Genomic DNA, 67,803 nt, shown 5'->3' with positions numbered 1-67,803 from the left:
GAGCAGGCAGGAGCTGTGCATGGGGACCCCGGGCACAGTGATGCGCGGGAGCTGAGCACGGCTGGATCTCCCCTTGTTGGCTTTGGCCTGGAGCGTGGCTGGGCCCAAGTGTTGGAGAATACATCCTCTTGTTCTCTTCCCCCAGCTTTTCCAGCTGGATGCTGCGGGCTCTGCTTCCCGGCTGTGCTCTTTGTGCTGCAGGGGCCGTGTGGAGCTCAGTGCTCTGGGTTTCCTTCCATTCCCTTTCCTCTCCAGGTGGGAAACTGCACTGTTAACACACAGATCTGGTGCAAAAGAAGCCTCTGCACGGGGGTTTGTCACCAGCCTGGGTCAGGAGGAGCCCTGTGTGAGACCAAGTGTGGGTTGCTTTAAAAAGTAGTTTGAAAACATGTTCAAATGTGGCTTAAACCAGGATAAATGTATCCAAAGAAATGGCCTGGCTGCTGTCCCACGGTGCCAGCGGCTGGATGTGCACAGTGTGTGCAGATGGTGTCCAATACAGTGCCCAGTTTGGTGTGCCCATGGTGGGGGGTCACCTCTATCCTACTCCAGCCATCCCTGGAGTGGGTGAAACTGAGCAGAGCAGCACCAAAATTGCCTCCTTTAGACCCACATTTAGCACTGTCTCCAGGACACCCTCAACTTCCATCTCCCTGTGCTCCAGGGACCACGTTCCACGCTTGAGGGAATATCCCTGTTGTGTCTCGGAGAGCACTTTCCAGTTGCACATCCTGAGCTTTGAATCCCTGCTCCTGTTGCTTTCCCTCTTCCTTTCTTTTCTGTTTCTGGTGAGCAATGAATGCACCGGTCCAAGCAGTCCTTTGTGCTTCTTTGGCTTCATGACGTCTCAGTGCAGCCACTGCCTTGGGCAGTGTCCAGGGGCTCTGTCACGCACACGGAGCCTGGGAATTTTAGCTCTGCTCCCTGCCTGATGCTTTGCAAATGGGACCAGGGAGTTCTGCAGCCCCTATAGGAACATGGGAATGGAGGTGTGTGTGGCTTGGCTCCGGCTGGCGCGTCGTGGGCAGGTCAGGTTGGCATTCCTGGGCTTGCTCCCATTTCCCAGCCTGAGATGAATCCCGTTTCTTGGAGTTTATTCCTTGGCATCTCTGGAGATGGGCCTGGTGCCATCACAGCTCCTCCCACCCCAGCGGGACGGGCGCATCAGGCTTGGAATAGCCACAGGTAGTTTGCAGAGCAGCGTGGGGAGAAGAGGCCAATGGCCCCATGGAGAATGTGGGCTCTAATTATTGCCCTTTTTGAGGGATTAACAGGAGGAAAACAGCCCCTTGGTTGATGGGATTATTTTTGTCCTTCCCTTCTTGGGGAGGAAGAGGAGGAGGAACAGGGACAGCAGGAGAGCAGCTTTCCATAGGGGAAGCAAACCCATGGAGAGATGCTTGAGGCAAATCCCATCTTCAGAAGAGAAACCTTTTCCCTGGTGTTTGGCTCTGCTTATTCCCACCTCCTGATTCCCCATCCCAGCAGGACACTGGAGCTGGGCAGGAACGGGATGCTCACACACACTTCTCCTTTAACAGGGGCCTGACTGCCTGCCTGAGGGTGCTGAGCACCCATGGGTGCCCTGGGCACTGCAGGACTGCAGGCAGGCTGGCCAGAAGGCAGCACCACATCACTTGGGTACCCATTAGCAGCCTCTGGGAGGGAGGTGGAAGCAACCAGAACCCTCTTTAGGGTCAGCATAAAAGGGTCTTTGCTTGTCTGTGCACTGATTTAAATGCAGACATCCATAAAGTGCAGAGGAGCCAAACTAAAAAATCCCTGAAAGAACCAGAATGCATTCATTATTTTTAACCCCAATTCATTATTTTTAACCCCAATTCATTATTTTAACCCCTTTTTTGCACAAAAAAAGATGAATTTCTCTTTGTCTTTCCCAGTTTCTTGCTCAGGAAAATGCTTTGGGGTTTTGGTCTTTCCTTTGAACAACTCGAGGTAAACACAACACAGCAGCTCACTGGTGCTTCAGCTGTTTCTGGTTTCCAGCAAGCAGCCCGGCTCCCACTCCAGCTCCTGATTGAATTTCCTTGGAAAGCGCCCGTTCCAGTCTGTTCCTTGCAGAAACTCGAGCTCTGCTCTGGGCGTTTGCTGGAGTTCCTCGGGTTTATGTTTCCCAGAGTTCCGCCTTGCTCAGCTGAGCTTCCCATGGGATGGGCACTGGGTTTGGTGCTGGATGGACCCATGTCAGTCCCTCCCGGTGCTGGCAGCTCCTTCCCATTTCCTCCCTTCCCCAGGTGCTGTGCTTGGGTTGGACCAGTGGGAATGAGCTATGACATGGCAGGAGGGATTTGGTCATTGGGATTGTTTTGCCCCAAATTCCAACCTTCAGGCTTTGTCCACTGTGACCGTGAGCCTTTATCCATCCTTTCTCCATCCCTGATCCTCAGCCACGCTTTGGCAGCCTCCTTGCACTCGGTGTTTGGCTTGCAGGGAAGGTTTCCCTTCAGGTGCCATTCTGCTGTCTGCATCAGTGCATCCCTGCATCAGGGAGAAGGTAATAGCTTCAGGAAGTGCTTACACCCCAGTCCATCCTCTTCTGGGGGCTCCCATGGGTGCACAGGAGCCTCCCAATGTCTCCTTCCCTCAGTGCAGGCAGCCATGCCCAGAGCAGGATGATGCTCACCTGGTTTGGCCACTTTCAGTGCCAGTTCTGCAGCATATTCCCCACAGTAGCTTTGCCTTCACATAGTGAGGAAGAGGAAGCTGGACAACCAGCTGCCTCCATTCATTCCACCTTCAATGCAATGGCTTCATTGTTGGCTGCTTTCCTTCAGCGAGCAGGCATGCTGCTGCTTTCTCACCATCCAGGCCATGCTCAGCTCCTCCAAAGCTGCTCTGGGCTCCCTCAACCCCCAGGTAGGAAGTTAAGCACCAGAACTGCAAAGTTTTGGGCTCCATCCCCATAGGACATTGCTTTGGGCAAATTCCTTTTGTGTGCTTCCTCAATGGGATGAGCGGTTCCATGTCACAGCAGTGCTGATGTACCATACATGGGGATGGGGCTGTGTGTGATGGGCACTGGCTTAAAGCTGTGCACTGGGCAGCTCTCAGATGCTGTATGAGTGCAAGTGATTGTTCCTGTTAATCACAATTAACTCACTTTTATCTGCTCTTCCATTAACTTTTCCTAAGGACTCCATAAGCAGGTTGGAAAGACGCATTCTCCCTGGCAGAACCGGCACTGGTTTAACCCCTAAGGTTACACAATCACTGCAATGCCATGGTCCTTAATTAGGCTCTCCATAATTTTCTCCTTGCTCTGTAATTCCCAGAATCTCCTTAGATCTGATAGGGATCACGTTAACCACTTTCTAGGCTTCAAGGATAATTGCTTGTTCTTAAGGACACTTGGGATGTTGTAGCATCTCCGGTGGCATCCTTCATCCATGCCAGCATCCCATGGCACTGGAGAGCACCGAGCTAGCACAGTGCTCCTCAAAATAGCCCATGGAAGTTGGTTTAATCCCAGTCTGGCTCCTTGATCCTTTGTTTTTCCCCATCACTTTCCTCCATTCCTTCACTGTGCGATGCATTTGGGATGTTCGATGTTGCTGCTTGGGTTAGGCAGAACCCAGGTCTGATGCTGGGAGATGGGCTGGCCTGGCAGCTGGAGGTACAACCCCAGTCCCTGAACCCCCTTCTCAAGGGTTATCCCACCATCCTGCTGTCCTTGCTCTTCCATAAAGGTTGGTTTGTGCCTCCTAGGCAGGAGCCAATGGGTCAATGAGGACCTTTGGGTGATGGGGTCTGCCGGGACACCATGGGTTGGGGTTTGTTGCTTTCAGCTGAGGTCAGATGTGGATGGTCAGGAGAGATGCTGATCCTGTCCTGTCTGCCTGGCCCAAAATTCCTCTCTTCCTACCCACCCAAGGGCTATAAATAACAAATAACAACAAGTCCCAGGCTGGCAGCTATTTGGGGTTTTGTGGGTTTTGGGGCTTTGTTTTGCTTTGTTGCATTTAGGAAGTGACTTTTCATAGAAACCATTACTTTTTGGAGCGGATTCCTCATTGTCCCAGGGCTGAGCTGTTTATCCAGAACTTTGCCCAGGTGAGCAGAGGGACACAGGGTGGGATCCATCCCAGGATGCTTCTCCTTCTCCTCCCACCCTCCTTTTCCTTTCCCTGCGTATCCTAGGATCTGAAAAGGCTTCAGTGCATTAATTTCAGACTGAATGTAAATAAGCCGTTTGGATCATTCCCAGTTGAGCAAACCTCCAGACCAGAACTTTGCTTTCCTCTGGCCTGGCTCATGGGATTGGAAGGATTTGCCTCAGTTCTGTCTCTTCTGCACTTGAAACCACTTCATCAAGCTCTAAAATATCCCTGGAATAGAGCAGGCAGGCACCTGGCTGGGCCAGGCAGCGTGTACAGGAAAGGCAGGGGAGATTACACACTTGTTTTATCTGCATAAAGCAGATTAGGAAGCTCCCAAACTAAATATTGCTCTAAGGTAGCGTGTTGTTAATGGCAAGCGCCTCTCTAGACGGTCTCTGTTGCTGTCTCCATCCGACATCATCTCCTCCCTGACCAGCCATTCCTGAGGGATTAACAGGAGAGGGAAAGGGGGACAGGAGAGTGTTGTGAGCTTCTCCGAGGCAGCAGGAATTGTGATCCATGGTGTTAGGTTTGGATGTCTTGGGGCTTTCATGACGGTTGGATTTGGACTTTGTAAATGGGGAGAAGTCAGAAAACCTGACCCGTGTGCATCTCCTGGGCTTGGCAAGCAGAGGGCAAAGGAAGGAGCTCCACATCTATCCCATTTCCTAACCTTTGTACCTCACAGCAGCCCTGTCATTTACTGAAGCCTGGCTTGTGTTAAATACCTTATTATTACCTCTGTTCTCATGAGCTCAAGTCCTCTCCCTGTGTTGCACAAGAGGTGGTGCAGAATGGGGGAGAGGAGACCTGGACCCTCATCCCAGGCTGTTTCTCCATCACAGGATGAGCTTCTGCCTGGCTGGGAAGGGGCTGGGGGTGCAGGTGGGAAAGGGGATGCATGTCCCATCCCAGGGGCAGCTCTCCTTAGGGATTTGTCTGTGTTTTGCCTGGGCTTGTGGTTGGTTTTAAACCTGTCAGATTTAGGTCAAGCCTGGTCTTGTTCTGGCAGGGGAGAAGCCATTCCCTGCCCTGGAAACAGAAGGAAAAGTGAATACCCCCCTCCCCCCCCCACCAGATCCCAGCGATGAGGGGACAGAGCTCACCCTCTCTGCTCAGCTCAGTGTGGTTTGGGGAGCAGAAAACCCTCACGGGGGGGCTTTGTGCCCCAAAACAAGTGTTCAGAGGGGTGGGGAGGGGATGGAGGTATCTGCACAGGACCCTTGTGGAGCTGCACATCATGTGTCCGTCCTGGTCTGCGTGAGGTGTCCGTCTGTCTGTCTCTGCTGGTGCCATCGGGATTGATGCCTCTTCCTTGGGTGCGCTTTGCCAGGCTTGGAGAGCTGCTCTGCTTGTGCATGCCCAGCCCATGAGTGTTCCCTTGTGCTTGTCCCGGTGGAGCTGGAAAGTGCCTGAGTAGTTCCTGGTCTCTGAACACTGCAGGGTTGGTGCTGAGCCCATGTGTGTCCTGCTGCCCCCAGCCCTGCCCTGGGTCTGACCATGAGGGCAGACACAGCCTTATCCAGCTCATTCCCAAGGGGTGTCGTGCACTTGGGGGTCAGAGCCATGGTCTGCTCCCCACGGCCAGGCTGCAGCAGGGAAGTGAGGCTGTGGAAGGCAGGGAAGGACCAACCTCCCCCCATTTCTTTCTTGTCTATTTTTGCCTCTCTTCTGGCCAGCTTGTTCCAGTGGGAGTTAATTTAATTGCCATCATCCTCTGTGCATCGCTGTGGTTGTGTGTGAGACCTCTCGGGCAGGGTAATTATATGTGTGAAGTGGACATGGCAAAACCGGAGCCTTGTCTTAGCAGTCAGCTCGACATCCATACATCTGTGCTTCCGCACAGAGCTCAGGCTCCGAACAGACCCTCCTTGTCCTCTGCCCTCGGGAATGGGGATGGAGTGGGCAAGGGATGTGGTCTTGGCTGTTGATGTGCAAGCCCTGAGCATGCTCTGAGCATCTCACAGCTTAAACTGGAGCAGCTCCCAGCAGCACCAGTGCCCATCGGCTCCAATCCCTGCCCTGTACTGGGTACCCCTGACTCAAGGTTTCATCCAGCGCTCCTCAGGTTTGCATTCGACTCCAACAGGCACCAAATGCCTCAGGTCTGACTCAGGTCAGTCCAGGTTGGGACATGACCGAGGACGTGGATGCAAAGCGTGTGGTTATTATTCACCTGTACACCACACCTGTGTGCAAACACCTAGAGGTGGAGGACAGCCTCCTTTCCTCTCCTCCCTGCTTTGCCCTGGGCTTTCCAGGGGCATGGGAATGAGTTTTCACCTTTCTGGGGCTGTGTACCCCCCTTCTGCTTGGGGTTTGGAGTGGCTGTGCAGCATCCAGCTGGAGCTGCTGCCTTTCCTTTGATTGAGCCCCAAAATCACCTCCCCTGAGAGGGCTGTGAGCAGGGCTCTGTGTCAGGATGAGCTTCCAAGCCCAGCGGACCCCAGCTCTGACCTGGAGCTGGATCAGCACCACAGGGTGCACAGAAGGGATGGTCCTATGGGGAAACTGAGGCAGCTGGATGAGCGTATGGGGTGTAGCAGAGCAAGCATCATTCCAGGCTGGTTACAGCCCTTCTGCAGCATGTCCAGGTTCCTGCTGACCCCGGGGTGGGGATGGAGCCCTCCACCTCCCTTGTAGGGCCTCTTGTTATAGCCCCTATAATTATAGGCGTGAGGTCTGCCTGCCTTCCCCCCCGGCTCCTGCTTGTAGGAGCTCTTGTTATATTGAGTATAATGAAGTGTCCGAGGTCTCTCTTCCCCCCACCCTCCCTTGCCTGCCTGTGTGTAGAACCTCTTGTTATAGACAGGGAAATTATGGGTCTTTGGTCTCCCTCCCTTTGCCCAAGCTATAATTTAGCTTTATATAAAGTGTGGTCCAGCCCCTGTTGTGCAAGCGGTTGCTATTCCGGGTGCTGGGGAGAGGGATGGGGCAGCGAGGAGGGGGATTGTGGTGGGGAGGGGAGCTTAGCATCGCACTGAGCACCCCACAGACCCTCTGCCATGGGGGGCAGCCAGCCCCAGCCTGCAGTGCTGGCTCTGGGAGAGGTGGTTGTGCCTTCTCCTGGCTGGGTTTCTGTGTGGGGCTGTGTAGCATTGGGGTTTATCCCTGCGGGGAATAACACATCTCTTGTTTGGGGATTCGCTTGCACAGGGGCAAGCAGCAACCAGGAACATGAGAGGAGCTGACTCCTGCAAGGGAGACTCCTTTATGGGAAGGGGGGAATGAAAAACTCCAGCCTGAACCACTGAGTGTAACCAGATCCCTGGCTTTTGAGAGAAGGAATGTGGGACCTCGGCAGGGATTTTGGGAGGGTGCTGCCAAACTGTTGGCTTTGGGTGAAAGGCTGCGGGATGATGCAGCCCCAAACCTCCAGCTCTTGCCTCCAGTGTGCATTCTGGGCTTGAAAAGTCACAGGGGCACAGGGTATGCTCTGCGGGTTAAGGATGCTCTGCGGGTTGGGGATGCTCTGCAGGTTGGGGATGCTCTGCAGGTTAGGGATGCTCTGCAGGTTAGGGATGCTCTGCAGGTTAAGGATGCTCTGCAGGTTAAGGATGCTCTGCGGGTTAGGGATGCTCTGCGGGTTAGGGATGCTCTGCAGGTTAGGGCTGCTCTGCAGGTTGGGGATGCTCTGCAGGTTAGGGATGCTCTGCGGGTTAGGGATGCTCTGCGGGTTAGGGATGCTCTGCGGGTTAGGGATGCTCTGCGGGTTGGGGATGCTCTACGGGTTGAGGTGACCAGGGTCTTTGCTTGTTTCTCTTGCAGAGGTGGGTGAGACCTCGCACCCATCACCAAGGCAGACACCAGCGCCACCATCGGCAGAGCCCCGGCCGCCTGCCCGGCCTGTGGCATCCAAGAAGGAGAAGCCCCTGGAAGATGGTGAATCCGGAAAAGTCCTAACAAAGGGTCCCCGGCCCGAGCTCCAAGGCGCTCCCGAAGCTGTGACATGTGAGTGGTTCCCTTGTGAGGCTCCAGACACCGCTGGGTGCCTGTGCTTTGAGGTGCTGCTCTCTGTTTAGTAATAGGGCTCATGAACAATGTGGGAGCTGTGGTGGGAGCCATCTCCTCCTCACTGTGCTCTTCCCCACATCAAAGCAATGGGCTTTAAGTGAGCCTGAGTCTCCTGGAGCTGGGGAAAGTGAAGGGCACATCCTGCAGCACCGATGCCTCTCCTGCTCTTGCTCCTGGATGGATGGCGGATGAGGGTGAGCGGCTGGAGGAGCTCAGGGTTGTGTTAGGGTCCTGCTGGGATACTGAGGTGGGAAGAGGGACCAATCCCTGGGGGAAAGAGCTGGCAGCTCTATGGAGCATCCCACAACCCACAGCGGGATTGAGGTGAGCACCCAGCAGATCAGGCTCTGTGCTCACAGGAGCTGTTTGCTGGAGCAAAGGGAGATGCCTCCCATTGGGAAAGCTCTTGGCTTCGGCATTCCCAGGGCAAGGGTGAGGTGGTGCAAAGCCTGAAGGAGCAGGGGCAGGACTGTCTGCACTGAGGATTGAGGTTTGCTCCAGACTTGCTGTGTCCTGATGTGAGAAATAGCAGGGTGGGAACCAGGGTGCCCTTGCTGTGTTTCCCATTGCAGGGAAGGGAAGCAGAGCTGGCAGATGTGGGAGGCTGGAGCCAGGCTCTCCTGGATCCGTCCATCCTTTCCCTGGCCCCCTGCCTGGATCTGAGGGTTTCGCTCCCAGGCTGCCCCTTACACACACAGCCATTCCCCTTCTGTTGGATGCAAGCGTGCAGCTTTCCCTTCCAAAGGGCGTAAAACGAATGGATGCTTCCCAAAGGAGAGAAGGAGGGTGGGAATGAGGTTGCAGACTTCGAGGAGCAGGGTGGGAAGGGGAAGGGACAGTGAAATCCGGGCGCTCCTGGTGCATGTGGAGCGAGGAACGTGCACGTTCCCTTCACCAGAGCTCGAGCCCTTGCAGAGCATCTGGGAGCTGGGCCTGCTGCCCACAGACATTCTGCACCTCTGAGTCACACTGCAGCCTGCTGCACCCTGCACAGCCCCCCCCAGCCCACCCCATGGCAGGAGCGTGGCTGACCTTGGGCTTGCACTGGGTGCTGGGTGCAGGAGAAGTCCCCTCTTCCTGGGAAAGGAGGTTCAGATCCCCATGGAGCATCACCTCCGGCATCCCTGCTCCTCACAGGGCATCCTGCTGCTGCTATTGGGGGGGTCACAATCACTTGTGGGGGGCAAATCCCCTGCAGTACCTGGGGAGCACAGCCAGGCTCCCCATGGGAAGGTGAAGGGGGTAATGGGGGTATTGTCATGCAGGGAGCTGGCAGCAAGGGGCTGTCGGGTGCAGGGTCACATCCATCACCAGTGGTGCCAGGACCAGCTCCCCTGGCTCAGTGCTCCCAGCAGGGTCTGAGTGTCTGTCCACTGAGCCCTGGTGATGCTGCCATAGGGGCCTGAGCTGCCCCAGCACCGGGACTGTGCTGGGAGCATCACTTTGGATGTGAAATACAAAGTGATGGTGCAGGAGGTGTTTGGTTGTTGAAGAGCCACAGGCATGGGCATTCCCCTTGGTTACCCACCCTGCTGCTGGTGGGTGGATGTGATGGGAGCCATCGGGTGGGTTAGGGCCCCACTCCTGTCCTGACACCCGTGTTACACTGCACCTAAGGCTGGGGTTGAAGATGTCTCCTTTAGAGCTTTGGGCTCCTGTAAGCTGGAGGTGGTCCTAAAGAATGGAAGCTAATTTTCCTTAGGGGGGGATTATCGGCTGCCTTCCATTGCCACTCACTGGAGCCAGAGCATGACTGTGATCCACAAACAATTTAGTATGGGGAATGCCAAAGCAAGCGAGCTGCGTGCTGCTGCACACCCCAGAGAGAGCAGCACTGGGAGCCACAGAGGGTTTGGTGCCATCAGATGCTAAATGGGTGTCCTATGGGGCTCACATCCCATGCGGCTCAGGAAGGACACCCATCCAACCTGAGTCGATGCACACACTTGATTGAGGGCACCGGAGAAGGACACACACTCCATGAGGTCCTTTTAAGGGGGAACCCATCCCATTTTACCCTGTTTTCCATTTCTCTTCCCTGCCCTCCTGCTCTTCCCACTCAGCTCCGGTTATTTTAAGCCCCTTTCCCAGCGCACGTTTCCCTCGGGCACCCGGTTAAACCTGGCTCTGTGGTCAGAGCCCTGCTGGCTCTGGCACAGCCGGCGCTGGGTGCAGGCACTTGTGTTTTCTTAACCTCCATCTCTTCTATTTTCACCACTGTTTTCCCTCCCCCCCCCCCATGCCCCATAGCCACCCTTGCCCAGAAATCAGCTCCTGTTCCCGGTGGCCAGAGGTGCCTTTGCCCTCGAGCTTCCAGCCTGAATCATCCCTTGTTTACTGCTGCGGGACAGGAAAGGCAAAGTTTGGCCAAAGCACCATCAAGAGAGGTTTTATCTGTGGCTTCCATGGGTGTTGCTGCACAGGGGTTGGATGCTGAAGCCCTCTCCTAGTGCTGGGCTCCCGGTGCTCTCCATCACTCGGATGCAGGGAGAAGGCCCTGCAGTGACTGGGGCTGGAGGGAGGTGCAGACACTGCAGATGGTTGTTCTCCTCCTCCTGCAGAGAAGTTCAGCCAGAGGCTGGGGAGACCTTTAGTGAAGTGGCCAATTCATGCAGTGCTGGAGAAGGGAGCAGCCGGGTTCTCTGGGGCTGCTTCATCTTCCCTGGCTGCATGAGGGTGATGGGGATGGCCAGGAGCTGCATCCAGCAGCTTGTGGGATGGTGGCTTGGCCATGGGGGTGGCTCTCAGCTGGAAGCAGCCACAGGCTCTTCCCTTACCCACTTGGCACAAGGTGAGCATGCCTTGATGTGTCTGTGCCCACTCTGGTTGGCCTCAGTGGCTTCATCTCTCCTGCTTCATCCCTCCCAGGGCCCAGCAGCACTTGGAGCCCAGGAGACCTCCTCCTTCAGTCCTTTTGGCAGTTGCAGCATGTCCTTCACAACAAGTCTTTATCTCCTGCTCTTTCTTCATCCCTTCCTCTCTCTGGAGCCTCTGTCTCCTACCCTGCAGCCATGTCTTCTGCAGCTCTATTCCATCTCCTTGGACCACACATCTGTCAGCATCACTTCTTCCCAGCCATGGCAGGGGACCAGGCACATGAATCACTGCAGGGGTCTGGGGGTAACATCCTGTTCTCCCCCCAGGCCAGCCCCAGGTACGAGCAGCCCCACAGCTGCCCAGCACCCGCCTGCTGCAGAACGGTGCTGGGCTGGGGCCGGATCCAGGCAGTGCCAACAGGGAGACGGGGAATGGGATCTTCCGTCCCCTGCCCAGCACCCAGAAGCCTCACCGAAAGCTGCAGTCACACCACTCCATCAACAGCCAGAGCAGCAAGAAGAGCAAGGGCAGCTCCAAGTCTGCCTCTTCTCACATCCCTATTGAGGCACAAGAAGGTACCAGATCTCCCCAGTGTGGGGTTGGGGCTTTACATATGTCCTTTCTCTTCTGGCCCTGCATCTCTTTTGGGATGTCTCAGGAAGCCTCCTTCCATCCCACTGCCCTCCTGGCAGCCTCCTGCAGAGCAGGGTTATCTCCTGTCCTCCAGAGCTGGTCTCCCTTAGGGTCTGGGCATGTCCATGGATGTTGAAGGAAGGCCCTGGAGCACTGCCCGTTTCCCAGCCCCTCTTCCCCATCCCTTCCATTAATTCCTGAGGGAGGATTTCCACCCTTCCAGGGCTGAGCATCCCCTGTGCTGGACACTGTATCCCTTCCTGTCCCCCCTGCTCCTCTCCATCCCTTCCTTTGCAGACTGCTGTGTCCACTGCATCCTCTCCTGCCTCTTCTGCGAGTTCCTGACCCTCTGCAACATCGTTCTGGACTGCGCCACATGCGGCTCCTGCACCTCCGAGGACTCCTGCATCTGCTGCTGCTGCTGCAACTCAGGCGAGTGTGCAGACTGTGACCTGCCCTGCGACATGGACTGCGGCATCATCGACGCCTGCTGCGAGTCTGCCGACTGCCTGGAGATCTGCATGGAGTGCTGTGGGCTCTGCTTCTCCTCCTGAGGAGCTGCACTCACCTTGGGGGGGGAACGGGACAGGACCAGGTGTTGGTCCATCCCCAGGCTCTCCTTTGGCAGTCAAGGAGGGTCCCATCCTCTCCCTGTGCTGGTGTGAACTGGTGAGTGATGGAGAGCGGCACCCCCATTGCAAGCCTCATCCTTGGAGCTGGTGAGCCAGGCTTGGGTCCTGCCTAGGGAAGGGTGAATCCCTAGGGCCACGGGGGCTCTGGGGATGGGCTGGTGTCCCATCACGCTCTACCTCTTCCCTGCGCTGGGCTGGTTCATGAGGATCAATGGAGCCTCCTGCCACCTGAGCCAAGACAGGAGCATACACCCCGCAGAGCCCCCGGCACTGGAGACAGTGTGTCCTGCTGCCACCACCCCAGGACAGTGCTCTAGGTGTGTTATATGGGGTGGTACTGAGCATCCTCCCCACAGGGACACCTCCAGGACAGAGCCTTGCTCCCCACCAGCACCAGGAGATGCTGAATGCCTGTGGCCAGGCAGTGGACCTGGTGCCATTGGACGCATCCTGCCAGCCCCTGCCCCTCCTTGGTGCCGAGATTGCAGCCAAATGCAATACACTCCATCTGCTCCCCATCAACAGCAGCTTCCCCTTTGCTGGTCCCTGCAGCTGGGGGCTTGGGGGGATCCTGGAGCCAGGCTGAGATGCTGCTGTGTTTGGGGGCGGTGGGACAAGGGGGTTTGGTTGGTGCCAAGTGACCCCCAGCACTTGTTGGTTGCATCTGGACAGCCAGGGGCGAGGGCTGGAGGCTGGAAGGGAGTGGGAAAGGCCCCATTGAAGGGCTGGGGAGAAGGGGAGGGAAGTGTCACAGTGTTTTAGTTCATCCCTTTTGTCTGTTACTGTAAATAAAGGTCTTTCTTCATTTCTGCCTAACGGCTGCCCCATCACATGCTCTGCAACTGCACCATGTGTCCTCCATCCCTGTGCTTGCACCCTATCCTGGTCCCAGCTTCAGGCAGGGGGAGGCTGCAGGGCTCCTTTGGCTTTGGGAACATGCATGGGACAGCTCAGGGACAGCCCCAGGGTGTTCCTGCTTTGAGAAATGTAGAGGACCCCTGTCCTTCAATGGGGAGCAGGTCCAGGTCCTTGCTCTGCTCCTGTAGCCATAGGACAAACTGGTGCACCACATCCCCTGCAGCCAGAGGAGCTGCTTCATCCCCAGGGCCAGGACATCCCTATAGCAGAAATAAACGATGCAAATTCCCAACTGCAGGATCCTATGGAATTTGGGTGGCTTCAGTGCGGCTGCTGCCTCCCAGCCCTGCGTGTGGGACCAACTGCACCATGCAGGTAAGGGATCGTGTCCCTCCCACCCCAGCCTTGGATCCCAGCAAGGCTTCTGCCTGGGCTGAAGCTGAACATGGAGGGAAAAACACTTCAAAACTGAGGCCAAATGGGTCAGTTGGTCACGGTGACAGGGGCCGGTTGGGCTCTGGGCTGCATGCACAGCCCTGGATCCTATTTTTAGTGGTGAGCTAATGGCACTTGGAGCAGTGCATGGAGAGGAAGAGGCTGTGCAGGCAGCCTTCCTCTGCCCTGTGCCTGCTGGGTGGTGGATCAGGATGTTCAGCCTCAGAGGTGGGATGCCCATCGCTGCCCATCCTGGGATGGACGGGACCAGGGCCCCATCAGGCACTCACGGGGTCGATGGGAGCTTTTCCACAGGCTCTGCTCCAAAGTGTTTGCATCCTTGGCAAGGAGGGATGGAGGCTCTGGCCTTCCCCAGCCTGGCCTCACTTGTGCTGCTAATGAGGGAGGTTGGAGCTGGCAGGGCTGCTCTCCCCACCAGCCGCAATGAGGAGCGATGCTGGAGCTGCTTAATGGGGAACAGATTCCCAGCTTCCCTGTGCAGGAGGGCCCTGTGAGCTGGCTGTGCTGTGCTGTGTGTGCTTATGTCCCAGTGTGCATGGGAAGGGGGTCACCCACCCCCCAAGCACCCATCAGCTTTAAACTCATGGGTAAGGGGGAGGCAGGGACCAGAGCTGGGCTCCTCACACGATGCTGCTGGATGAATGTGATACTCACGCCTACCAATGTACTTTGGGCTGCTTCTAACAAATGCAACTCAACCAGCAGCTGCCTGTGCAGAGCTACCCAAGAGCTCAGCCCTGCAGAGTGGTGGTTCTGGGAGGTGGGAATGACAGACCAGAGCAGGGAATGACAGAGCAGTGTAGGGAATGATGGACCAGAGCAGCTCCCGTCCCTGGAAAGAGCCTGAAAATCAAAGTTCAAGCCTTCCTCTGGAAGCTGAGCCCTTGCAACCCACTGGGGAAGGCAAGAGTTAAACCCTCCTGCCTGGCAATTAATTAACAACACATGTGCTGGGTTTTAACTAATTACTCTCCTGCCAGCCCTTGGTTTTTATGGTCCTCTCAGAGCTGGGGCTTTAGCACCATGCCCATGTGGATGCTGGCCCCACAGCCTGGGCTTTACTGGGCACCCTGGGCCCTTATTTCCCTTATTTGCTGCCTTAAGTGAAACAATGCCATAAAACAGGCTAAAATTCATTAAAAGGACCAGTCCCCTAAACTGGTGGTGGGGTCCCCCAGCAGTGACACACGTCTACCTGCCCCAGTAGGCAATGCATGAGCCCAGTTGTCCAATGCAATTAATTATGGATGGGGCATTGGGTGTACTAATGACTTATTGTCTCATTGCCAATGGGCTGCGGGGCTGCACATTCCCGGGGCTGTGCTGCCAGGCTCCCATGCTGAGCATGTCTAGGGATGTAGCCAGCCTGATGTACACCAGAGGGCTAGGAAACTATGTGGGATCCATAGTGGGCAGGTGAGGAGCCCTCCAGCTCCAGGGCTGGCTCAGCCCCATAGCCAGGAGGTGTCTGGGCACCTCTCGCTGCTGGAGGATGCTGTATGGGATGAGCCCCACGTTGGAGCAGCCTCTGTTCCTGCAGCAGGGAATGCTTTCAGCAGCCTGAGCTATTTCTGTCCACAATCACGATCAATAAAGCGAGAGAGAGGGGGTTTATTTTCCACTCCAAATACTTTCTTCATCCTGTTTCCTCCCAGTTCACACGGCAGACTGGGGTGCGCTCCAGCAAGGAGGCCCATGGAGCCGGCTCCTTCTCCTCACTGCCAATGCAGTCCCCTGCCCCAGCCCCATACACCCCGATGGTCCCCCCCTAATTCACTGCAATCCAAGGGGCAGGGTTTGCTGGAGATGGGGGGTGTGGGGAAGAGAAAGCCATTGCACACGTGCATGTGTGCACACACACACACAAGAAAACACAGCCAGAGCCAAAGGGAAAGCAAGCCTTGGAAGAGGCAGCAGCTCGTGTAATCCCAGGGTCTGCTGGGCTGCGATGGGGGATGGCCGAGGGGAGACAACTGCAGTCTATTAACTGCCTTTGAGAACCTGCCAGCCTGACAGCAGCTGGAAGGAATTAAGGTTTCAGGTCCACCAGCTCCTCGCCTCCCTTTCACCCTTCCCCAAAACCCAGCCTGAGGCCACAGGCATCATTTTTTCCCACTCCTCCACGTCTGACATTACCTGGTCCAGGCTGATCTTGTCTTTGACCCCGACTGTGAACAGCACAAGCACCCGAGTGTGGGTCCCTTGTGTCTGCAAGGAGGCTTCAAGCCCATCTGCGCAAGAGACAGGGAGGGAAAACCTTAAAGAGAGTCAAGGAAGGAAAAATCCCCCCTGGCTTCTGCCCCAGGCAGAAGGGCCTTGGTTTGGGGCACCCGCACCCCAGCCATGGGGATGCTGCCAGCCCATACATGAGCCCTCCATACAGAAGGGGCTTTAGCAGGAGGGGATGGGGAACGGGATGGGGAGCAGCTCCGAGCTGCTGCTGCCAGCAGGGATTACCCAGAGGGTTCTGGTGTCCCACGGGGAGGGGGTGCAGGAGCTGCATGAGTGAGGCCATAGCTGAAGCCATGCACAGTTGGCAAATGCAGGGGGGGGTTTGCTGCCAAACGGCACCGTGCCTGAAAGCACCGGCTCCTCCAGCCAGCCCAAGCGGAGAGCAGAGATCCCTGCTCTGCCTTGCTACCAAGTTGGAGGAGGAAAAAGCAGGAATGCTCTGATTAACCCTCTCCTGGGGAGGAGCAGAGAGATCTGAGCAGAGAGGGCTTTGCCCCCAGACACCAAGATCCCATGGATACAAGGGGTAAAGCCAGGATGCACAGGACAAACTGTATATACTCATAGGCACATACATCCAGGGACCACCACCCAATGCGACCCTTCAGCCTCCTGCCCAAAGGCAGAGGAACAAGGTGGAAGCCCAGCTGTAGGTGAGCATGGACCTCATCTTGCCTCAGTGGGTATTTTCCCTTGCCTAAGGGCATCCTAGAGCTCAGCATCACCCTGGGCTCCAGGCAAAGGGGATTCTGCATCCCAAGTGATGCCAGGGCTCCAGGCTGGAAGGAGCAGGTCAATTGGGTTGTGTGGGGAGCAGATGACTTTCCCAGCATCAGAGAGGTTAGGAAAACAAGAGGGAGAACCAAGCACTTCAGAAGGGTTGTTGGTGGGCTCAGTGTGTGGTCCAGCTGCCTGGGGAAGGCACAGCTTGGGTGAGGCTGGGCTGGGGCATGGGAACACCAGATCCTGGCCCAGCAGCACTGTGCTTCCGTACATCACCATGACCAGGGTTAATGACACCAACACTGGGTTCTGGGCCCTCTGTGTGTGCTGAGCAGGGCCCTGAACCAGGGAACATCACTAAGAAGAATGAGTGACTTCATTTTGGGTTTAGTAATATTTCCTATGCCTTCAGCACCTTTATGCATTTCATTCATGAGGCTGATACAGAATCATGGAATCATGTAATGGTTAGGGTTGGAAAGCACCTTAAGATCATCTAATTCCAACCCCCAAACCCATCTTGAACCCCATCAGCTCAAGAATCTCCTTTTTTCCTGCTAACAAAAGCTATTGTATGAGTGTCTTTCAAGTGTCACCTCGTCCCTCTTGGGCGCATGATGAGGCTGGTGCCTGACGCCCAAAGCTGGTGTGCAATGCCAAGGGCTGGTGTGCAACGCCGAGGGCTGAGCTACCCCATCAGCACAGGGATACCTGCCTTGCAGAGCAGGCAGTGCCTTTTCCATGCGGCTCCTCAGGAAGAGGTGCCTCATAAACCCAAATAGTGATTTCCTGCTGCAGTCGGTGGGAGTTGTTTGCTTTAAAAACGCAGCTGAAACTGGAGAGGAGATGGAGTGAGCTGAAATATCTGGGAGCTGGGGAGTTTGCTGTGTGTGAGACAGCACCGGCAGCCAACACACACACACACGCTCATGCACCCGCCAGGGATGCCAGCATTTGAAAGCCATTAACAGGAATATTTTGGGAGAGAACTCCAGCCCTACCTTTAACCCCCCCAGAAAAGCAGTGAGCAGCCCCCGTGAGTTATAGAGTGAAAGAAGCGGCACCGTTTTCCTTTCATTCCACAGCGCTCGTCCCTGCTCCATAGGGAAAGTTGGCCCAGGTTGTGCACACGTGCAGGACGGGGCAAACAGACACTCACCTCCCAGGCATTAATTCACTTCTCTTTACAGTCTGGGCCTCATATGGGCTCCTGCTCACACCCAGCCTGCTCCCCTCTGCGCACAGATACAGCGTGACCTAAGCACTCCTATTTCCTGTGTGTGTGTGTGAGACAGGCTCCTCTGTGTGCTGTAGAGTCTGACTGTATAAATACATATATGCACACTGTGTGTACATATACACTCTATGTATACACACATATATGACTGTAAATGGACATACACATATGTATGCATATATAGATAGTGGCACACATATCTACATAGATAGATAGAGATACATACTTTTGACCCTTCATTTGTTTCTCTGTATTTCCATACTGGCCCCAGTGGTACTCACTGCATTGCGCTGCCACAGGCTCTGGGGTTCACTTCCCTGTGGGTGGGTTTCCCCATGGAAAACTGAACCTCCTGCCCATTGCCAGAGCTCAGCACCCCCTCAGCAATCCAGGAGCCACCCCCTGTGCTGCCATTTGATGTTCATTATTTGCTGGCATTGCTGATGCTGAAGGGATGCTGGTGGCTGCCAGCAGTGTCCAAGCTCCATTTCCACCCCAGCCCCATTGATTTCCAAGCTCGTTAGTGCTTGAGCCTGCTCCTGGCCGTGGGCAATGAAGGGTTTCCTTTATTTAAGGCTCTTTAAAGTGTGCTGAATCATCACCGTTGCTGGGTGCCTGCCCTGCAGTGTCTCTGCCTGCTTGGGTGCCCCTGCTGCAAAGGGATGATGTGTATCTGATGTGTCTGGCTGGGTTGTGTCACTCAGGGTTTTGGCAGCCGGGAGAGAGCTCTTGGAACACAAACCCTGCTCAGAGCTGGGGACTCAGCTGCCTCCCAGCCACCTTTTATCTCCCTGCAATAAAGTGAATGCCGGCGGTAGCCCAATGCTGCTGCCTTCCCAGCTGTGCTCCCAGGGACCTGCTCTCCCTTTGCCACACATCTGCCTGGCAGCGAAGCCACTCAGAGATGGATTCCAGATGTTGGAAGCCACCAGCTCCCTCCTGCATCCCAGAGGAGCCGGGACACAGGAGTCCGGAGCCCTTCGCACCCAGCCTGGCCGCTCTCCCACGAGCACTTCAGCTCCCCGAGCCCTGTCCTGCACACACGAGCATCGCCCGACGCCACATTGCCCAAGGTTCGAAGTCCTTTGGATGCTCCCACCGGGCTCATCCAAAACTGCAGTGGTTGAAGGCAATGTTATTGGCCTGCTGCTGCCCTCTAGTGAAGGGAGGAGCGAGCATCTCAGCCTCCCCAGCGCACTGCTGGGCTCGGGTGCCTCATGGGCAATAATCACTCCTCGAGCCTCTGTTTTGTGCCTTGAGTGGGAAATCACGAGGCAAGGATCTCATTCTTATCGCAGAAGCGCTTCAGCATCCGCACCTCTGAGCAGCAGCCACAGACACCCATTGCAGCAGCAAAGCTCTTGCACAGCTCCAGCAGAGCAGTTTGTAGTCTAAAAGCACCAAGCCAAACCAGAAATCATTGTAAAGAAGATTAAAAGATCTGTCAGAGGGTACATTGGCAGTAAAAGGGATGCTCAGGTCTGACTGATTTCCTCCCTTCGTGTGGGCTGTGCTGAAAACACAGTGGGCTTCTGTGATTTTGGGGCTGAATCTTCCTGTTTGTGCCTATAGTTCTGCCCTGAAGTCCTGTTGCTTTTATTCTATACTGAGCAGCTTTTCCTTCCCTGCAGGTTTTGCTCTTCTCCAAGCCCCAGGGCTCCCTGGAGCATTTAAGATAAACCAAACTGGAGGTTATGCTGGGGCTTGGTGAAGGTGAGGTTCCTATGGTGGCTGTGGCCTCTGCTCTTCCCTATAAACCCTTTGGAAAAGCCAGAGAGTCCCCTATGGCCTCTCACACCAATGCTGATGGGACATTAACCTGTGTGCGCTTAGGGTTAAAGAGGGGCTTCTGCAATGCAGCTGCTCTGTAGCTGTCCCACCTTGGGAAGGCCCTTTAAGTGACCTGGACATCCAGTGCCAGGCTGGAGGACATGGGTGCCATGTAGGTGAGTGTCCCAGCATGCCCAGGTGGGCAGAGAACAGACAAACTCCTCAGCAACCCCAGAAACCATCCAAGTGTGAAGCAATGAATAAAAAGAGTGAGAAAGATGAAAAACTAATGAAAGAAAACTCAATCAGGTTGTTCTTTTGCCAGTATCCCCAGGTATAAAAGATAAAACCCTGTCCCTTTGTCCCCTCACTTGCCCTCTACAGATGCATGTGCAAAATCTAATTAAAATTTAGCAGAAAAGAAGGGGGGAAAGAAATGACACAGGGTTTTTAGCTTTAAAAAAGGAGAAAGAAAGCTCTTTAACAAAGGCCATAATATTACCAGGGCTGATTCGTCAGCCGCTACCTGATAATATAGAGTTGAGCGAGCTTTATTAACGTTGGAAGCCTTGGCTCTTTGTTAATTACGGGCTTTGCTAATGATTTGGAATATTGGCCAGTTCTGGGGGATGTTGATGAATAGAGACCTCGCCAAGATTTATTCCTAATTATCTCATTTGTCTCCCTCCATTACTTTTTATGGCTGAAATTTATGGAGCTATTACCAGGGACCTCTCCACGGCTCCGAGATGATTTGGGAGAAGAGAGATGTTTAATAATAATAACAATAATAATAATAATAAAAAGCCAGATTAATAGGAAACCAATTACGCAGCAGCAGGCGGCAGGGGCTGCTCCTGGGTGACCCCTGGCCCTGCTGCTCCCCTCCAGCCTCTGTGTCCCCAGTGGGAGCAATGTCCTTGCCCAGCAGGCAAGGGATACCTGGAGATGCTGAAAGAGCCGCTGGGAAGTTCCTGTTGGTACCTGTAAGACTTGGGGAGCTGCTTTTGGGGGACAGGGTGGAAATCCAACATGGTTTTCCTGTGTGGCTTCTCCCTCAGGTCTCCTCCCTCCCATCGGATGATGCTCCAGCTCCTGCTGCAAGCCAAGACCTGGAGTTAGTGACAGCACCAAGCACCCCAAAGCACCCGGGGATGTTTCTTTAACCTCCCATGCTTCCATTTCCCCACTCATCCCACCAACATAAAGCAATGCCTCCAGATGATCCCTCGGGCCATTCCTAGGACATTTTGCTGCATCCGCATGATAAGGCACAAAATATCTTGGCTGAGGTTAACCAGAGCATTCTGGTGGACTCAGGCTTTGGGTTTTCCACACCATCCTCATTTTGGCTGCCAAACCAAAAAGGGACTTGTCAGCACATGGTCACCTCTGCCCCATGGCACATCCCTACCAACTCCAGTATGCCCCACAGATGCTCTGAGCTTCTTTACACTGCCTGGGTGCTGCAAAAGGGACTTCAGACCCATTATTTGCCCCCTTTTTTTGCACCCAAGTGAATCTGGTGCACGTGAAAACAGAGCTGCATGGAATCTAAGGGAGCTCCAGGATGGGAAGAAGATGGAAAGTGGTTACTGTGGCATCAGTGGTGATGGATGGGACACTGATGGAGCTCAGCTCAGCCATCCTGCCTGCCCAGCACAACCCCAGCGATCTTCATGTATACACCCCAGGACCCTCAACAAGGCCCCAGGGACCACAATGATGCTCAGATCTCCCCATTCCCATTGCTCTATCCGCAGTGGTGCCCTGGTGAGGATCAGGCTCCAAGCAGGGAGGTGACACCCCCTTCCCCCCGAGCTGCAGCCCATCAACACAGATGGCAAAATCTAAATGTTATGATAAGGTATTTCTCCCAAATTTCCATCTTAATAGAATTAGGAGCCTGTAATTACCCTCCAAGCCTGAAAACCTGCCGGAATCCCAATGAGGAATCTGAGGACATAATTGGCCCCTAATTAGAAAGATTTGTCAAATGTGAACAATTTTCTCACCTCTTCTTTCTTGTCTTTTTTTCCCCTTTCCCATTCTTGTCTTTTCCCCCTGCTGCAAACAGGGATATTTTCTTTTCCCCTCCATCTTTTTCCCCATGAACAGTGGCTGCAAGCTTCCAGCTCTGCATCCTGCTCCATCAGGTTCTTGGGACAGATGAGCTCCAGGACAGCTGTTAGTGGAAAACTGCACTATTAAAAACATCATAATTATTAATTTAAAATAAAAAGAGAGGAGAAGAGACCTGAAAAAACACAACTTTGGGTTTGATTTTGTTCCACTGCAAGGATGGGCAACAAAGCGGCTGCTGGAGCAGCTTTTGGGGCTGGGAGATGGAGGGAAGGTGGCAGATGATGGTCCATGCTATGGAGCATCACCCTGTGGCTGTGATCCTACTGGATCAGAAGGTTTTAGGGCACCAGTGCTGGTGCAGAGGTTGGAATGTAGCAGCCCTATTCCCACATGGCCAAACCCAAAGCAACTCCTCTACCAAAACCAGGCTTAAACCAGGCTAGCACTGGCACAGACCCTGCAGCCCCAAGCTCTGCAATGCCCATTGAACACACAGAGGGATGAGGTATGAAAATCCATCCTGGACCAAAGATCCATTTAAGGGAGAACTTTGCTGCCCAGCAATGAGAGGCTCCCACTTCCTGCCAGGAGAGATAGAGCAAGGCAGGAAAGCCATTAGGAAACCAAGGGAATAAAGGGAGCAAGTGGGCAGACTTATCACAAGCCAGCCCAGAACATTAGCTGCATCACCAACATGCTGCCATCAACAACACCCATTGAGGTACCCACTCACCCCTATATCCCTGTCCCTCTGCCCAAACCCTGTCTGGAGCCAAACACCATCCCAGTGCCATGGGAGCCCAACCACCCCTCTGTACCAGGCTTCACAGCTTCCCTCTTTCCTCCTTCTTCTCCTCCCATCAGAGGCTCTTCAGTTAAAAGCTACCACGGGATGGGAGGGATGAGGAGGGGGATAAGGGGAAGCCTGGTTTTCCTAATTAACAATTAGCACAGAGTGTGCTGCTAATGATGTGGTTCCATATAATTAAGAAGCTAATTAGTGCAGTGTCAATTAAGATTTAATTAGTCCCCTTGTCAAGAATACTTGAAAGCACAGTTTATATGCGAGTACTTCAATATTGCTGTGCACTGTGCTGGTGCAGGGAGCACCGGCTCTCCCCACTTCATTGATGCTGTCCTTTCGAGCACTGCAGCTCTGGAACAGACCCTTGTATTGATTCTGTGGCGCTGGTGACGTGGCAGAGCTCAGCTTCCCACTGGGATAAGGCTGACGTTGGCCACAGGCATCCCCTACCTACACCGGGCAAGCATAAGGCCTCCCTTGCCCTGGCCTTATAGAAGTACTGAGGTGCTGAGCATGGGGCCATAAGGGCTTTCTTCAGCATCATCACCATTAAGGAGCATTGGACAGCCCCACATTGCCCCAAATGCTTTTATTCTCCTGATCATTCCTGCTGCCTCCAAAGATGACATCAGTTTGCCTGGGAGCACACTGATGCCCTGAGATAAACCTAAGCCCATCAACTGAACCCACTGCACACCTACAAAGGGACACCCTGACCATGCTGCTCAATGGGGCCATGCCTTAAGTGTGGCTTCACTGAGCTACAGACACGATTCCCCACCACAAGGATGGGACAGAAAAGGGTCCCAAAAAGCCCCAGGGACCGAAGGTGGTGGCTGGCGATGGCAGAGGAGCAAGAGGGAGACATGAAGGAAGGATGGGGAAAGCCAGGACAGATGACACACACCCAGGCAGCATCTCTGTGCTTGGTGACTGTCCCATGGCCACCTGCAGCATCCCAGCTCTTCCCTGCAGGGGTTGGGTTATCCCAGGAACCCCTAACATCAGGTGTGGTGTGGGCTGAGGCAGGAGGAGGAACAGAAGAAATCCATGGAGGGCTCTCAAGGCTTCAGGAGATGCATAAACAAAATCCCACCTACACAAACAAGGCAGGGAAAGCCTCTGCAGTTTGTAAGTCATCCTCTGGAGGTGGCTCCAAGGCTGCCGAGACCCCAGGGACAGAGCCAGCACTGGCTGCTTCCAACTTGAAGGCACAGGGCTGCTTGTGGAGCCGGAGCTGGGATGTGCCATGACAGCAGCTGGGAGGGAAGCAGCTTCCCGAAGGCACAGCCCTGGGAGCCACTCCATGGCCTCACCCTGGGCACCTTCCCATCAACAGAGTCATAGAATCATGGGATGGTTTGGGTTGGAATGGACCTTAAAGCTCATCCAGCTCTAGCGCCCACCAAGCTCCATCCTTCATCCAGCTCCAAGCCCCATCCAACCTGGCCTTGAGCACTCAGGGATGGGGCAGCCACGATCTCCTTGAACAATGAGAATTAAAACAGATAAAACCCTTCAGAAAAACGAGTTGTCCTTTTGGAAGCAAGGCCCAAGCCTCCAAGAGCTGCAATTGAGCAAAACCTCACTCAGATCCTATGTGACCCCATGCACTCGGGTCCAACAGGTCTTTGCCATCCCATCCCAGGCACAATCTGCAGCCTTGGCTCCGATGTGTGCCTGTATCCCCTTGTTTAAAGGGGACAAAAGAGGATGGAGCAGCTCAATCCCAAAGCAGCTGGAGCTGAGCCCAGCAAAGCCACCGCTCCGGAGCTGCATGCACAGAGGGACCTGGAGTCCAGGGAGCACTAAGAAGATGCTGGGATTCTTTCCCCCCCCCTTTTCCCTTCTTCCCTCCCCCCTGCCTTGTACGTGGCTGAGCCTCCTGCTCTCCCACAACGGCTGCCAAAATACAGCGAGACAGGGTATAATTACAGACACTTACTGCGGCCATTACACCACCAGCACGGGCTGCGCAAAGTGACACACGACCCGTCAACTCCTTATTCACGCCATTAAGGGGACTCATTAGCATCTTCGCTCAGAAGCAAAATTACCCTCACTGCTCATTTCAAGATGTCATAAATTTTAATTTAGGACCCAAAGATAGCACAATGGGAGCGAGCTGGTGCTGCCCAGCACCCGCTGCCTGCTGCTGGGAGGAGGGAGGTTGGGGGTGCTGGGAGAGAGGGGGGGCAAGAGAGAGAAATGAAAGGGCTGGTTTGATGGGAGATGGTGGGGCTTGAAGGAGAGATGGGGAAGGAAGGAATGGATGATGGGCCCAAAGGCTTGGCAAGTGCTTTGCCCCGCTGGAGGCAATGGAGGAGGAGGATGAGGAGGGAGGCTGCTGAAGGATGAGTGCTTCCCCAGGGGAACTGAGGCTATGAGGATACAGCAGACCCCGAGTTCTGAGCCATGGGCACAGCCCAGCATCACCACGTCCCAATCCCGGTCCCCAGGAGGCTGCCCTGACACAGCAGCATCAACCAGGGCTCAGCACCAAATGAATTCTGATGGGAGATCTCCACAGGTTGGGTAGAAGGTTCCAGCCCTGGTTTCCCACTGGGAAGTGGGGATTGGAGGGGCAGGAGCCCAGGGATGTGATGCTGCAGCAGCAGGGAGCAAATCCCTGCATGAGGATGCTCTTCATGCCTTGGCGCACATCAGTGGTAGCCACAAACTGTCTCAAGCAATCCCATTACCAACACTGCATCTGCCACCAGTCACCAAGCAAGCAGAGCAGTGGAAACACTCAGTCCACAACCTATGGGGTCAGCTCAGCCCAAGTCACCCTTCAGCCTTCCAGTTTCACATCCTGGTCCTGTCAGGACAGGGCATTTGCAGCCTGGGGCTCAGCAGAAGAGTGGGAACATGCCATAGCATCCCACAACACAGTTGCTTTTATCCTGGAACTGTTGGACCCCCATCCAAACAGGAGGTTGTAAAAGACCTCTCAGCCCATCTCTCCTTCAGCCAAGCCCTTGATAACCTCCCTGTCAGGGTTTTGGTACCCTACCCACACCAGGAGATGAACACGGGCATCTCTTCCATCCCAGCCCATGGGTGCTCACTGAAACCTTCCCAGTGAAGGACAGACACCTCCTCTTCCCCTTCCCTGCAAACTCAGCCAGGACCAAAGGCAATTACAAACCTCTTCAACTTTCCCAGCTCCCAGGCTCTGTGATTAATGAGTTCAAACATCCACATCCTTAAAAACGAGGGAGGGGGAAGAATTAGAAGGGAAGCAGCTCCAATGAGAGGTGGCTGAGGGACTCCGGCCCACTCCTGTGCTATAAGAACATATATCCAGAAAGGTTATGTTAATTTTTAATGTACAAGGCTGTAATTAATTTCTGGGGCTGCCTGGATTAGCAGAGAGTGTAAATTCCAGCCTCAGCTCAGGCTGCAGATAAACCAGCACAGCTGAGAGCTCCCAAGGGCCAGGAGCAGCACCATGCCAAGGCCACAGCATTCAGTGGCTCCTGGGGACCCCATCTCCCCACACATAGACTGGCCAAGAGCCCCTTTGCCAGCCCTGGAGCATGATGCTGGTGGTACCAGGGATGGGTCTGGCCGCCCACTGCACCGTGTGAGGCATTCGAGATGCTAAAGCATCCAAAGGCACTTTGGAAAGGTAGAAATGCAAAGTAATCCCTCCAACAGCCTTTGGAGAGATTGCATGGAAAGGGTCCGGACCTGGCAGGGATCATGAGGCCTGGAAACACAGTGAGTTTTTAAAGGGGAAAAAAGGCTCCATTATTCTCCCATTAAACTCTCCCCGGCTCTCCCTTCCCTCTGTCAGTCTTCCCTTCGCTCATTGACTTCCCCCAGCCTCTCCGAAGACAGATCGTTCCCTTAATCACTCTGGAAAAGAACCCCAAGCCGATATAATATTATAATTAATTAATTCACTAAAAAGGTATTAAATTTCTTTCCCCCCCTGTGGATATTATCTGAATTCATTGACCTTTAGAAAAATCACCCTCTAATTGTAACCAGGTTCAAGTGCATTTCCAGCCTGTCCCTTTTACATTAATAATATCTTCCAGGACTCCACTCTGCTGCTTAAATATTGTATAAATTCCACTGCCCCCTCAAAAAGGGAGACAGAGGAAGGCATGAAATGAAAACTATGAGCTGATTAAACCAGCTCTGGAGTGGAGGGGGGAGAGGGAAAGAGCTCCAGTGTGGTATGGGAGATGGGCAAACCCACAGCAGGACCCTCCAGGAGCTTGGGATGAGGAATTCCTCATTACCAAGGTCCCTGTGGTCGCTGGCTCCCAGAATGGAGGAAAAAGCACAGGATTGGGGTGGTTTTCCTGGGAAAGCAGTCACTAAGCACCTTGGGGTGTGTGTGGTGGGAGAAGGAGTCCCATCACATCCATTGCAGCCTCCTTAGGGTGTCTGTGTGGCAGATCCGGTTTTCCAGAGGGGTTTCTGAACACTGAGGCAAATGGAGCACTGCTTGGCTCAGCCCTCCTCTGGGTCCCTGCACTTCCATGTGCTCCAGGACTGCTGCTCCCTGCAGTTCCATTGCTGCATCCACTGCTCTTCCCATCCCAGATCCCCCTTTCTGGTTTGCTCTGCTGCTCTGAGCTCAGCAAGCCCAATCCAGCCAGCAATTGCTCCAGCATCCAGCACTGTAAAGCCAGCATCAGGCATGGAAAATCCAGTTTTGCTGCTGCTGTTAAGTCTATGGGGAATCCCAGGCCAAGCTCCCCTGGCAGAATTCCCAGCCTTGCCAGGGCTGGTGGAGTGGGGCCATATGGCTCCAGTGGAGACTTGGGGATGCAAATTCCTGCTGCTCTACCCATTGTCTGTCATTCCAGCCGAATCCAGCACATGGGGCTGTGCTCAGCCAGCCGGGAGCCAGGGATCTGCTCTATGGAGCTCAAGCCTGAGGAATTTGCATCCCCCTCCTGCTCCAGCATCATTGCTTCATGTGAGCTGGCAGCAGTACCACTGTGAGGGCCAGGTCACCTTCCCTGCTTGGTGAGGAAACCAAGTCATGAATCTTCTCCATGTCCTTCTGCCCTCCCTTTTCCTCCTCCCAGGGCTTTTCCCACCATATCTGTATCCCTCTTACAACCACAACCTCTCTTCAGCCCCAGCTCTCCTGGTCCTTTGCTTTATAGCACCCAAAACCAGACACTGGACTGGCTGGAGAGGTTCCATGCGCAGCCCCAAAGGGGTCCCCAAGGCTGCTGATGGAATTACAACAGGCCAAACACATCCAGGGAATAACCCTTCTGAGCCAGGGACTAGCCCAGGGACCAGCTTGGCCCCTTCTCTTTGGAAGCAATTTCTGGACAGGCATTAGAGGTTTTCCAGTCTCTCCCTCTTTATTGCACACAAAGATTTACTTGCAGAGATCTGCTTTGGTTTCTCAAGCCAAGGTGGCTGCTCTGCCTATTCCCCCACCTGAAAAAGCCATCCTTCACTCCTGACCTCATCCCAACCGTTGCCACAACAACAGAGGACTGGGGCTTCAGATGGGGACAGAACAGCAGGACCAGAAGTGCTCAAACTACAGAAGGAGCTCATGAGAGCCAGGAATGAAATGAGACATGGGGAGGAGAAGGAAAACTCAAGAAGAGCCCAGCACCACAGTGGGGGGTTCTGCCAGACTACAGGACCAGTTGGTCCCACCCCAGAGATGCCAATGGAGCCATGCAGGGATGCCTTGAGCTCAGAGAGCCCAAATCACTTGAGAAGGGGACTGGAGGCACATCTGTACAGTGGTACTAAAGGATGGTGTTGTGGAGGTCACAGCTGTGGAGGTCACAGCTCTCTCTGTACACATCTTTGCTCTCATACGAGGCCAGTCTGATAATAGAACCAGTGAACCCAACCCATCACTGGAAGCTTTCCCTAGGGCAGACCGAGGGGATGTGGCTGCACCCTCATGGTGCCACGGCTACGCCCATCAGTGGGTTCTGTTCCTACCCGCCTTGGGTGCCTGTGCTCATCCCCCTGCACTTCTCCAGCCCAGTCCATCCCCAGCCTCATCCAGGGCTTCTCCCTTTTCCCATCTTTCACTGCCACTTTCACGCAGGTCGAAGCCAAAGCCCCTTCAAAGAGGGGACGGTGCCGCAGGAGGGATGCGCTTCACTCCGCTCCGACGGCACCGGGGTCACGGCGAGGGGGGGACGCGGCCCAGGCACTCCGGTAACCGTCTGGCTCTCCCTGGTGGCCGTTCAGCCCCGGTGCAGCCCTGCCGGTCCCCGGCCCCAACCCGGCGGTGGAGGTTGGGGGAACACAGACCACATAATACCCCAAAACTCCCCCGGTGCGATGGCGGAGGGGCTGCACGGGAGCAGCCGTGATGCGGCACCCGGTACCCATCCCACTGCTCCTTGTGTGTGTGTGTGCATGCATGCATCCATCCATCCATCCATCCATTCATCCATCCCACGGGCAGAGCCCGGAGCAGCTCATCACACTGCAGCTCCAGCACACCCGCCCTCCCTTTTATATCCCACTTTATATCCCAGACACTGGTTTCTCCCTGTCCGTGTGTGGCTCAGACTGTAATTAAGGGCCCTTCTCCCACCTGCCCTGGCTCCCAGCTCCAGCAGCCACTGTTCAAGCAAAGGGAACCTCCTTCTGTCCTCTCTTCTCCTTTCTCAGTTCATTTTCCCCTCCCTTCAGAACACCAGGGGATGACAGCGCTCCAAGCCAGCGGCTTTTGCATTTCTGAGTTGGTTCTGTTAATTGGAAGGAGGGTTAAGAATCTGCAAGGTCGTTTCAATCTACATCTGACCTTCAGAGTAATCCTCTATGCCAACACCAGAGCATGTCATTAAAATGAGGCCCCTCTACCATATCCCGGCATCCCTTTATTCTCTCCTTGTGCACATTAATTGCTCATAAGTTGATTTGATCTCCCTATTCTGCAAGAAGTAAATTGCCCTCTTATTTCGCCATTTTCATCCTGTTTTCTTAATTAGGCCCTTAAAAACCTCCAGGGCCTCAGCCCGGCCTAAGGCCTCGTCCTGGGAATAAATTTTGATCTCAGCCTGATAAAGAGTGAGCAAACGCGGAGATGGAACAATGTCATGGGCTCCCCTGCCTCCCGCCGCGCTATTCTCTTGACATGAAAAGGCTATCAGTTCTTCTCTGTGTTAATATAGGAAATAATTCACACTTCAGGCGTTGTTCTCTATTTAGCACTCGCACACTCCCCAGATAAATCATATCAGGGAGGGCTGGGGGGGTTTTAAAGGGTCTGAAGCTCCTCACTCTTCCTCTGCCCCCAGCCTTTTTCCTCCCTGTCTTGTAATAAACTTCCCAAGATTTGCCCCTGTGGTTTTGCATCCTGGGAAGTTTGGTTTTAAGGTGGATTTTCCCGTGTTTTCCCTTGTGTGTGTATTTAACACCGTCACGGAGGGGAGCAGGGGCAGCAGGGACCTGGCACATGGCTGCGCATGGAGGGTCTGCGAACATGGCATGGGATGAGTTCTGCACAGCATGGGCTCAGCGCCCAGGACACTTTACAAGGTTATTTTGCCCCTTTGCTGCAAACAGGATAGGGGGAACACCCTGCCCTAAACCCTGCCCACATCCAGGTCCAGGCCCCCAGAGGGGTTTCACAGCACCCAGGGGTGATGCTAAACCAGCCACACTGAGATGGGACAGCAAACCCCCCCCCAGCCCCATGCCTGCTCCAGGCGCCAGCCAACAGGTAGGAAACACACCTGAGCTCCTGGGATGGCTCCAGCATCGCTCTCAACCCAGCACGGAGCAGGATGGGTACCACAAACCCCCATTTCCAGCACCATGCTCAGCCTCGGGGACACAGCTCCTTCCCACTCAGCTCTCTGGGGCCTTGTGTCTATTAGTAATTAGGGACCCAAGCCTGGTTCCAATTAAGCCATCAGCAGATAGGTCAGCACCTCCAATTCCCAGCACCGGGAACTGGGACCTCCCTGAAGCATCCCTCCAGAGGGACCCCACACATCCCAAACACCCTGGGACCAGCTGAACAATGGGAACAGCAGCACCTCCCCCTCTAACTGAGGCAGCAAAATACACCCCAAGCAGCCCCCCATATCCCAGGCAACCTGCTGCAAGGCAGGGATGCTGCAGCAGCCCCAGCTCTGGCATGGCCATGGCATCCAAGGGGAAAAGGGGCTCCATCCCTCCTGCAGGCCAAGAACAAACAGCTCACACTGCAGCGCTCCGGGATGTTGTAAATAAATATATTTTAATGATTCTTTTTCCATTCCAGTTCATTCTTTTATACATTTCTTTATAAAACAGTAGTAAAATTTTTTAATCAGAGCACAGTGCATTAAAAAAAAAGGAAAAAAAAACAACCAAACAAAACCCCCAAAAGATTAAAAACAGCAAAAAATAATCCACAACTGTTTCCTCAGGGGAGATGCCACATCCTGTGCTGGCAGCAGACAGTGCCGGGTACCACCAGCAGAACCACCCCCTAGCCACAATAGTCCCAAGTGAGCAGGGATCTGCATCCCACCATAAGGCACCCACACAGCTGCTCTGGTATCCATGGATCCCGACACTCAGGGGTAACCCCATGTCCTGAGTGCAGCGTGTGGGTGCTGCCGCCCTGCCAGGGGATGCTTCTCTTTACAGGCACTAATGGCAGTGCAGGAAGGATGGGAACACACAGTGGGGAACAGCCCCAATCCCAGCTACAGCCCCAATGTCTGCTCCCTTCCCTGCACCCTGAGACACCTCCAATGAGTCCTCCCTTTTCCCCTCTCCTGCCCACCCTCTGCACTTCCCACACCCTCATGTCCCACAGGCACCTCTGCAGGGGGCACGGGGGCTGTTTCCCACCTCCCAATCCCAAATCCAGCCACCATGGAGCTTGTCCCTCCTTGGCTGGGCTTCACTGTCCCAACCCTGCACCATCCCCCATCCTTGGTCCAGGATGCTGTGCTATCGAGCAGGATCCCAAAGGGGTCTTCCCTCCTCTCCCTGAAAAATCCCTGTGGTATTTTCCCTATGAACAGTGTCATTCCCCACCCCTCAACCCTGAGCCAGGCTGTGAAGGCAGAAGGTGACAGAGCCCAAAGCAGGTCCCCATCACCGAGGCATCCTGGCTGCAGAATAAGCTGGTGATGCTAGGAACAGAAATAAACCCCACGAGCCAAAGGCGAAGGAAGCAGCAGCTCAGGTTTGGCACAAACCATTCCCTGATCTCCAGGCAAAGCCTGGACCTCCATGCCCAGCTGTGGGGCAGGACATCTGCTTGCCACGAATATCCCCAAGGAAAAGCGTAAAAAACCCCTTTATCCTTCCCCCTGAAGAGCCAGGGCTTGGTTATGGGGCAGAGGCACCTCTGGGGGGTTGTCTCAAGGGAGGCCGAACATCACCCGGCACCATGCAGCCCTTCTCCAGAGGCCAGTGAGGTTTTGGGGTGCTGGATGCTGTCAAATGCTGAGGAGGGGGGGGGCAGGTCATAGCAAGCATCAAACACCCTGTCCCAGTTGTTCTGGAAGCCTTCAATGTCAACCCCAAACTCCCAGCCTCAGACCCAGCTCCTTCAGACAACATCCTGTGCCCTGTGGATTAACGTGCTCCAATTAACACCTTGGGAGTGCTCTGAGGAAGGAGGAACCACGAAGGATGTGGCAATGAGATGGGGCTCAGAGGCCATCGCTGGGGAAGACTCATTGGGGACGTGGGCTCCAGGAGGCAGCAAGGCAGACACAAAGCTCTGAGCATCGTCCCTCTCCTCTCCTCCCAGGGAAGGCTCCTTGGGCTCCGAGCAGTGCCCTGGGGAAGGGGTCGGTGCGAGAGGGGTTTGCTGAAAGGCAAAAGCAGCCGAGCCCACGCTCCGGGGCTGTGGAATCTGCAGTCAGGCCAATGCCACAGCAGGGCAGGATCTGCTCCAGCTCCCGGCCAAAGAGAAGCTTGCGAAAGACAGAGGCACCCGGTGAGCCTGGCTCCGAGCCCCCGGTGCATAGAGAAAAGGTTCTCCTCACTCCTACATAGATTCAAGTGCGCGGCAGGACGGGCTCCTCCTATGGGAAGAGGGCCCCGTAACTTCACCAACCAAACCCGAAGGTCCGGTCCTCGCCCCAGCATCACCTCCTCGTCACAGCATGTCAGCATCCTCCATGCTGAAGCTGCTGCGGCGACTGCTGGCCTTGGAGGCCTCGGGGGACATGGCTGAGAACAAGGGGTCGGAGGCCAGAGGCAGCATCGTGTCCTGCATCAGCATCAAGTCCAGCTCCTTCTTGGATAGGGATGGGAAGGAAGCGCTGTGGGCAGGCTCCAGGTTGTCTGGGAAGCCCTGGGAGCCGTCGTCGAAGCTCAGGCTGTGGGTAAAGTCCAGCTGGTGGTAGGGAGACTGGGGTGGTGGAGGCAGCGCCGGCTGCGGCTGCGATTCGGGGTCCAGGGCAGGCAGCAGTGGCTCCAGTGTCCCCTCGTCCCCACTGGCTTCTTGCTTGACGACCTGCTGAGCCAGCTCGGCCACATTGACACCCGAGGGCGAGGAGGTGGGCAGCCCATGGACACGTGCCTGCATCTCCAGCTCCTGCCAACAGAGCACAGGAGGTCTTTGGTGGGGATGGCACCCATGGAGGTGGCAGGAACAGAGGGATCGAGCTCACTGGGGAGCAGCACAAGGAAGAGGTGAAGGATGGACAAAGCTCAGCAACACTCACTGCGGTCACTGCCTGATGACTTTGGTCCTGGTGTGATTTGACAGCAGCAAGAGGGAGGAGAGCCCCTGCTGCACGTGGGGCTGGAGCAGAGCAAAGGGAAGAGCACAGGGAAGCTCACCTGGATGCGGAGCAGCAGCTGCTTATTTGTCATCTCCAGACGCCGCGAGTGGTTCTCCAGGTCTCGTGACCTCTGCAGGTCCTTCTGCATCCTCTTGATGTAGTCCACAGACGCCTTCAGGATTGTCCCTTTGTTCCAGCGCACGTCCCTGCCGGGCAGGATGGAAACAGAGACTGCCACCTGCGTGCCAGCAACATGAACCCTCGCCCCTGCTCCGCAAGGATCACCTGCCCCGAGACCCACAGGTACCCCAGCCCCACACCAGTACGTACAGGTCGTTGGCCTTGGGGATCAGCATCCCCAACTCCTTGATGCGGTCGTTGATGTTAAACCTTCGCCGCCTCTCAACTGCAGGGTGAGAAGAGAGGGATGGTGGTGAAAGAGGCATCTGGAGCAGGAGGAGCCCCACGGCCTCCACCGACCACGCTGCTGCTCCTGGGTCATGGGGCTGGCAGACACCAATGTGCCCTGGGCAACCCCTCTGGAGTTGGGGTCTCAGGATGAGAAACCTCTGGGGTCAGCCCTTTGGCACCCCATGAGCTCTGACCTTCCCCCAGTGACAATGAGGACAACAGGGGATCTCCTGCACCGCAGGAGATGGAAAAGAGGGATCCATGGCAGGGGGCTGTGAGGGTGAGGTGGGATGGGAAGGGGGACCCAGCTCAGAGAGAGTGATGAGGAAAGGGCTGTGGGGTGGGACAGGGGAAGCTCCACCATTGCAGCGCTGGACTCACTCAGGTTGTGATTGTCTTTCTTCTGACGCTCTTTAGCCAGGGCTCGGCTCTCAGCATCTGCAATCGAGACCCACACCATCACCCAGAGGGGACAAGGCTGCGTCTGACCCCACGAGCCCCCTGGGCTGGTGTCAGAGCACCCAGCACCCCCAGAGCCGCCCTCCCCACCCACAGGGACAGGGCAGCTCTGGCACTCACCATCACCCCACCAGCTCTGGGCTGGGGACATACCTGTCAGCTCTCTCTTCTGGGTGAGGTCAGCGGGACAGGAGCTGCTGGTGACCCCCACGAGGGAGGCTGTCACCTGGGGGTCCCCACTATAGACATTCATGTGACTGCTGGACATCGGGAGCTGCAAACCAGAGGCACAGGTGGGTTAGCTCCATGCGGGGCTGCTTGGCCTCTGGGCTGCTTGTGCGTAGCCTGGGCAGGTGGAATTGTCTTCCTGGGCCCTTAAACCGGCTATAATCAGAGCAGCAATGAAAACAGGACTTCAAAGGGCACAGTTGATCCCCTCCCACGGCCAACAGCTAAAATAGGGCAGATGAATCACATCCGAGAAGGGCTCGGCAGGATGAACACCACTGGGAGGCACAAGCTGCCACACGGATCTGACCCGGGAGACGGTGCTGCTCTGAGGAAGCTTATGGCTGTGAAACCTGGGCTGGCACCACTGCAGGGATGTGGCAGGACGGGTCCCCTCTGTGCCACCTGCAGGCATGGGGCTGCCAGATCAGCTCTGATCTCTTCCTAACAGGCATCAGAGACTCACCGTGTTGGGCATGTGGACTTCAGGGTTCATGTAGCCCAAGACATCATCCAGCCGCATGATGTCATCGATGACCTCATCAAACTGAAAGGGAAAGGTGTACGGTGCCAATGCGCTGCTCTGCCCGAATCTCCAGCCCCTTTGCATCCCCCAGCAGCTCAGTGGCACCTCCTCACCTCCCGCTCCGGGTTGGAGCCGATGTTGAGCATGGCCATGGGGCTGTTGGGTGCACTGTTGCCTGCCGAGGAGGACAGGACGTGGCTGGCTCGGACACCAGGGGATGCGGCTGGGGGTGGCTTGGGAGAGTGGCTGACGGGGCTGACGTGGGCAGCAAACTTGTTCCCATAGGTTTCTGAGAGATAAGCCTGAACCTTCTTATCCCGCGACTTCTGCAGGTGGTAGGTGGTGGGGTTCTCCAGGTAGGACTGGACCTGCAAGGAGGAGACCAACCATCAGGGACCCTGAGGGGTCCCCGCATCCCCTCATCCCCACTGGTTGGAGGGACACCCCAGCACTGTACCTTGAGGACCTCTCCAGGCACAGGCGGTGGGGACTGGTAATGGACAGGGGTGTTGATGGCCGGGGTGGAGGCCACTGGCATCCTCTGCTGCTGCATGTAGTTCATCATCATCTGCTGCTGCATCCGCTCCCTCTCAGCCTCCTGCTGCGCCTGCTGCTTCATCAGCTCCATCCGCAGGCCGATGCGGGACGCCATGGTGCACCGGGGGGTGGGATGTGGGTGCCCACCAAGCACAGAGGGGACCCTGAGAGGAGGAGACAGCACCTCAGTAACAGGGAAACTGAGGCACGGGGAGGGCGCAGACACCCTGCATCACCCATACCCACTGTGGCTATGCCATCACTGGTCCCCATGCTAGACAGATGGGTCTGCCCTCTCACCAGAGCTCCCCCCATGCTACCCCTCTCCTTGGGGATCACTGGGGCACCCAGAAGGGGACAAGGGGGGTGCAGCCAGGACCCTTGCACTGTCAGGTCTGGACTCACGTACTGCTGGGTTCAGCTGGAGCCTGCTTTGTGCCACCAACTTCCAAAACACTGGAGCAAAGCACGAAGGGATGGGAATGAATCAGAGCCCAGGAGAGGAGCGAAAGGGAAAGAGAAAGCAAGGGAAGAGCAGGAAGAAAAGGCCGTCGGGTGCCAGGAGCCAGGGGCAGGGTTGAACCTCAGCCTGAAGCCCCCTTGCAGAGGCACGGGGTGAACAAGGCAGCTTCTGTGCGGGGCCGGCACGAGCACAGCACCGGGGGGAGGCTGCGAGGCCCCCGCTCCGCACAGACCGGCCCTTGTTCCCCGGTACAAAGGGGACGGCAGCCCATGGAAGGGGGGAAGAGGATGCCGGGACTCCAGGAGCTGCCCGGCCCTATGAGGGTGGCTTTCCCATGCACGGCTGGGATGGGGATGCGGGAGATGCTGTCTGGGATGGAGTCTGGACCACAGCACCCGCAAGGGGGGAGCAGAAGCAGAGCACAGGACCCAGAGAAAACATTGAAGGGGAACAGGAGGAAACAGCCGGTGGGACCAGGCAAATCTGGAGGGGTTTGCATTTAAATACAAGGTTTAATGGCAGACAAAGGGGCCACGGAGGGAGGATCCAACGCACCAGGGTGTCAGTGAGGCATCCGATAGGCAGTGCCATGCGGTATCCTAAGGGGGAAATTAAATCAAGGCAGCGTGGACAGAAATACATTACATAGATCAAGAGCCAGCTATTGAACAGCAAGAGGAAGGTAATTAATTAGACATGGTGGCCCATCCGAGGGGGATGGGAGACGAGGAGCCTGGGACAGTCACCAGTTGTGGCTTCATCACAAACAGCCTCAGAGGGCACATGGGGATGCATGAGATGAACAAGAGCAGAGCCTGGAAAAGGACCCAGTGACACCAGGACAGCCACAGGGGATACACCAAGGCTGAAGGGGGATAAATCACAGCTGATGCCCACGGGAGATGTAAGAACCCCAGATATAAAGGGCAGAGTGAGGGGAAAATCCTGTAGGAGACACAGGGAGATGGGATGAAGCACTGCAGTGTGGGGGGATGGCAGTGTCCCACCAGCCTGCAGGACACCCCCTTATAGGAAACAGGGGAAGTGCTGCCTTTTCCCCTGAGGAGCTCCCGAGCTGCCAAGGGGGAGGATGAGCAAGGGTGGCTAGAGCTGGGCTGGATAAGGAGAGGGGGGAAATTAGGTCAGGTTTAAAATAACCCAAGTGGTTCTGCTTGGCTTCCCCCTGCGCCCCAAAAGGCTCAGCAGCTTCTGCTTTCGCTCTGAGTCAGCCCCAGCAGGAAGGGATGGGGACCCTGCCACACACCACAGGGACATGTCCCACCCTGGGGTCACATCCAGCTATCCTGTGGTCCAGGGGGCAGAAATAAAGCAAGTGGGATGGTGGCTCCATCCGGGATGCTCTTTATTCCTGGGAAGGAAGTTAGAATCCCGGATAAAGCAGAGCAGAGCTGGATCCACTGCTGTGCCAAGGCAGCTCCAGTCCCTACACAGAGCAGACCCCAGTGAGGGTCTGTCCCAATGCATGGGCAATGGTTGGCCTGGCTTGGAGTGGGCAGCACCGTGGGCCAGGGAATGCCTGAGCATTGGGTTTCCTGGTGGGAGCTGCCAGGGCACCTGCTGGGGCAACGTCCCCCTGGGTCATGGAGAGGGAAGAGCAGAGGAGGGGAGGGAGGAAGGCGGTGGGAGAGCCAGGGCAGGCAATGGAGCATCAGGAAAGGGATGGAGAGGGGGAAGAGGGGTGGGAAAGCACGAGGGAGCAGGGAAAGGGTGGATGATTCTGGCCCCTATCCACATCCAAACTCCACCTTTCCTGTCTGGGGGACACAGAGCAGCTTTTCCATGCCCAGAGCATGGGAAAGTGATGGATTTCCCAAAGGAAACTCAACCTGTGCTCTGCAAACTGCCTGACCCTGCCTCCTTGGGATGCAGGAAAAGGTTGATCCCGCTTTGTTACAGGATCGAAACCTAAAGCCAGAGCTCCTCCAGTGAAACCCATGCTCCACCAACACTCCAGACCCACCACCGGGACAACACATGGGGCCGGAGCCAGGGAATTAATCTCCCTTCAAAATACCCCTGCTGCTGTTTAGCAACACGGTTATTTCTGGACCTTTCTTGCTTTTCCTCTGGGGGTGTTATTTCACCAAGAGCCCAACACACTCCCTCCTGTGCTAGGGGTGCTTCTAGATGCTGCTCTGACACTTACCTGTGCCCCATGGTGTCCCCCATCCCTCTGGGAGCCCAATGGCACCATAACCCAGGCTGTGACAATCAGTCCCTGCAGTGACAATGGGAGCTGCTCCACAATGCATGGTGCTGGGATGCTGCAGGACCAATCTGGGTACCCAGGGCCACCCCAATGGATCAAACACCCAAAGTCTCCCTCCCTCCCGGTCCCATTGCTGCACCAAGGTGTGGGTTAGAAATAAAAGCTACTGTGAGGCAGCTTCCAGATTTAGCCCCTGTGAAATACATGGGATCGCGTTTCCCTGCCCGGCACCCACAGGGAAGCAGCACCCGCTGCCATCCTGGCACCCACACTGCAAACACAACACATCTCCTGCTCACCCGGTGATGCTCTGGGGATGGAGCTGAGGACCCCCAAGCTGAGGAGCTGCCTGCCCAGCCCCACTCCATCGTTTCTCTTTATTTCCTGGTCGATCGTGGCCGTTTATAAGTGGAAAAATCAATTTTGCAGCTTCAACCACGAGTGGGGACCCCCAGGGAAGGAAGAGAACTGGGGGGGGGGATGTGCTGCCCACCTGCCCACGGCTGTGGGCTGCTGCAGAGCCATGAGGGCAGGAAGAAGGGAGAAGAAAGAACCGAAAGCAGCTCTGCTGCTTGCTACCAGCACCAAGCACCCGCTGAGCCTCCCTTCCTTCCTCCCTCTTCATTCTCATATAGTGAGGATGGCGACGGAAGGAGCAGGCAGGGTGCAGGCAGCTCCGATGCCACCAAGCTGCCACCCCATAGATACCCCCAAAGCCTTGTGAGGGTCTCCGCTGGCACCCCAATGTGTGTGGAAGGAGGATGATGATGGGGCAGGGGTTACCTGGCTGCGGGATGGGGGGACCTCTGAGTGCCCATGGGTCACAGCTCCTCGTGCTCCTCACCAGGGCCAGCCCCACTCCCACCCCAGCCCCACATTTCCTCATTTTCAGGACCCTGTTTTGAGTGCAGCAGCAGCCACGTGGGGTGCAAAGGGGGGAAGTTGCAAAAACCCTTCCAAACCTGCTTGTTTTTCTCACTGCAACACAAGTGTTGGTGGCTGAACTGAGAAGCAGCATGGCAAAAACAGGGCCAGGCACCACTGCCGGGTTCACTGGGATGCTGGAGCCCAGGCTGGGTCTGCCCCATCGCATCCCCTCCGGAGCTGCAGGTAGAGCTGCAGTGCTGCCCGCAGTGACATGCAAATACAGAGGGACAAAAGCTGCCCTTTGTCGGATGGGACACATGGGGATCCCTCATGCTCTGTGCGCCTGCAGCGGATGCAGAGTAAGCATCAGCATTACACAGCCAGAGCCAGGCCCAAATGCATCACACGGGATCCCTCCGGCACCCACATGCAATAACCCATTGGTATCACCACTACCAGGCTGGTGATACCGATACCAGCCAGGATGACAACGGCAAAGCCAGGGGACGACAAGGCTGCCTGTGTGATGCCCCAAACACCCAGCACAGCACCGGAGACCCCTGCTATGGCCCCACAGTGCAAAGCTGCCTTGTACCACATCCCCTTTGCGAGCCGCGGCCATGCCACCCCGCCAGCAACGCGCTGGCACCCGTCTGCTCCACGCAGCTCCCTCACCCTGCCCTAGTGAGGCTGCTGTGGGGTGATTTATGCCATGTCAGTGGTGTCATGGTATCATCTTCATCGGCACGCGGAGGAGGGCAGCGCTCTGGGTTGGCAGCCCCACAAAGGGGCAGTGGGACAGGGTCTGACCTGGGGTGTTAGGATGGGGTTTCCCACCATGAGAGTGGCCAAACCCTGGCAGTGGGGTAACCTCCACCATAGAATCCCAGACTGGTTTGGGTTGGAAGGGATCTTAAAGCACATCCAGTTCCATGGGCAGGGACACCTTCCACTAGAGCAGGTTGCACAAGGCCCCATCTAACCTGGCCCTGGAGACCCCAATCCAACACTAACGTTTGCCATGTTTGAGGCTGGACCAGAGACTCCGAGGTCCCATCCAGCCTATGCTGCTCTGGGATGGGGATGGGGTGGTGGGAAAAGGGGGGGGTATGGCCCCATTTTCCAACCCCAGAGAGCATCAGTGCCCTCCCCATCACCCACCCAGCAGGCAGGAGATGGGTCAGGCAGGAGATGATGGGGTGGGCAGGAGATGGGTCTGGCAGGTGGATGCCAGAGCCACCCTCGCCCTGTCCAGAGGCTCCTTCCCCATGCAGTGAGCATGCAGCCCTGAAAGGGAGAAGGAGCAGGCGGAGGGACTTGGCAAATAGAGGCCGGGGTCAGTTGACAGCACCAGATAGAGACTGAGTCACTGGGACTGTTTTTAGCCCCGGCATCTCAGAAACGTGGACTGCGACGTTGTTAACAGGCGCTTGGGTCAGAGGCCAAGTGTTTTCCCTTCCATGCATTAAATACCACTCCTGGAGGCAGCCCAGGTATCCAGCACAGTAAAAACATTATACAAGTCTTGTAATGCAGCTAAAGCAGCCCCCACATTGCCCAGGTAAGCTTGGGATGTGTCAGGGACCCAGTGGAGGGAAAAGCATCTGGGTACCAAGAGCCAGGGCTGAGCATCCCTCATCACAATCTCACTCCCAGCACAGAATGAATGAGGTCAATAGAAAAGACCCCCTGGTTCTGGTGGTGCTGAGCTTGATCTATAAGAGTCAACCTGTGCAGGGCAGCCATTATGGGGTTAATAACACACAGCCTTGCTCTGACCCCTTTCCTTCACCCCAAAAAGCTTCTCCTTCCCCTCCAAAAGCCCCTCTGCCCAGCACGGCACAGCTGGGGACATCGTGCACTAGAGCACGAGCCTGGCATCCCTGTGCCAGCCTCATGGGCAGCCCCCAAAGCAGGGCAGGTATGAAGGGGAACCCCACGGACCCCACCACGGCAGAGCCGGATCCTCCACGGCTGCAGCAGCATCCGCAGGGCGGTTGGTGCCATGCAGGAACCCTGATTGAAACATCACTGTCCAATTGCCCATCCTGGGAATTCACAGCCCTCGGGCGCAAACAGCCTCTGGTGCCACGTTCCTGCCTCCCCCCAACCGCTGCAATTAAAAATAAAAGTGTTAACAGGCAGAAGGATGTTCCTGGGGCCAGGATGAGCCAACGGCAGCGCGGGGCCCGGAGACATTAATCAGCCCCATATCACATCCACCTCGCAGTGGGGCCAGGAGCAGGGTGACCTTGGAGGGGCCAGAGGGGTTTGTTTCAAGAGCTGCCTGAATTGGGGAATGACTTGAACCTGCCCGAGGGGAGACTGAGATAAGGTCTTAGGCAGAAGCTGTTCCCTGGGAGGGTGCTGAGGCGCTGGCACAGGGTGCCCAGAGAAGCTGTGGCTGCCCCATCCCTGGCAGTGCTCAAGGCCAGGTTGGATACAGGGGCTTGGAGCAGCTGCTCCAGTGGAAGGGGTCCCTGCACGGAGCTGGAGGAGCTTTAAGGCCCCTTCCAACACAAACCATTCTGTGATAAATGAGCAATAAAGGGAACATGGCAGCACCATTCCCAGCCCCCCAGCTTGACTCCAGCAGTGCAGATGCCCCACACCACAACACAGGGATTTAGAGCCACCACATACCCCAAAAGCCTAGAAACCACCCCAGAAAGCGGTGACGCTCATCGAAACCACCCCTGGAGCTCCGTGCACTCCACGATGCCATCTGCCACAAGCAGAAGGCACAAGGTGACTGCAACCACCCCGTGTCCCCATCACCCCGGGGCCGGCGGCTCTCCCAGCACCGCCCCCATCCCTCCTCCTCCTCCTCCTCCTCCCTCCCCGTGCTGCTGGAAGGAGGTAATATTTATAAATACACCCCTTCCATCCCCTGTGCCCGGCCCGGAGCCTCCGTTCTCGCAGTGCCAGCGGCAGCCCCAGCGCCGCGGCCACCCCGTCCATGGAGCCGCAGCTGTTTTCCAGCCCCAAGAATAAACAAGTTGGGGACAGCCTGTGCCTTGTCTGCCCAAAGAGCCCCAGGGCTCTCCCCGCTGCCATCCCCGCCCCAGCAGCACCCAGCAGCACCCAGCAGCACCCAGCAGCACCCAGCAGCACCCAGCTACCGCCGCTTACCCGCACAGAAGAGGGTTCCTCCTCTCCCCTCCGTTCCCCCCCGGTCCGGGCTCAGCCCAGCGCTTCCCTGCTCTGTGAAGGTCAAACTGGGCTCTCGGGGCCCTCGCTGCCCATCCAGCCCCTGTGCTGGCACGGTGCCGGTGCAGCCGGGTCGGGTCCTGGCTGCGGGTGCTGCCGCCTCCCTGGCACCGCTTCTGACCATGAGGTTTTTCCCACCACGTTGGGCTTTGTGCAGGCGAGATCCTCACTGAGGCTGCCCCAGAGGAGCTCAGCCGGTGCTGAGCATGGCACCCACATGGATGCAGATAAGGTGGGAGCTGCAGCCAGCACCCAGCTGCCACCCAAGCTCCCCCCATCCCATGGGATCCCAAGCCAGGAGAAGGGAAGCACTCCCTGCACACCAAGTACCTGGAGCCTCTTCCTTGTTTCCTCCTCAAAATTCCCCATCCCCATCCCAGAATCTAAAGGAAACTTGTCCCTGAGGCTCCAAAAGCATCCCCGATCCATTCCCAAGCTCATCACCACCACAGTGTCCCTGCACCAGAGAGCATCCACAGCCCCTCTGCTTGCTCCTAGTGTGGGGGGGTCCGAAGGTGCCAACACTGACTGGCCCTTGGCCCTGCTCATGATTTTGGCACTTGGGCACTAAGGCAGCAGCTGCATAAACTGTGCTGGAGGATCAGGGCACACTGAAAGGAGTATTTACAACCCAGGCAGAGTCCCTGAGCACCCTGGAGCTGGATGGCAGGGCCAGGGCTGAGCGCAGGGAAACCTTTGGCTTTGCAACTGTTTATACATGAAGTAAATCACTTTCGCTAACAGAGTGCACGGATGGGAAGGGAAAAGAGGGATGTAACCGCAGGGGAAGATGCTGCCTGCGCGTTTCAGGTTTATCCGGACTGAAAGTTGCACCGATTGAGGTGAAGGAGGATTGAAGCCAATGGGAGGGTGTGGGGAGTTTCTTGGGAATCAAATGTACTTGCAGGAAGGGTGACAAAAACCCGGGAGCGATTCTTAGAAGAGGATTTAAAAATAAGATGGCACAGCCTCCGTGCACAGGCTGTTGGGGCCGGGGCAGGAGGTGTCATTGGAAGACCTTGAGCCCTTCCCAGGAGGCTCCATCCAGGTGAACGCAGGCACCATCACCACGCCAAACAGCTCCTGGTGTGGTTCCGAGTTCACCTCCATCGCTCAGGGCTCAACCCTCCCACGCTCCTCCTCTGCCTGCAGGGAAATCGTGTGGTTCCTGTCCCTTTCTTTCTTTATTCTATCTATAGCTTTGCTCTGCTGCCTGTTTGCTCCACAGAAACCAAGGGGGAAGGTGTTGGGAGAAGGGACAGCTCCTTCAAATCCGGCTGCCAGCATCAGCTGGACAGTGCCGGCATCAGGCCGGCATCGCGCCCATCGCTCCTGGTTCTCATTGGTGCCTCCACCTCCAACCAACTCGTGGGTCTCCCTGGAAGGCGAGGGGCTGGAAATGGAGCTCATCCCAGAACACAGGGCTCAGCCTCCTCCATCCCTGCACTGGCCATGTCGTGTGACTCTACCTTCATGGACATCAGCAAGGAAAGCCCACTCGGACCAAAACCAGGCACCAACCCTGCGGTGGGGCATGACCTGAAAGGGGAACCACGGGGGCTTTTTCTGGATGTACCACAGGGGGACAAGAGAAACCCAACAGATGAGCACGTATTTCCTGCATGTTCACCCAGACATCACCCTTTGTCCCTCCAAGCATTACACTGTCAGCACCCAGCACTAGCTCCTGTACCTGTGAGGAGCCCTGTCCATCTCCCACAGCAAAGAGAGGGTCAGGGAACCCATCATGAAACAGCCACCATGGGTTGACACCAGCACGGGCTGCAGCCATGGGATGTGGCGGCCATGGGATGCCGTGATGCTGACTACACCAAGGACACCACTGGGTTATGAAATGGCTCCCTTTTGGCAAGTGCATCTCAAGGTCCATCCCACTCAGAAACCCAACCCCCAAACTCCAGATGTGCCCAGGGACAAGGCCCAGACATGATGGGGATGTGCCATGGCCAGCACCAGAAGAGCCCCATCCCTCCCCACCATCTATCTGCGCCCCCAGAAAGGGGGGATAAGCAGCAACACAGAGCTCATAGCTCCTGCATCAACTCAACATCGAGACCCCAGCACCCCACAGCACACAGGGAACCTAAGGGCTGTTTCTATCCTCAATACACACACTTTTGAGGAGGGCCCCCCTGCCAAAGCCCCATTTCTCTGCAGTGGCTGTTCTGCTCCCCATGGCTACCCCACTGCAGCCATGGACACATCCCCCCTTGCTCCAATGATTCATCCCTCTGTCCCTGTGTGCGCAGGGCTCTCCCCTTTCCCCACAGCATCACCAAGAACCAGCAAACAGGGAAACCTCATGACAGCACAGGCGGTGGCAGGGCAGGGGGGGGGACCAGAAACACATGGGCCGTAAACCCAGCACCATGAAGCATGGAAAAAGAAATAAAAGCCCTGGCTTGGAATCACAACCTCCATCCATCCCAAACACCCACATGCTGGAGTCGCCCCATGGCAGGCAGCCCCACCCCGGAGCAGTTTCCTACTGATAAGGGCAGAAGGCAAAGCCAGCATCCCTCGGGAGGTAAAGCCAGCATCCCTCGGAAAACACACCGGCCCCCTCCATGCACACCATGGGCTGGGGACATGCTGCCCATCGCAGCCATCACCACCCACCCCATAGCCTAAACCTGGTGTTTTCCCAGCTCCAGCAGCCCGATTCCCAACGGCCCATCAGTCCCAGCGTGGTTTTCCCTGCTGGGTCCCCCCGCAGCAGGTAAGCGCTGGCTCAACGGGCACCCGGAGCAGGGAAAAACCAGCCTCGGGTGGCGGAGCAGCCGTGCATGAAGCCGAGCAAACATGGCAGGGAAAACCGAAGGGGGAAGGAGGGGGAAAACCCACCAGGAATGCCCCAAACTCCGGCCCCTTCTGCCTGCTCCGCGCTCGGCTGTTACATAAAACAAATCACAGCCCCCCCGTGCCCCAAGGGCCGGGAACTGCGCCGGGATTCCTGGAAACAGGCCCCGTTCGTCCCCGGCTCGCACAGGCTGAGTTATTTATCTTCGAGCAGCACAACAACAATAACCACCATCTTTCCTCTCTCTTTCCTGCGGTATTTTGGGGGCTTTAAGGAAATTTCCCCATCTTCTGACTCACTGAGGCTCTAAGGACACGGCCATGAGGGTGTCGTAATCCTTCCTGCTTCGCAATTAACTCATGAATACAAGTAATCGGCGGCTGTAGGTGAAGTGCAGCCCATGCCCGACTCCTGCTGCCCCAGCAGACCAAGTCGCAACCCCATTGGTAACCCCCTAAAGCTGTGTGATGGGGGGACCCCAACTCTTGCTGCACACCCCCAGAGCAGCAAGGAGAGGGGAGAAGTCAGTTCCGGGGGGGACCCCACTCTGCTGCACCCCACAAAGGAAGGGATTTGCACCCTAAGGAGGTCGGTGCACCCAAACCCAACCCCCGTGAACCGCGCATCGGGGGCTGCTGCATCCGTGCCTCAGTTTCCCCATGCGTAAAGGATGCGGGGAGCAGAGGGGGGGGTGGTAAAGGCGACCCGAGCAAATCTCCTCCTGGGGCTGTTTCCATGGGGGGGACACTCAACCAAGCGGCCGGTGGGGGCCGGGACTGGGGGGGACACACGTTATTAATTACAGCAACGAGCGCAAACCAGAACCATCCCCGAGTTCACAGAGCCCCGAGGTGCCCCCCCCCGCCCCCGGTACCCCCGTCCGCGGCACTCACTCGGTGGCTGCGGGCCCACGGGACCGCTCCGCTCCGCTCGGCTCCGTTGAGCTCCGCTCGGGCCGGCCCCGCTTGCTCCCGCACCGAGGGAGGGCAGCACCGCCCGGCTCGGCTCGGCTCGGCTCGGCTCGGCTCGGCTCGGCTCGGCTCAGGCTCCGCAGCACGCCGGGAGCTGTAGTCCGGAGCGGGGCAGAGCCTCCCGTGCCTGCCGGGACTTGTAGTCCCCGCCTGGGGCACGGCTGGGGCTGGGCTCGGTGATTTCCTGCCCCACAAACGGGTTTTTCTACCTCCGGAGCGGGGGTGAAGGCGGCGCAGGGAGAGGGGCTTGGAGCCCGATTGTGTGGGTCTGGTAGCAGCTCTTCCACCGGGAGCATCCACATCCTTGCACGAGGGTTTGGGGGCTCCTTGCACTAGGGTTTTGGGGCTCCTTGCACTAGGGTTCTGCAGCTCCTTACACCAGGATCCCACGGTTTCTTGCCCTGGTGCCACAGGCTTGCTGCAGTCGTGGTGAGCATCCTGGACACGGGATAGTGGGCAGCAATAGCCACAGGTCTCTGCTTAATGTCGGGGGGTGTTTGATCCCCCCCAGACAGGACCCTCAAGGGGGAATCTGTGCAGGGATGCAGGGACTGAGGAGCTTTTCCTATAGGATGGACTTGGGATAAGGTGTGGACTCCTTGCCCAGCACGAGGCTGCAGCCCCACTGCACCCAGGGCACAGGGTGATTGTGCCACAGGGCTGCCCATGGCTCTCAGTGTCTGAGCTCCCCAGGTCCCACCATGGCAGATTTGGCTGCTAAAAGCCAGTTTAAAAGGTGGTCACATGCACCAGCAGAGTGACTATCATCTGACTGGGACATGGGTGTTGGACAATGGGTGATGGAGCCCTTTGGTGATGCATCTCCCATGCTGTACCTCAAGGACCAGCCTCTTGGGTCTGGTCCAACTTGTCTGGCGCTGCATCCAGCAGCTCCTCGTTGGGGGGATCCAAACACACCAAGCTTTGGTCACATCCACATCCCAGACTTGCCACCCCTTCCTTCTCATTGCCTGCCCTTTGCGGTTGCAGCGATGAAGAGAGAACAGAACCAGGGCATTTTCATCAGCGCAGCACTTTCCAATCCCTCATTTATTTGCAAATACATGTGGGCAATTCCCCAAAACCTAATGACCTGGGAGCTGTTCACACACAGCTCCTTGTCTCTGCACATCCTGCTCCGAACTGGTTCCTGAAGCCTCCAGCAACCGCATCGGCTCAGCCCTGGGGTCCCCAAGCTGTGGCTCAGCATGAATCTTTTCCTCTCATCCTGCTTTCCCAGCCAGTCCCAGCAGGGATCTGGTTCCCAGTCAAAAAGGTGATCCCAAACTGGTCATTGTCCTGGCACGGTCAGCAGGAACGTCCCCATGTCCACAATGCAGTGACAGCCTCAGCTGCACCAGCCGGTGGCTGAGAGCCCCATGGAGAACCTGGAGAGAGCAGCAGAAAAGGCATCAGAAAAGCCCCCACACACACTCCAAGCCCCATTCTAAGCCATGGTGCAGCACTTACTCCTCAATGCTGATCTTCCAGTACAATTCCTGGACCACAGGAGCCCATAAAACCCCCCTGAGTACAGCTGGGGGTCAACCCCTCCGAGGGTGACTTCCCCACCATAACTATATGTTGGGTTGCTGGAAAGACATAAAATTAACCCCAAAGGACTGTGAACAAGAGTGTTTGGGGCTGCTCTTTTGAATGAGAGTTTTCAGCTCTCTGCCCTCTGTGAGCTGAGAAACCCAAACTGCTCTGGGTCTGGAAGGGCTCATGGTCTTCAAGTGCTTCCAGGGCAGCTGAAGCACAGAAAGGGGCAGTGATTTGCCTACAATACAAAGCCAGGAGCTACGGATCTTCTATAACCATCAAGATCTGCTTCTTCTGGGAAGGGAAGCGGTTCAGGATGGGATGTGCTGCCTCCTGCTTGTCTCCCAGCATCACCCATCCTTCAGAGCCAGGCTACAGAGGCAGCAGAACTGCCCATGCCCACTGCAACCCCTTGGCTGGGGAGGCAGCCAAGCTGGAGCTTCCCACAGCAGCCGGGAAAGGAGGAGGACATTCCCGAACACCAGAACCGGATGGCTCAGAGGAGGAAGGAAAAGCTTCAATACTCACATCCAGGTAGTTCGCTAGCGGTTCATAAGCCACAGTGTTACTGAGCTGATATCTCCTACCAGGGTCCCCTCTGAGCACCATCAGGAAGCGCTCCAGCACCCCCTTCTCCCGCATCACCTCCCGCATGGACCTGCCTTTCCTCAGGGGGATCCTGCATGGGATGGAGATAGATGCTGAGTGGACCCATCCACATGCACTGAGCCAGACCCTGGCCCTGGCACCCACCCCGGGCTCACCTCACCATCCCCTGCCCGAGCTGGAGGCAGAGCAGGGCCAGCAGCAGGCACTGCATGGCCTTGGGTGCTGGTGGCTCCATGGCAGCTCCTGCATCACCTTGGCCAGGACAGGGTGTATATAGCTGGGAGCCGTGCCCAGTCCCTGCTCCAGACACCCCTTTCCCCTATCGCTGCACCCACCCACACCAACGCTGACAGAGTGTTTGTCACTGCAGCCACCCTGATTTCCCTTCCTTACCCAGCTATTCAGCCGCTAATTGTCCAGTGCCTCTGATACCGAGACCAAATATGTGACATCTGATAAAAAGCAGAATTATGCTGTTATCAAGAAGTTAAAGTATTTTCTCTTGCCTTCAAGCACCAGCTTGATCGTTCCAGAAAACAAAGGCAAAACACACCCTTTGTGGTAAGTGGAAATTCATGATGCTGCTGTTCCGGGTAGGCAGGAGCCGCCCCGCTGCCCTGTGATGCAGGGCTCCTGCAGGCTCCCCAGTCCCTGCTGGAGCAGGGATGGACCCCGGCAGAGCTGAGCTGCTTCCATCCACATTTTGGGGTAGGACCATTGCTTTGAGCCTGCAGCAGCTCAGGAAACCCCCCTGCATCCCTTTCTCCTCCATCGCATCCTGATGGATCTGCCTTTGTTTGGACAGAGCCTGCAGGAAGCAAAGGGAAGAGCAAAGACCAGCAGGGATGTGATCAACCTTCACCTGTCCCTTCCTGCCACTGCTGCTGCCAGAGCAGCTCCAGCTCTCAGAACCCTCCCCCTTCAGAGGGAAAAACTCCCACATCCCAGCTCCACACATCCCAGTTCCACTCATCCCAGCTCCACTCATCCCAGCTCCACACATCCCAGCTCCACACATCCCAGCTCCACTCATCCCAGCTCCACACATCCCAGCTCCACACCTCCCAGTTCCACACATCCCAGTTCCACTCATCCCAGCTCCACTCATCCCAGTTCCACACCTCCCAGCACCACTCATCCCAGCTCCACGCATCCCAGCTCCACACATCCCAGTTCCACACATCCCAGCTCCACACATCCCAGTTCCACACATCCCAGTTCCACACATCCCAGCTCCACACATCCCAGCTCCACACATCCCATCCCTGTCTTGCCATACTCAGTCTGTGTCAGTATTTTGACACAAAGCCCAGAGGAGTTTGTGTCCTTTCCCCGGTGAAATGACAGCGCTATTAATACATCTGATAATGAGCTCCAGTGGTAAAGAGCTTCCCAGGAATGGGTTTGGATCCTGGGAATGAGCAGTGTTACCCGAGCCCTCCCCGGCCAAGGTGCTCCCCATCCCCTTCAGACACAGACCATTCCTGATACTCTGGCTGTTGCTTTACCTGCATAGCCCCACTTGAGGGTTTAGGGGTCATTTGGATGCCATGGCTAACCTAAGCCGCTCTCATATTCCCACTTTGCCTTAATCACAGGGCCTTATCCAGCTACAAGGAAGAGCAGTGCCTGTCCACATGCACCTCTGATGATGTTTCCCTAATACTCACTGAGGGATGGAGGTGGGGACCCACCGGACAAGACGGCATCACCAAGGTCACCACAAACAGCAGCCAAAGCGATGTCCATCACCACCGGCTTACTCCGTATTTGCCTGGGTAGGAGCTGGGGAGCATCAGCCTCAATGCAGCGAGCAGCGGCTGGAGGAGGATGAAGGTTAAGGACCCCTGTGCCTTTCCATTCACACACCCAAGGGCACAGAGCAGGACTGGCTTTATGGGGAAACCCATCCCCAGGGCTATGGGTGGTGTCTGAGGCCAACCCCGGTGATGTCCTGGTGCACTACACCCTGGCATGGGGTGCTGCTCACCTGCAAAGTGAAGCCCTGGCAGGAATCAGGCCCAGGACCCCCATTCTGGCCTTCAAGGAGGACAGAAGCAGGAGATGATTGGGATGTTGAGGTTTATTTGTAACAGGAGACTGAAGGAACACAGACATCCCGGAGGGACAGGGAGCCATATGGGCACAGAGAGGAACATCAAGGTCCATAGGAACCCCGCAGTGCTCCGGGAATGCTGCTGAGGTGTGTTTGGCCAGGAGAGGGGCTGGATTCTGCGGCTCTGCTCCCCTACAGTGATGGGGCAAAGCCAATGCGGTTGTTTGCCATGTCGAAGATGGTGTAATACTGCTTGAGGAAGACATCGCCCAAGATCCAGAGCGGCTGCCTGTTCTGGGAAGGCAGGTAGGTGACCTCGATGCCCAGAGTGCAGTAACCGTTGTTCTGTAAGAGAGGAATACCAGGGGGTCAGAGCCTGCTGGGGGGGATGCAGGGAAGCTCCTCTCCTGGCCCATCCATAAGGAAGGATGGAGCTGCTGTGCTAATACGTACATTGAAGACGTAGGCAGAGGGGTAGAGTGGGAGCTGAGCTCCATTGATGATGAAGGTGATGGCAGGCATGTTCTGGATCTCATTGCAGTCAACTGCATACTGTGGAGAGAGGGTGAAGAGGAGGTTATGGCTGGGACAGCACCCACCATTAGAGATACCCCCACATGCGGGGATAACACTTTATCCCCTGGCAGTGCCATGTCACCTCCTCCTTCCCTAACACGCCCACAGTACCATGCTCTGTAGATGCCACATGAGTTTTGGGGCCCCACAGCTCACTCGCAAGCCTCCCCCCGGCTCCACAGGCACCCCCATAGCATCCCTTGTGTGCTCACCCCATAGCTGGTGAGCTGGGCTCCCAGGGCCCGGAGGAAGCTCTCTATGTATCTCTCGGGCACCGTCAGCAGGAACGTCCCTGTGTCCACGATGCCTTGGCAGCCCCGGCTGCACCAACCCATCATTGACTCCCCGATAGCGAACCTGGGAGGAGGACAAGGACATGGACACCATTTCAAGCACCTACCGGCAACTAAACCTGGTTTGGCTGGATCTATACGTTGGGATGCTCTGAAGGGCAGTGCTGAAGCCCTGCCTCGAGCCCATGCCTGCTGCAGTAAGCTGTTGTGGAGGACAACTGTACCATCTCCATTGCAGGAACTGCCTGGGTAGACCATACCCATCAGGTACAAGTACAACTCACTCATCAATCGCAACCTGCCAGTAGAGCTCCTGGGTCACTGGTGCCCATGTAATGTCCCCATAGAAGAGCTGAGGGTCAACTCCTCCAAGAATGAGCTCTCCTCCATAGTTGTAGGTGGGTTTGCTGCAAAAACACAGAGTTACAGCAGCAGAGATGGGTAAATCAGTGCAATGTGCATGGGGCAGCAAGGGAGCTGCATGGGGAGAGGCAGAGGGATGCTGCTGCATTTGGATGTGTGGGGTTTGTGTACCGGGAGAAGTAGAAGCTGAAGATGGGCTCGGAGAGCTGGTTCTGCTCCAGCATTCCCTGCAGCACAGTGGGCGTCCCTCCCACTGCCAGCGAGGGGTAGGCCATTCCCAGGATCCCATCAAAATCCGCATAGTAGAAAGGCTGTGTTGGCTCGTCCTTACTGAGCCCAAACTCCTGGTTTGTGACTGTGATGCACTGGATCTGGAGGGGAAGGAGATGCCCGGTCAGCCTGCACGCTTAGGGAACCCAAGTGGTTGGGTGGGATGATGGATGCTCTGAAAGCCCAAGGTGCCAAGTGCAGGTGGAAACATCACCAGGCAGCTGGGAAATGAGCAGCAATTGGATTAAAACCAACCTAAAACCCATCTGGGTAACTGATAGTGGCAATAACTGGTCCACAGAGGCCAGGAAGACAAGGGCATCACAGGAGCACTCACCCTTACTGTGTCATAGCCCAACAGCACCGTGAGTGTGCCGCTGCCATAGGAGAGGGTGTAGGTCTGCCCGTTGGTGATGAAGGTGGAGGACTCTCGGGGCCTGAACTTCACATGGTTGTCTGCATGAGAGAGAAGAGGGGCAAAGCTCCTGGGTACAGGATCACCAGGCTGCAATGGGGTCTCACCTGCGGTCGCTCTGCCAGGATAACGCCTGGGAAAGCAGCTCCTCCTGTAGGGAGCAGGTCTGGAAGAGCAGAACTGGCTGTTCCTCTGCCTCACAGTTAGCTCTGAGGCAGGGTCTGCATCCTGGTTCTGCCTGCATCCCCCTGCAGGGAACGGCCATTGCAATCCCAACCACATCAGCAAAGCCATCAGCAGAGTGACATGGGGTGAGTGCCATGGAGCAGGACATCAGCTCCAGGATTCACAGCTTTGCTTTTTCCATGCCAGGTCAGGCACTGCCAGCAAGATTTCTGCACCCACAGTGGTCATAGGGATTTGGCCATCTCCATTAGCAAAGCACATAGAATCACAGCATGGTTTGGGTTGGAAGGGACCTTAAAGCTCCTCCAGCTCCAACCCCTGCCATGGGCAGGGACCCCTTCCACTGGAGCAGCTGCTCCAAGCCCCTGTGTCCAACCTGGCCTTGAGCACTGCCAGGGATGGGGCAGCCACAGCTTCTCTGGGCACCCTGTGCCAGTGCCTCAGCACCCTCACAGGGAACAGCTTCTGCCTAAGAGCTCATCTCAGTCTCCCCTCTCTTGGGCAGGTTCAAGCCATTCCCCTTGGCCTGTCCCTACATCCCTTGTCCCAAGCCCCTCTCCAGGTTTCCTGCAGCCCCTTTAGGCACTGGAGCTGCTCTCAGGTCTCCCCTTCAGGAGCCTTCCCTTGTCCAGGCTGCCCCAGCCCAGCTGCTGGGAGCTGTGTGTGATGTGGTACTCACAGCACGCTGGGGTCTTGCAGTAGGTGGAGGGCACCCACAGGTTGGAGGAGCCGGTGTCAAAGAGCACTGTGAAGTTCTGGGGGGGGTCCCCGATGCTGATCTCCCCAAAGTAGGAGGACTGCAGACAAGAGAATGGGAATCTCCATTGGCCACAGGATGACCAGGTATCCGAGTGCATTGCAGGGTGGTGCAGGGGGAACACCAAGCTCCCTCTTGCAGGCAATGAAGTAGGGATGGAGCTGACTCTCACTCTGCTTTTTCTCCAGGAGGATGTAATATTTACTATGTATTTGGTTGTGTTTTCTGTTTCACACAGAAAAGCCTCAATTTTAATGGCTGGGGAAAGCTCTTCTAAAGTAGATGCTTAAAGAAGAGTGGGGAAAACCATATCTCAGTTCTGGAGGCTTGGGGTGAACAGATCCCTGGCAGCTGGGAAGGAGGAGGAAAAGGGATGCTCATGGTATACAGACAGGCTGCAGTGGGAAATGGGATACTCACATCCAGATGGCTGGTTATGGGCTCATACACCACAAAGTCCTCTCTAGAGGGGTATTTCTTAGCTGCATGATGTTTAATCTTCCTCAGGTAGTCCTCCAACACTCCAGCCTCCTTCATGTTCTCCCGGATGGATTTGCCTTTCTTCAGTTTGATTCTGCACAGAGGGAAAATCAACCCAAACCCACAAAACTCAGCAGGAAACCAGGAGATTTGGGCACTGTCAGGTTATCTCTGTGCCCGGCCATGACAAGAGCCCTCCCCTTGGCTTCTCTTTACATCCCTCCCAAGTGAAGGACCCAGCCTGGACCAGGACCACGATGGTCAGTGGAGATGCAGGAGGCTGGAATCACACCTGGTTAAAGGTGTTCATGGTCACAGCACAACCCATGCAGGTTGCAGCTCTATTATCACCCCACTCCCTGCTCATTCCACTGCAGGACACTCACCTCACCAACCCCTCGGAGAGCTGCAGACACAGCAGGGCCAGGACGAGCCACTTCATGGTGCACGAGGTACCCACCGGTCCACACTCACCCTCCCGATGACCACAGCTGGGCTGAGCTGCCCGGGCTCCCTGGCTTTATAACCAGGAAGCAGCGATGCCCCTTATCTGCTGACCTCTGTTTTCCATTGCCACGCACACCCTTGGCTTCAAGGGCTTCTTTGTGTTTGGGGCCAGGAGGGCTTTGAGGCGTTCCCGGCGCCGGGCGCGAGGTGAGGATCGAGTGGCGCCCGCCTTCGATAGCGAGATGGAAGCGTCCCCATGCAATCGGTGCCCGGCTCCTATGGCAGCGCCGAGGAGGGAGCCACACGTCACCGCGGTGGCCGTTATCTCTGCCCAGCAAAACCTGCCCAAGGCTCTTCCCAAAAGGAGGGGCCTGGTTTTTCCCCATGTTCAGGACCTGGCCTGGAGCAGGGACCAAAGAGCTGCTTCCTCCTCTGGCTCTCCTGTGGGTGTTTTCCCTACCTCTTCACCATCCTCTCTACCAGGACCAGCTCACATCCCTATGTCCCACACCCCAATCCTGCTGCTGCTCGTGCGCTGTTTGGGTTGGAAAGCCCACATTTTTCCACTCCTTTTGTGGAGGAGCTGCTCCCTTTTCCATCCTGCGTTAAGGGGAGTGTGGTGCCTCCCTGCATGGGGCAGGTTTAACCCACCACGGGGTTTCACTCACCTTCCGGGTCCTCACCCCAGCCCAGCGAGCCAGGAAATCCCTTGTTTGCTTTTCCTTTCAATGGGAAAAGAAGCAAAGCACAAACAGAGAGCTCCCGAATGGCCAAAACCCACCCAAACAGACCCAAACCCTTCCGGTTATAACCCAAATATGTCCTAGCAAATGAATCCCAATGGTTTTGGTCATAACCTAAAGATTTTCTAGCAAAGAGACCAAAACCTATATATTTTCTAAGCCTCCTGGCTTGCATTCCCAGTGTAGCCTGGCTCTGCCCAGTGCAGGAATCACACTCATCCTCATCCAGCGCTCATCCCATGCCAGTGCTCTGCACAGATTGCGTTCCCTCAGGAGCAGCAGGGAGTGTGTGTCCTTTGCTGGATATTGAGACTATAATAAAGCAATTACCTTGTTTGCTAGCGGGATTGATAGAAAGATCAACTTATTAAGATTGGATAAAAAGCAAATTCCGGCTGCAAGCAAAGAGCAGTTATCAAAACGTCAATACACTGACTGTTATCTGCGGGTCCTGGGGGGCTCGGCCCTGCCAAGAGACAAAGGAGGAAGGTGCCCTCTACAGCACATAGAGATGTGCTCTTGGCACTTCCTGACCCGAAGTTGGACACAGGACTTGTCTGCTGGGGCATTCAGCCTAACAGGACCCAAGGATGCTCAGTCCCTAAAGCAGAGATCCCATCTCCCCATGGAGCAGGACTCAGCACATGCCCTGCTGCCCCAGGGTAGGACTTCTGCTCCTTTGCTTTGTGTTTCGTCTCTGTGTTGATCCAATGGCTCAGCCCACATGCAAACAGCTCCAGGTCTAAGAATCCCATCTCTCTTAGATGAGCCTAGATCCCTTCTGCATCCCATGGACAACTCCACCAAGCTCTCCTGGAATACTACAGCAGGGAAAGCCAGCAAATGAGATGAGCTGTGAGCAGCTGGAGGACTTAAGCACTCCCAACATGAGCCAACAAATCCCATTAAACCAGCAGAAGTGGCACCATCTCCCCAAAGCTGGCAGCTTGTGACAGTGTTTAGCAGGATTAGAAACAGGATCTAATGTGGGATCCAGCCTTCCCTGGGACCCGAAGAGCTCTCCTGCCCACCAACAGGGAACGGAGATGCTGCCATCGCCTTGGATTTCCTCATCCGCTCCTGGCTCTGCTTTACTCATGGCAAAAACCCAGGGAAGTGGCTGTTCCCAGCTCCAGGACAAGGACCATGTCAGCTAAAACCCTTCCTGAAGAGGCCAAATCCCATCCAAGTGAACACTCTCCTTTTGACCATTGAACAGAGTGACTGTGTGGTTCATTTAAACCAGCTCGGGATCCTTCGCCTGGAGCATCAGTGCTCTCTGGCTGTGTCTTCCAGGCAGGAGGAGCTGGTGGTGGGAGCACAGCACACAATCAGCTGTGTTTATGCCCCGCACACAGCACACGGATCCTTCACCAGTGCTGCCCAAGCAGGTTTTAGTGGTTTATTTCCAAAACAGAGCTCCCAGGACACAGAGGAGCAGCTTCCATCTGTGTTAAAAGAAATATCCCTCTTTTCCTGTCCAACAGCTCCTGAAATAAACCCCTGGGCTCCAGGTTTAACATCCCAAACCAGGGCGAGAACCTCATCCAAACACATCTGGAAGTCCAGCTTCCAGCTCAGACCATGGAATCAGCCTGCAGAGATACCCACATGGGTCACCAACCCACAGAGAGGGAAAGGTGTCTTATAAACAGGCTTATTCTTTAAGCCTATGGGCCAACCATTGCTCCAGGTAGGACACATAAGGACACAGGCATTATTCCTTCCGGGAAGGGAAAGCACCCCAGACAAAAGACAGGACCACTGGCTAGTCATCATGTTCCATTTATTCTGTATACATTCGTAGTGCACATTAATGTAAGACATGAGCACTCCCCAGGTCACAGAGCACTGCTGCTGTTCTTCACCTTCACGGCTACACCCGGATGAGATACAGGGAGGGACACCCATAGAAACAACCTGAAGAAGCAATTACACAGCGAGAGCAACCCCTCTGGTCAGAGCAACTGAACCCCAACAAACCTTTGGTCTTCTGCCGTATCAGGGATGTTCAGTACCAAAGACACCAGAACAACGACAAGGGGAACCACAGGGGAGGAGAGCTGGAGATAACACTGATGCATCTGGGCCTTTCAACTGGAAAATCACATTCACTTATGGAAGAAGACATAAATTAGGCCCCTTGCTCACCATTAGCCTTTGCCATACCCTGGCCTATAATTGCCAGCTTGAAAGCTCTCAGGATTTCCATGAACGTATTCACCTTTGGTCATGTTGGGTAACAAGGATCTAAACCTGTTCTGCCACCTCTGGGTGGCATTTCAGGACGAGCCAAGTCTGGGGGAAAGACCAACTTCCCACAAGGACTGAGAGCAGCCTGAGCAGGAGCTCAATTCAGGCATTAACCATCATTCAGATACCACCTCAAAGAGCTGAGCAGCATCACACAGAGGGAGAGGAAAGGCTTGGGGAGGAGAGAGCTGAGCCCTGGTTTGGTTCTTCCCCAGGGAACAGCATGGCTTAGGTAATAAAAACCACAACACTTCAGTCCTAGCTAACACATGTGAGCCTCTCTGCAGAAATAGTGATCATTTAACCCCCACAATCCAGCCTCTCCTTTGCCATCCCCTCCTGTAAGGCAGGTACAGCTCAAGGATATTCCAACATCCTTCCCTGGAGGAAAAGCAGGAACATAAAATGGGTTAAAAGGAGAAGGCAAATCCAAACCCTGCCATGGTAACAGACAGCTGAGCACCAGGAGCAGCTGTATTCCTACCAACAGGATCTTGGCAAAGGAAGGGTGAAAGATCTGTTTATGCATTCACCAGGGAAGAATGATCAGGGGAAGAAGTCTCATTGATTAACTCAAAACTCAAACAAGAACCACTTACAAAGGTTAAGACAGTCAAATTCCTGCTGCAGAGCACAGGCTGCTTGCCAAGTCATCCCCGGAATGTCAATCCCACAGGCAGGGGATGGAGACCAGGCTCAAAGCAAAGATCCCTCTGGACAAGGTGCCATATAGATACTGCAAATTGCTTAAACATCATTTTGAACCAAAAGGAAATGGTAACAAGGGGAGTTATCATTGAATCAGAGTGGTTCAGGTTGAAGGGACCCCAAAGCTCCTCCAGCTCCAACCCCTGCCACAGGCAGGGACCCCTTCCCCTGGAGCAGCTGCTCCAAGCCCCTGTGTCCAACCTGGCCTTGAGCACTGCCAGGGATGGGGCAGCCACAGCTGCTCTGGGCACCCTGTGCCAGCGCCTCAGCACCCTCACAGGGAACAGCTTCTGCCTCAGAGCTCAGCTCAGTCTCCCCTCGGGCAGGTTCAAGCCATTCCCCTTGGCCTGTCCCTATGAAATCAGAGAACTGAAGGGATGAGAAAACCCTGATGCTCTCTTCGCCTTTCAACCCAGCGCTGATTCCTCCTCTGAAACCATTTCCAGCGTGGCCACTAGAGGAAGCTGCGACACCGGCCAGCACTGCTGGCTCTGCCACCCTGGGGCTCCCAGTGCCCACAGACCTGGTCCCTGGAGCAAGCAGCGCCTACAGACCCTCACAGCAGCCTTCTCCCGTTCATCACAGCCATGCAGCCAGGCCGGAGCTGCCCCATAGGGTGACACAGCCGAGAAACTCTTCAGTTTAATCATTTATTTAAAGCTTAATGCAGTTAACTTTCATAGATATATTTATATATAATATATATAAACAATTTCTCTTCTCACTTCCCTAACTGAAAGCTAGATTTAGGGGGATACATTGCCTTTCCCTGTCAAATTCATTTGGCATCCATATAAAAATATATTACTTGGGTTTCCTCGCAGTTACAGATGACACAAAGGATGGGGTGGGGAACAGAATGGAAGACAAGCACAAGCACTTCCCAAAAACCCAGTGAATTTAAGCATGAGGCACACTTTGAATTAATAGTGCAGCAGCAAGCCAAGGGATCCACGTTCTGCCCACACAAACATGGCACTGCTCACACCTTCTGAGCTGCAGGCACATGTCCTTGCTCCCAAAAGGGCCACATTTCAGCATGACACTACAGCACCAAACCCAAAAAGGCTGAACTGCATTCTGGACATCAAGTTTCTGGACCTCAGAAGCAGGTTGCAACAGGACAAGGAGGTTCTCTCCTCTTTCCAGAGGCTTTGACACTGGAAACCTTAAGGACAAGGAGAACACAGCAAGATTTGGCAGTGAGACACATCGGAGAGCACTGGATCTCCCCACTCCGATAGCAGGAAGATGAACACAGGCAGCAGAAGGGTGGGAATCCAGAGCACTTGTGTCATATTGGAATAGCTTATAATGGCAAAGAGTGAGCCAGGGAGGGACTAAGCTGCAGTGTGTCACCATGGGGAGAGGGGTGGTGGGACAGCCTGCAACAGGACAGGGGCAGAGACCCTACACAGGGCTTCATGCAGAGGCCTCACAGCTCAGCTTCCACTCAGCCCTGGTACCAAGAGAGAAATCCACATCAAAGGCCACAGATCTCCCCAGGAGCTGAAGCTGAGCCCTTCCAAGCCCCCAGCTGCAGGAAACAAAGTGCACATCCCCTCCAAACACCCATCAAACATTCCTCATGGAGCCAGCCAGGCACGTGGGTGAAGGCAAAGACTCTGATACAACTCCAGGCTCGGCTGCCTGGCAGCTCCGCTCGCACTCCCACGTCTCCCATTTCCCACCCAGCATGTGCCAGTCGCTCCCAGTTTACACATGTCTATTGAGCCACAACTGCTCTTTTCCCCAGCAGCAGCTCAGCAAAGCCACCAGCCTCTTCTGAGAGCTGTCCCCCAGGCACAGCGAGTGCTCGTGTGCTGTTGGCACTGGTTTGGGCGATTACCATTGGGATGCAAAACATCATTGAGTAAATAAATAAGCGAATAAATAAATCAACACCATTTTGGAACAGCCACCATAAAAGAACCTTTAAAGAGCAGGGTATGGTACAAGTTTTCCGTACCAAACCTCAAACCTCTCTCACAGTTGTGGTCTTCCCCTCCTTTTAAAGCAGGGTCTCTTTAGGAAGTCAGGTTTATGTGATCACAGTGTCTGTGCCCATGGCTGTCTGTCCTCTTCGTTTCTAGAGCTGCCCAATTCTAATGGAATCTGAGAGAGGGACAGAAGCATCAGAAGCTTCTACAAGAAAACACGTAACAGTGCAGAGGGGAGGAAGGAGTTGAGGGGGGAAAGACCACAGCATGAGCCCCCACATCCCCATGGACCAGTGAAACCACAAGGCCCAGCTGCAGCAGTCGCCTCGAGCCACAAGGCATGGAATCCATGGAAAACAGGCTGGATTTGCAGTGGAGCTCCTAAAGCAACTCACTTTTGGAAACATGCCTCCACCATGCTATGCTCTGCCTCTGGAGCCAGGCTGTTGGCACTGCTCATGGAGCTGCCAGGCGACAGCAGAGCTAAGGCTGGACCCACACAGCACCGGTGCCACTGCTGGCACCTCCTGCCCCTCCTGCTGGAGGCTGAACCTTCAAACAGCGATGCTGAATACCCCACAAGGCTTCAAAAACGAACTACATGGGACAGACAGAGAGGGGAGGACAGACAGACAGACTAGGCTTAACAGCAGCTGTAGGAGCCATCCCGTGACGCCAAGGAATGGGCTAAACAGGGAAGCAGAAGGCAATGGCGAATGGAAGTCAGGCTGAAGGCAGGTCCCGAAGCCACGACACGGTGATTGCACCCGGCGGCCCCCTCACAAGGGCAGGTCAGTGCTGTTATGCCGAGTTTTCCGTGAGGTCCCATCATCTCTGGGCAGGGCCCGTTGCAAACTGGACATGGCTGCTGTCTTTTTTAGGTCGATGACCGCGTAGGAGTCCGTCCGGCGGGTGTCAGGGCTGGCAGGAGCTGGGACACGGGAGGCAGGGGAGTTCTGATGGCCCTTGTGGGGCTCAGCCTCCAGCTCCACTTGGATGTAGTTGAGCTGGCGCGGCTGCTCCGGGCAGGGCCGGGGGAAGTCGAAGCTGAAGACGTTGGGCAGGCAGCTGCGCCGAGGCTTGGGCAGGAAGCTGCTGCGCCGCTGGCCCCGGTGCAGCCCCGTCCCCTCCGAGTTCATGTAGTTCTGGAGGGGATCTTCTTCACCAGCCTCGGAGTAGCCGCTGGGGGAAGGTGTCAGCACATCACCTGCATCCTCCTCGCCCCGCGGCAGGGGTTGGCATTCCCACACCGGGGGCAGCGATGGCAAGTTCTCATAGTGCAGCAACCCCGTCCTGCGATGGGAGCAGCCCGAGTCCTCCCGGGGCAGCTTCAAGCGCCCGCCTCGGCAGAGAGAGGAGGTGCTGGGGGGCAGCAGGCCATTGACGTTCTCATAGACACACTGGGGCGAAGGACACTCCTCCTCGCACTCGTTGTTGTTGTTGTTGGGGGGGCAGAAGTGTGTCCTGCACTCCCGGTGGTGCCGACAGGCGCGTCTGCAGGTGGATGTGGGACCTAACACGAACTTAACCTCCCCTGGCTGCAGGAAGACCTGGGGATTGCGGTCTTCGAGGGAGCAGCTGCGGTTCCTATGGGGGAAAGGAGGGTGGACTTCAGGCAAGGAGTGCATACAGTGTCGGCCCCTCAACTCCTGATCACCATTGGCCGTGTTGACGTAGGTGTGGGACTGCAAGGAGAGAGCAGAGGGACAGTGAAGGGAGAAGAGAAGAGACAAGAGCAAAGCAGCTGAGAAACCAACAGGAATGGAGAATATGTTGGTGGCTGATGCAGGAGGTGAAAGAATTTCAGAAGCTGGAAAGATTTGGGGGAGAAAAAAGCCATTTCTGGATTTGTGGTCTGAAGGAGAGACTAAAGGGAGTCCAACTGCAGGAGAAACATCATCTAGTTCATGCTCAATGCATATGGCACAGAACTTAAAGTTCTGCTGTGCAGATACTAGTGGATTAAGGAAGAAACCTCAGGCAGAGTGCCTGTTGTAGTGAAGTATCAGACAGCAGAAGTTTCCAAGAGTAAAATGAACCAAAAGAGGGAAAAAAAAGGATGACAGGGTATGAGGATCCTCTGAGTTGCTGGGCAGAACTGCCCAGAACCATGAGCAAACAAGCTGCTTGCTCACTGCTTGCAAACAGGAGGATTTAGGACATCCAGGTTTACCTGCTCATCAGGCCCTATAAGGGCATGAGTCGAGTCTTCACCCACAGAGGAATGCTTCAGGCTGCTCACAGAGGGGTGGTGGGCTGCAGAGAATGGTAGGGTTTCTCCAGAGTAGCTGTGAAATCCATTAGGAAATCCTGGGACAGTGTAACCCAGACCTGGGAGAGAATCAAGACAGGTAAGGGTGTTAACAGCACTGGTTTGGCACAAAATAAGAGCTTACTTCCTTTCTGCAGTGAGCTGGTATCTTAACTGCACCATGACAGTCAGAATCAAGCTCTGTGGGGAAGACCCCTGTGACAAAGCACAAATACAAGGGCTGGGCCCTCTTGCAATCATAGAATCAACCAGGTTACAAAAGATCTTTAACATCATCAAATCCAACCATTACCCCAGGTTGCCCAGTCCACCACTGAGGGGCTCATCTCTTGTTTTGAACCTATTTAAATCATATGGGTCAGCAGTGAGGCAGCACATCCCTGTGTTCCACTCTTCTCCCAGACACTGAAGGAGCCTTACTGTTGGGTGCCTGGGGGGTCCTGGAGAGCTCCTGCTCGGTAGGGTGACTGTTCCTGGTGATGACAACAGGCTCTTCCACAACGTTGATGCTGTTACACTGCATCAGGTCCTGGAGCAGGTTAAAGATCTCCTCAGCTCTGGAACACTTAAAGGCAAAAATCCCTGCACAATAACAAAGAGGAGGGTCAGCAAAGCAAGAACAGGGTCCTGCTTCAGCAGGAGTGTGTGTAATTCCTGCCTCTAAACAAACAGGCAACTCTGATTTCTTTTGCTGTGTTTAACACAATCAATCCCTGCAACCCACAGGGAAACAACCAACTACTGTGGGTTATTGCATCAACAGGAACACAATGTTATGGCTGCCATCTGACCAAATGGTGCATCATTACAAGGAACATACTGAGCATCTCAAGTTCTCTTACAAGAATCAATCCCACACAAGCAGAGGTGTGAAAGGACAGGCTAACTGCTCTTGCTTCAGCTTCTAATCTGTTCTAACTCACTTGGCACACAGTTCAACTCTCACTGCCAGGGAAAAAGCCACCCAGTGGCTACTCAAAGCTGAACTGGGCCCTGTGGAGCATGCACATGAGGGAGGGACAATGTAATGGTTAAAATCCATATGGAATTAAACAGCATCTCCCCAAAGGAGCAGCCCCAGTGGAGCCTGTGTGCATGGAGCTGCCAATCCAGGCTGGCAGGCACACAAGCCATGGCAACAGGAGCAGCATGGCAACAACGCTGCTGCCACAGAGAGGAAGGCTTTCAAAACCCTGGCCCAAAACACAGCTCTCTCTGCCTTGTACAAGGTGGGGAGCAGCATCAGGAAGGAGCCCTCCCAATGCAATCAACTGAGCAGAATAAAACCCTACAAGGGAGGGGGAAACCTCCTCAAAACACAAACCACCCCTCTCATTTCTGTCTGCTTTGAGACTGATGAGTAAGTATGTATCTGCTAAAAACCCTGTAAATGGCTCTGCTTTACCACCAGTACCTGGCCCTGACCAGGGCAGGTTGTTAAGCACTGCTCTGCACCCTGCAAAAGGCAAACCAGAACTGGAAGGGAAGTGATTCCCACCACTGGCAGCTGCTAAGCAGAGGACTCCAGGAGAGGAAAACCCCACGTACATGAATATTAGAACAGAGCATATGGCACCACAGATCTGCACAGAGCTTTGCACTGACACTGAGCAGTCACATAGAGTCCTTTTGGGTAAGGAGGAGTTTACAAACACACTAGAAGAATGAGGAAACAAACTTTTTTTTGCTCCTTGGGGATGCAGATGCCAAGAAAATGTTCAGCTCTTTAAAAGCATGAGAGACAGACTGGGAAAAGAACTAACAGGCCCCATTGTAAACTGGAGTCTATTCCCAGTGCTGCTGATGACTTGGCACGTACTCCTGGGTGACTCACTTCCCTTCTCTAGGCACAGCAGCCCCATGCATAAGGTCTGTAAAACGTAAAACTCCTCTCCCTCTACGTTACAAAGTACTGTCAGACATAAAATGCAAAGCATTGGGTAGAACCAGCACTAACTAAGGCAGAGAGAACGCACCCAGAAAACCAAAACATGCTCAAACAACTGTTGCCACTGCCATGCATTTGGCAGCTCTGTGGAACAGAGCTCCAACAGGGCCCTGCAAAAAGGTGCAGTGATGCTCTTTCACTTCATCTTCAGTGAACAGATGCTCAACAAAGCTTCAGCCTTGCAAAAGTACTTTCTAGCTGCTAATGAAGCCCAGCACACCCTCCTGTGCATCCTTTAGCACCAAGGCAGAGCCTAACAGCTCTCTGACATAAAATCCACCCCATCCAGTGCTCACGCCTGCTCCACCAATTACCTCACAAGCACCAATGCACTAGCAAAACAAGACCATTAGATTTCTACCCAGGTCCTGAGCCACAGTGTTGTTCTCATCAGTGTTTTAACCAGGGGCATTAAGTGTACGATCTGCACACTCCTGCATTCTGGGGGACAGAGGCTGCTGAAGAACCTGTTGATTCATAGAGGAGCAGAACCTGGACACTCACCCTGCCCCGTCTGGCAGCGTCGGCCGCTCTCGAAGGAGAAGAGGTTGGAGTCGTAGCCATAGCGGCGCAGGCAGAGGTAGGGCCACCTGACAGCATCTCGCTTGTGAGTGTGCAAGATGAGCTCCATCTGTGTCAGCTCCATAATCCCAGATCCCAGCTCGTTACCTTCATCGTCCACGTTCGTTACCTGCAGAGGCCACAGGGCTCAGCACACTCAGTGCATTGGTGTCACAGGAAAGCCACCCATGAAGACACTGGAATTGCTGTGCATTCCCCCTGTGCTTGCTGAGATGCCCCTTTCTCAGCTGAGAGCACGAATTCAGTGCTGGCAGAAGGTGCCAAGCCAGCAGCCCTGGAGACTGTGTGCCTGGCAGTTCAGCTGATGTGTCTCAGCACAGACACTGGAACACAGCCCTAAGCAATAAAAGGTTTCTCTCCAGTTCCCCATTTCCTCGCTCAGGCTCACTCTCTGTGCAGAGGCAATTTCTACTGCAAACACAAATGTATTTGCAGCAGAGGTTGCTTAAGGAAAGGGGAATAAAGCCAAACAAAACAGTGACGTATCTGCAAATCTTATAAAGCAAAAGACTTCTCAGCAAGAGCAGAGGTTTTCTCTCTTTTCCTGCCTGGAGTCCCACCAACACTGGGCTTTTCTAGGAGCTGGTGCTGTCACAGCCTCTCTGATAGAGATAAAGGTGCAACACTTACCTCGAATTTGGTGGGATGGTTGTCTGGGATGCTGTCTCTGCACAGACAACTGCAGCAGCTCCCCATCACGTCAGTGTAAGAGGTAATCCCTATGGAGAGGACACAAAACAGAGGACAATTGTATTTTCTCACCAGCTCCTCCCACCATGCAGCATTTACAGCCTGTATCCTCCTCAACCCCCCCTAAATGTGGCCCAGTGGGTTCAGATCTCAAACTCCTCAACATGTTCCTTGATTAATGGGTACAACAGAAGGCTAATTAAAAAGAACAGCTTCCTTACCATTAGGCAACTGTTGGGGGTTTTTTGGAGGAGTGAGAAGAAATTCCCACTACTGTCCCTCTATCTCCTTCGGGACTTCATGGCAACAGGTATCAGAGTCACCTAAAACACAAGGGAAATGGTCCCATCTTCCACCTGACAAGGAGAATACAACAGAACAGGTTAAAAAGCAGAGAAGATTAAACAGGGGGTAAGGAGGTTGTGACTGAAGTTCCTTTCAAATATCACAAGGATAGTATTTTAGTTCACGACCTGCTTTTTATATGAAAATAGAAATAATTCTGCAAAGAGCACTCTTATGATAGCTACAAAAATACATTGTCTACAGCTAAAAAACCTAAAACTAAGAGATTTTACTTCTTGCCTTTGGGATCCTACACAGGGTTTCTCAGTAGTGCAAATAAAACACAGTGCTGAGAGGTGGTGAGGATAAGAGGAAGCACACATCTGCTGCTCAGGAATGTGCAGATTCCTTCACGCCGTGCAAGGTCCTTAAGGGTCAGAGAACCAGCAGCCTTAAGAACTGAAGTGAACACAGAGCCTTAAGTGAACACAACAGCTTCAGGCTGTGGGAAGGAATGGCAGAACCCCCAAAGCTCCATGCTCTGACCACAGCCAGCGAGCACAAGGGCCAAGCAGGCAGGAACTGCACACACTGGGAGTGAGAAGTACCACGGGCTTGGGTGCACACTTAAAGGGCTCCACGTGCACTGGAGGGCAGGGCGCTCAGCAGCAGGTCATGGGGAGATGCCTGGTCCCCTTTGGTGAGAACAGCTCTCCATCCGCAGCATGAGGGAATGAAGTCCTATGGGTGAGCAGCCTGGCAGCAGAGCAGTAAATGAAATGAAAAGGCTATTGAGAAGCAATCCCCCTGCCAGGCCAGAATCTGCCTCAACAGCCGCTCCAAATGAAGCCATGAATCACGGAGCTGCCTCTCCACCTGCACCTCTGCCCTGGGGCTGCCAGTTCAGCTCTGACAGGGAATCACCCCCCAGCTGCAACCCCACACCTCAGCTTTGCTGAACAATGCCCTGCCATGTCCTAACCCTGCCAAGCCCCCCCCGAAGAGCAATGCTTGCTTCAGAAAGAAGGAAGGAGCTTGGGCACAAATCATGTCCCCATCACCACACACGTCCTGTTCAACCCCATCCTATTTGTTTTCCTAGGCTCGGTTATGGACTTACTCCCTGCTGACCTCACAAGCTTTGCTCAATAATTTAGCAACAGAACCCTCTGCTCCATCTACTCTGCTCATTGGGAGCCTTGTCCTCTGCTGTTTCTGCCCTCCCACTCCCATTGCATCAGTAAAGACACCAAAACCTGGTACAAAACATGTTACCTTTATCCCTCTTTCCCCTTTATCCCTCTTTCCCCTTTATCCCTCCTTCCCTCTGGTGCCCCCTCCCCACATCTAACCCCCAAGGGGGGGTTGGCTGCATCGCTGCTGCCTGCCCCACGCAGTTGTCGTGGCCAGAAGGGCACAAGCAAGGAGCAACCTTGGGATGCCTGGATGCTCCCTGTGCCCTTCCTGCTCCTCCTCAGTGCTCAGGACTTCATGGCCATCACTTGCCCGCTTCACTCTCCAGCCTCTTGCTCAGCGCTTTCCACACGCACCATACACCTGACAGCCTTTAACCTGTCAAACCAAACACTCCAATGGCACCACACACTGCTCCCCCCCCGGACCTGCAGCACCCTCCCCTCTCCCAACACCCGAACCTGAACCCTCCTTAGCCCTGAAGCCTCCCCAGTGCTCCGCACCGCTGCCTGCACCCCTGCCTGCACCCCTGCCTGTACCGCTGCCTGTTGCTGCCCCCGCGACCCCGTCCATCCCAGACCCCCCCATGTCTTTACCCTCCTCACCCCAGCGCTTCCCCTGCTCCCGACGGACCAGGGCCGCACCGGACAGCCCCGCACACGGACACCGGCAGCGGAGCAGCACGGAGCGAGGAGGAGGAAGCGGCGAGGCCCGAGGGAACCGGGGGAGAGGGGAGCCGGTGCCGGGGGAAGGCCCGGTCGGTACCTGAGGCGCTGCCCGGCTCCGCAGGGCTGAGGCCCGGGCCCCGCTGCCGCCCGGCCCCCGGCCCCAGGGCTCCGGGGCTCCGGGTGCGGGTCCGGCCCCGCCAGCGCCGCGTCCCTCAGTGCGGGCCGGGCCCGCCGGGAGCAGCGAGGCCGCGGCCGCCGCCTCGAGCGGGGAGGACCCGGACGGGAGCGAGCGCGGCCGCCAGGGGGCGCGCTGGGCCCGAGGCGACGGAGCAGGGAGGGGGCGTGGTCTAGGGAAGGGGGCGGGGTCTGGGAAGGGGGCGTGGTCACGGGGAGGGGCGGGGATTGGGGGTGTGGGGAGGGGGCAATGGGGGGGATTGGAGGTGTGGGGAAGGATGCGGCGCTGTGGGGTCAATGGGGGGGCACTGGGGATGGGACTGGGGCAGAGGAGATGCTGAGGGGCCTGTGAAGGGGACTGGGGGTCTGGGGGAGCTGGGGGTCAGCGCCTCAGCACCCTCACAGGGAACAGCTTCTGCCTCAGAGCTCAGCTCAGTCTCCCCTCGGGCAGGTTCAAGCCATTCCCCTTGGCCTGTCCCTACATCCCTTGTCCCAAGCCCCTCTCCAGGTTTCCTGCAGCCCCTTTAGGCACTGGAGCTGCTCTCA

At 55.5% G+C, this 67,803-nt stretch overlaps 4 protein-coding genes across 8 annotated transcripts in view; 1 reads left to right on the top strand and 3 right to left on the bottom strand.

Annotated features, from left to right (window-relative positions):
- The window catches only part of MDFI (MyoD family inhibitor), a 14,151-nt gene extending 1,242 nt beyond the window's left edge, over nt 1-12,909 (top strand). The window contains exons 3-5 of the mRNA XM_034069693.1: nt 7,887-8,069; nt 11,276-11,524; nt 11,880-12,909. Of these exons, the coding sequence (XP_033925584.1) occupies nt 7,887-8,069; nt 11,276-11,524; nt 11,880-12,136 (689 nt within the window). The 3' untranslated portion in view covers nt 12,137-12,909. The remainder of the gene's footprint in view (nt 1-7,886; nt 8,070-11,275; nt 11,525-11,879) is intronic.
- Nucleotides 12,910-31,249: 18,340 nt separating this feature from the next.
- Nucleotides 31,250-45,847, bottom strand: TFEB (transcription factor EB). Its single transcript, XM_034069731.1, has 9 exons — nt 45,729-45,847; nt 35,165-35,408; nt 34,821-35,075; nt 34,648-34,728; nt 34,107-34,227; nt 33,876-33,932; nt 33,414-33,489; nt 33,142-33,289; nt 31,250-32,893 (listed from the first exon to the last, which is right to left on the bottom strand). The coding sequence occupies exons 2-9, from the start codon at nt 35,357-35,359 to the stop codon at nt 32,453-32,455; spliced, it is 1,374 nt and encodes a 457-aa protein (XP_033925622.1). The 5' UTR covers nt 35,360-35,408; nt 45,729-45,847; the 3' UTR covers nt 31,250-32,452.
- A 4,358-nt stretch (nt 45,848-50,205) lies between these two features.
- On the bottom strand, nt 50,206-53,807 carry PGC (progastricsin). The gene is made up of 9 exons (XM_034069848.1): nt 53,740-53,807; nt 53,294-53,447; nt 52,796-52,913; nt 51,853-51,971; nt 51,417-51,616; nt 51,167-51,289; nt 50,802-50,946; nt 50,467-50,565; nt 50,206-50,358 (listed from the first exon to the last, which is right to left on the bottom strand). The coding sequence occupies exons 1-9, from the start codon at nt 53,793-53,795 to the stop codon at nt 50,206-50,208; spliced, it is 1,167 nt and encodes a 388-aa protein (XP_033925739.1). The 5' UTR covers nt 53,796-53,807.
- A 2,505-nt stretch (nt 53,808-56,312) lies between these two features.
- On the bottom strand, nt 56,313-67,236 carry FRS3 (fibroblast growth factor receptor substrate 3). Of its 5 annotated transcripts, XM_034069735.1 has the most exons (9): nt 67,181-67,232; nt 66,654-66,793; nt 65,830-65,977; nt 65,158-65,292; nt 64,877-64,965; nt 64,169-64,355; nt 62,137-62,298; nt 61,618-61,775; nt 56,313-61,129 (listed from the first exon to the last, which is right to left on the bottom strand). In XM_034069735.1, exons 5-9 carry the CDS (start codon nt 64,940-64,942, stop codon nt 60,224-60,226), a joined length of 1,479 nt encoding a protein of 492 aa, XP_033925626.1. In that variant the 5' UTR covers nt 64,943-64,965; nt 65,158-65,292; nt 65,830-65,977; nt 66,654-66,793; nt 67,181-67,232; the 3' UTR covers nt 56,313-60,223. The 5 variants fall into 5 exon arrangements, with proteins under 5 accessions (XP_033925626.1, XP_033925624.1, XP_033925625.1 ...); XM_034069733.1 differs by having other exon boundaries at nt 65,158-65,977; XM_034069734.1 differs by lacking the exon at nt 67,181-67,232 and adding an exon at nt 67,021-67,146 and having other exon boundaries at nt 65,158-65,977.
- Between the last annotated feature and the right edge of the window lie 567 nt (nt 67,237-67,803).

The sequence above is a fragment of the Melopsittacus undulatus genome, chromosome 16, assembly GCF_012275295.1.
Source record: "Melopsittacus undulatus isolate bMelUnd1 chromosome 16, bMelUnd1.mat.Z, whole genome shotgun sequence".
NCBI lineage: Eukaryota > Metazoa > Chordata > Aves > Psittaciformes > Psittaculidae > Melopsittacus > Melopsittacus undulatus.
Note: the sequence above shows the minus strand (reverse complement) of the source record. Positions and strands in the feature narration are given on the sequence as shown.

What these genes read in the sequence shown, in the direction of transcription:
- TFEB (XM_034069731.1), bottom strand. Translation starts at nt 35,359, where the DNA reads ATGGCGTCCCGCATCGGCCTGCGGATGGAGCTGATGAAGCAGCAGGCG. An exon ending in CCAGAAGAGAGAGCTGACAG is followed by an intron (nt 33,933 to 34,106) that starts GTATGTCCCCAG and finishes TCTCGATTGCAG; the next exon opens with ATGCTGAGAGCCGAGCCCTG. An exon ending in GAAAGACAATCACAACCTGA is followed by an intron (nt 33,490 to 33,875) that starts GTGAGTCCAGCG and finishes CTCACCCTGCAG; the next exon opens with TTGAGAGGCGGCGAAGGTTT.
- PGC (XM_034069848.1), bottom strand. Translation starts at nt 53,795, where the DNA reads ATGAAGTGGCTCGTCCTGGCCCTGCTGTGTCTGCAGCTCTCCGAGGGG. An exon ending in TGGCAGGTTGCGATTGATGA is followed by an intron (nt 50,947 to 51,166) that starts GTGAGTTGTACT and finishes TCCTCCTCCCAG; the next exon opens with GTTCGCTATCGGGGAGTCAA. An exon ending in CCTCTGCCTACGTCTTCAAT is followed by an intron (nt 50,359 to 50,466) that starts GTACGTATTAGC and finishes CCTCTCTTACAG; the next exon opens with AACAACGGTTACTGCACTCT.
- FRS3 (XM_034069736.1), bottom strand. Translation starts at nt 64,942, where the DNA reads ATGGGGAGCTGCTGCAGTTGTCTGTGCAGAGACAGCATCCCAGACAAC. An exon ending in GACCCCCCAGGCACCCAACA is followed by an intron (nt 61,776 to 62,136) that starts GTAAGGCTCCTT and finishes ATTCTCTCCCAG; the next exon opens with GTCTGGGTTACACTGTCCCA. An exon ending in TTATAGGGCCTGATGAGCAG is followed by an intron (nt 61,130 to 61,617) that starts GTAAACCTGGAT and finishes CTCTCCTTGCAG; the next exon opens with TCCCACACCTACGTCAACAC.